We start from the raw sequence: 72089 nt of genomic DNA on the forward strand, positions 1-72089 counted from the left end.
ATGTCATGCATTCTGGATTCATTACAAATCAACTGAAATATTGCAAGCCTTTTATTCTGATTTATTGCTGATTATAGATAGATAGATAGATAGATATATACTTTATTAATCCCCAAGGGGAAATTTGTCGAGTCAGTAGCAGCAGCACACAAGAATAAAAAAAAAAAACACAAAATATAAGAAGGGTTAGGGTGATCTGGCAAGAGGTGAACTGTTGTAGCGCCTCATAGCCGTCGGCAGGAATGTTCTCCTGTATCTCTCCTTGTGGCAGCGGAGCGTGAGGAGACGTCTGGAGAAAGTACTCCTCTGTCCCTGTAGGAGGTGGTGGAGAGGGTGGTCCGGGTTGTCCAATATGGACACCAGTTTCTTCAACGACCTCCTCTCCACCACCTGTTCCAGGTGCTCCAGCTGGCAGCCGATGATGGAGCCAGCCTTCCTAACCAGTTTGTTAAGACGGCTGGTGTCACCGGCTCGATGCTGCTCCCCAGCAGACAATGGCAAAGTGCAGCACACTGGCCACAACCGACTGGTAGAATAACTCCAGCATCTTGCTGCACACGTTGAAGGATCGCTTTCTCAGGAAAAAGTCGACTCATCCCCTTCTTGTACACAGCGTTGATGTTGGCCTTCCAGTTCAGTCGGCTGTCGATGGAGACGCCCAGGTACTTGTACTCCTCCACCATGTCCACGTCCACTCCCAGGACACTCAGAGGTGTAGGAGCTGTCGCCTTCCTCCTGAAGTCCACCACCATCTCTCTGGTCTTGGCCACGTTCAGCCGCAGGTGGTTCTCATCGGCCCACTTTACAAAGTCACTCACCACTGCCCTGTACTCCTCCTCCCGTCCATCCCTAATACACCCGACCACTGCAGAATCATCAGAGTACTTCTGCAGATGGCATGACTCCGTGTTGTACTGGAAGTCACTGGTGTACAGGGTGAAGAGGAAGGAGACAGAACAGTTCCTGTGGGGCTCAACATCACTGACCACCGTTCCAGACAGCACACGGCCCATTCTGACAAACTGTGGTCTGCCTGTGAGGTAGTCAGTGATCCAGGAGATGGTGGGCGTCCACACGCCACCGCAGCTTCTCACTCAGCAGCAGTGGCTGGATGGTGTTAAATGCACTGGAGAAGTCAAAGAAAGTGACTCTCACAGAGACACCGGTTCCATCCAGGTGCGACTGAGCTCGTTGCAGCAGGTAGATGATGGCCACTCCCACATGAGGCTGGTAAGCAAATTGCAGAGGGTCCAACGATGATTTCACCTGCGGCGGAGGTGGGCCAAGACCAGCCTCTCCAGCACCTTCATCACATGGGAGGTGAGGCGACGGTCGGTAGTCGTTGAGGCCAGATGGTGCTGACTTCTTTGGGACAGGGACCAGGCACGACGTCTTCCACAGCACGGGACTTCCCCAGCCTCAGGCTGAGGTTGAAGAGGCGCTGCAGGACACCAGACAGCTGGGTGGCGCAGGTCTTTAGGACCCTGGGGCTGATGCCATCAGGACCTTCAGCTCTGCGCTGGTGTAGTTTCTCCAGCTGTCTTCTCACCTGGTCAGTCGTCACAGAGAGAGGGGAGGGTGGAGGAGCCCATTGTTATTGAGGGCTCGGTGGATGTGCAGCTCAGCAGGGGGACAGAGGGGAGGAGGTGTTTGGGAGGTGTGATGTGTGGAGGAGACGGGGAGGGCTGTGAACTGAACCTATTGAAAAAACAGTTCAGCTCGTTGGCCCTCTCCAGGAGCCCCTGGCTGTCTCCTCCCACCTTGAAGCCAGTTATCTGCTTCATGCCAGACCACACCTCCTTGTGTTGTTCAGCTGGAGTTTGGCCTCCAGCTTCCTCCTGTAGGAGTCCTTGCCCTCCTGAGCTTCACCTTCAGGTTGCGCTGGGCTTTCTCAGCTCATCCCTGTCTCCAGACCTGAAAGCAGCTTTCTTCATGTTAAGAAGCGCCTTCAGGTCCCTGGTGATCCAGGGCTTGTTGTTGGGGAAGCAGCGCACAGTCCGTGATGGGATGGTGGTGTGTTCACAGCAGCGGACCAGGTCATGATCAGACCTTTTATTGTTCCTTGTTGGGCAGTCTATGTATTGATGGAAGGTTGGCAGAGCTTTTTCCTGGTTAAAGTCACCAGTGATAGCCATGAATGCTCCAGGCTGATGATTCAGCAGAGCAGACACAGTGGAGTGGATGGTGTCCACCTCAGCGTCAGCTGATGGCGGACAACCACAATGGCGGACGAACTCTCTCGGCAAATAGTACGGGCGCATCCCGGCCAACAGTTCAATGTTCGGGCTACAAGCGCTCCTTCACGCACATGGTCCGGATGGCACCACCGTTCATTCACATAAACAGCGATCCCGCCCCTCATCTTACCGTGTAGCGTCTGTCAGCCGAACAGTCCTGAAGCCGGGCAAAGCTGTGATGATAGTCCCGTCTCAGTAAAACACAAGAGACTGCTCTCAGAAGATCCTCTCGGTCATTACCAGCGCCGAGCTCATCCGTCTTATTCTCCGCTGACACCCGATCTGCACCTCCTCCGTAGCTCAGCGGGATCACAGGTCTGTCTCCAGGCAGAAGCTTCGGCCTGCACAGCGATCAGCTGAGCCGGTCCCAGTCATTGTTTTGCTGTGGCTCACCGATACTCACGACAAAGTGAACAAAAGCCACAGTAGAAGTATCGAAAAAGTAGTTATGGTCCAGTGTCCGACCGTAACAAAGACAAAAAAAGAGGAAAAGTGCAAAAAGACAATAAAATAAAAGCAAAGCCTACTGAAACGCCTACACGGATGATGGCTTACAGCTTAAGAAAACTCAAATATCCTATCTCTAAATATTAGAATATCATGAAAAAGTATACTAGTAGGGTATTAAACAAATCTTGAATTGTCTAATTAACTCAAACACCTGCAAGGGTTTCCTGAGCCTTGACAAACACTCAGCTGTTATAAATCTTTTTTTACTTGGTCTGAGGAAATATTAAAATTTTATGAGATATGATTTTAGAGTTTTCTTAAGCTGTAAGCCATAATCAGCAATATTAAAAGAATAAAAGGCTTGCAATATTTCAGTTGATTTGTAATGAATCCAGAATGCATGACATTTTGTTTTAATTGCATTACAGAAAATAAAGAACTTTATCACAATATTCTAATTTTCTGAGACAGTCCTGTATATATGTATATGTATGTATATATATATGTGTATATATGTATATATAATATATGTATATATAATATATATATATATGTATATGTATATATAATATATATATATGTATATGTGTATCTATATGTATATATATATATGTATATATATGTATATATATATGTATGTATATGCAGTCTTTGAGATTTGCTTTACGTGGGAGTTAAAGGACAAGTCCCGATCAAAGATAACGCCGAGATTCTTTACAGTGGTGTTGGATGCTAGAGCAATGCCATCTACAGAAACCACATCACCAGATAATTGATCTCTGAGGTGCTCAGGGCCGAGTAAAATTACTTCGGTTTTGTCTGAGTTTAACATCAAGGAGTTGCAGGTCATCCATGTTTTTATGTCTTTAAGACATGCTTGAATTTGACTGAGTTGGTTGGTCTCCTCTGGTTTTATCGATAGATATAGTTGAGTATCATCTGCATAACAATGAAAGTTTATGGAGTGTTTCCTGATAATATTGCCCAGAGGAAGCATGAAATTGGTCCAAGCACAGAACCTTGTGGAACTCCGTGACTAACGTTGGTGGTTATCGAGGCTTCATCATTTACAAATACAAACTGCGATCGATCTGATAAATAACATCACCAGATAATTGATCTCTCGATCTGATAAATAGGATTTAAACCAACTTAGTGCGGTGCCTGAAATGCCAATCGACTGCTCCAGTCTCTGTAATAGGATGTCATGGCCAATGGTGTCGAATGCAGCACTATGGTCTAATAAGACCAGTACAGAGATGAGTCCTTAATCTGCTGCCATTAGGAGGTCATTTGTAATTTTCACTAGTGCTGTCTCTGTGCTGTGGTGTTTTCTAAATCTTGACTGAAACTCCTCAAATAAACTCTTATGATGCAGAAAGTCACACAACTGATTTGCGACCACTTTCTCAAAGATCTTGGAGAGGAAGGGGAGGTTAGAGATCGGTCTGTAGTTAGCCAACACCTCTGGATCCAGAGTGGACTTCTTCAGGAGAGGTTTAATTACAGCTACTTTGAAGGAGTGTGGTACGTGGCTTGTTAACAAAGACACATTGATAATATCTAATAGAGAGCTGCCAATTAAAGGCAAAATGTCTTTAAGCAGCCTCGTCGGGATGGGGTCCAAGAGACAGGTAGACGTGTTCGAAGTAGAAACCGTTGAAGATAATTGGTCACGGTTGATGGGAGAAAAGCCATGTAAATATACACCAGGGCATACAGCGGTTTCCAAGGCCATTCCACTTGAGGACAGATTGGCACTGGTTAAATTCCTTGTTGTGCAAACTACTTGGCCAATAAAACTGATTCTGATTCTGATGGGGTTAAGGGCAAGAGATTATTAATCTTGTCCCTAATAGTTAAAATATTTTCATTAAAGAAGTTCATAAAGTCATTACCACTGAGGTCTATAGGAATACTCGGCTCCACAGAGCTGTGACTCTGTCAGCCTGGCTACAGTGCTAAAGAGAAACCTGGGGTTGTTCTTATTTTTCTCTATTACTGATGAGTAATAGGCTGCTCTGGCATTACGGAGGGCCTTCTTATAAGTTTTAAGACTATCTCGCCAAACTAAGCGGGATTCTTCCAGATTAGTTGAACGCCATATGCTTTCAAGCTTTCGTGACGTTTGCTTTAGTTTGCGGGTCTGACGGTTATACCAGGGAGCAAACCTCCTCTGCCTCACTGTCTTCTTCTTCAGAGGGGCTATCGAGTCCAGTGTCATTCTCAGTGAGCCTGTGGCACTATCAACAAGATGATCAATCTGGGACGGACTAAAGTTAGACCAGGAGTCCTCTGTTATATTGAGACGTGGTATTGAATCAAATGCAGAAGGAATCGCTTCTCCCTTGTATGGTATTCGGGTCTGTGGGACCCGTTTTCATTTTTCATCAACACAAAAATTATATGATTCATTATTTTTTTTAACTCAGACTTATTGGCCTTGGCTAATTTTCTGCGAAGAACATATATCAGACAACATTTTCATCGACAGCACACCGTACCCCCCCCCTACACATTTGTATTACATACAGGGTGTTCGGGTCCACTGGACCCGGGCTAATAAAAGTGTGGAAATTGTTGGTCCTGTGTACCTTCAGTCTGTCCTCCTCATGTCTGGGCCTGCTGTAAGTGTGTGTGTGTGTGCCCGCGTGTGTGTGTGTTTGTTCGCACGCATGTGTGTGAGTGGGCCTGCTGTAAGTGTGTGTGTGTGTTTGTGGGCCTGCTGTAAGCTAAGTATGTGTGTGTTTGTGTGTGTAAATTTGTAAATTTGTTATATATTGTCCACTCATATCTTGATTAAAATTAATTTTCTTGATTTGATCCACAAAAAAAACAGTAGCACTTTAATTCATAAATGTGTTATAACAAAATTAAAGGGAAAATATTAACCATATTTGCTGTTTATATTGCTCGTAATTGGGATGAAGAAAACATCTGTTAAGTATTTTAACATCAAATTGTTTGATTGTGTTGAATTAAAAGCCCAAAAATACAGCGGGTCCAACAGACCCAGAACACCTTCTGAGTAACAAAAAAATGAATACCATACAAGGGTTACATTTAGCTACAGCACTGTCGGTTAGACATCTGGTGTAGAAACTTTTGACTAACGGTGTACACTCCGGTAGTATAAATTAAAAAGTTATAAGGTTGTGGTCTGACAGAAGAGGATTCTGTGAGAAGACCTTCAAATGCTCAATGTCAACAACATATGAAAGAACAAGATCAAGCGTGTGGCCCAAGCTGTGAGTGGGTTTCTGTACTCTCTGACTGAAGCTAATCGAGTCCAACAATGAGATGAATGTGTTACGCCCCTGAATAAGGGGAGAAATAATCACATGAGTGATATTGTGGTGTTTTCACAGCAAGCTGATTTACTAGAATTCACTTAGACACATTTACAATATAAACATTAACAAAACAAACAGCATTGTTACATAGATACATCATCAACAGATGAACCACACAACACAACTGCATTTCACAGCGATGAGCCTAGCCAACGGGCTAATCGGCGCTAGCCAACGAGGTAATCGGCGCTAGCGCTACATCACGTGTCAAAGTCAAGGCCCGCGGGCCAGATCCGGCCCGTGAATTAGTTCTCTCTGGCCCGCGGGATAATATCTAATTACTATTAAAACCGGCCCGCAGTATTATGTGTCCGCAGCACCATAATACTACAAGTCCCAAGATGCACTGCGAGTGCATTGGCGCGTACCGAGTGCCCGCGAGCGAGCGCGATTCCGCGTCTTCTCTTCACTTCATGAGCAGCAGCAGCAGAGTCACAGTGGAGGCCTGAACATCGCCTTCAATTGTCATCTCCCTCTCCCCCAAAATGGCAAAAGAAAGGTAGACGCTGAAAACAGGGGTTTCAAGACAGGTGGGAGGCAGAATACATGTTCACCAAGTAAAGGAAAGCCTGTGTGTCTTGTGTGTGGAGACAGCGTGTCTGTTATGAAAGAATATAACTTAAGAAGGCACTATGAAACATCAACGAAACACACAGACGCACAGAAAGACAAATACAAGAATATGAACACAGAACAAAGGCTACAGAAGGTAGCAGAGTTTAAAAGAAATCTTAAGTCCCAGCAGGCTATGTTCACAAAAGCCAAATCACAAAGCGAGGCTGCAGTCAAGGCCAGTTTTATTGTGGCTGAAGAGGTCGCAAAATCAGCCCGGCCATTTACCGAGGGAGACTTTGTTAAGAACTGTATGCTCAAAGTTTGTGACGTTGTGTGCCCAGAACAAAGGCAGCTATTTTCAAATGTGAGTCTGAGCAGAAACACAGTTGCTGACCGTGTAAACCAGCTTTCCACTAATCTTAAACAACAGCTTGTGGGAAAAGGAAAAGATTTCATCGCATACTCCCTTGCTGTGGATGAGAGCGCCGACATATCGGACATTGCTCAGCTGTCAATTTTCATCCGTGGAGTGGACTCAAGCCTGTGCGTGACAGAAGAGTTTTTGGGATTATGTCCGATGCATGGCACAACTACAGGAAAGGATCTGTATGAACAGGTATCCGGGTGTGTAAATGACATGGAGCTGCCTTGGGACAAACTTGTGGCACTAACAGCAATGTGCGGTCATAAAAGTGGCTTGGTGGCAAGGATTCGGAAGAGAAAAAAGGAGAAAGACGGCACGGGTGAGCTGATATCTTATCACTGCATCATACACCAGGAGTCGTTGTGTGGCAAAGCTTTGAAAATGGAACATGTTATGAGCACCATAACACGAGCAGTTAACTTCATTAGAGCAAAAGGTTTAAATTACCGCCAGTTCAAGACGTTTCTGGAGGAGTTAAATTCAGACTATGGTGACCTGCCCTATCACACAGAAGTGCGGTGGCTAAGCAAGGGAAAGGTGTTGAAAAGGTGCTTCGAGCTGCGTGAGGATATGTCTGTTCATGGAAAGCAATAAAGGGAAAGACACTACAGAGCTCCGTGATAAAAAGTTCCTGTGTGAAGTCGCATTTCTGTGTGACATCGCTGGCCATCTGAATGAACTGAACCTGCTGCTGCAGGGGCGGGGCCATGTCATCTCTGACATGTATTCTACTGTGAGGGCGTTTAAAACCAAGCTGAGCCTGTGGGAAACGCAGATGCGAAAAAATAACTTTGACCATTTTTCGTGTTGCAAGACCATGCACGAGCTGGTCTCTAAACAGCCTACTGAGCCCAGTGAGCCTACTGTCGTGTTCCCGAGTACAGAGTTTGCTGACAAACTCGGCATACTTGCTGCCGACTTCAGGCGGAGATTTTCCGACTTTGAAGCCAAAAAAAACAGGTTTCAACTACTCAGCAATCCATTTGCAGTTGACGTGGAAAGTGCACCAGCAAATCTCCAAATGGAGCTGATTGAGCTCCAGTGTAATGACACACTGAAGGCAAAATATGAGTCCGTGGGCGCTGCTGAGTTTGCCCGTTTCATCCCCGACACAATGCCTGAGCTGCGCACCCAAGTTGCTCGCATGCTGTCTATGTTTGGCAGCACATACCTGTGTGAACAACTGTTTTCGTTGATGAAACTAAACAAAACATCACATAGGAGTCGTCTTACTGATGAACACCTGAAGTCAATCCTGAGGATTTCCTCAGCTCAGAGCCTGACCCCAAACATTAATGAACTTGTACTCAAGACGAGACACCAAGTATCGGGCTCAGCCTCAGACAAGTGAGCAGAAAGGACTTGGACTTGATATTTCTTTGAAGGGAATTTTTTTTTTCTCCAGTTGAATGGACCCAGGGAAATGTTGCCTAAGAAATTAATGCAACTGTTTTGCACTTTTGCAAGTTTGCACTAACTTTTCAAATTGTATTATAAAAGACAGTCATTGGTGAGGATCAGAGCAGCACACTGATTTTTTTTTTTTTTTAATGCATGCTGTTTCATTTTTGCATTTATCTTGCCATTGAGCTTTGAAGGAAAATTACATTTTGCTGTTTACCTGTTAAAAAAACGAAGAAAAAAAAACGTTTTCAATTTATTACTGAAAGAGCCTTGAGAAAATATTGCAACTGATTTTATTTATGTTTTACTTAATTTAATGATTAATGTTAAGTGCAATATAGGCTGTGTTATTGGTAATGGTTCAATATGTGCAATAATTGCGAGTTTTAATAAACATTGAATCAGCCCGGCCCTCCACTTGTACCATTTTTTTTATTTTGGCCCCCTGTGTATTTGACTTTGACATCACTGCGCTACATGGACAAATACCCTCTACACTTTTATCTCTGAACTTATTTTAACAACAACATACATTCTCTCGCAGCCTCGGACTCATCACAAACATTTCACCATTGCAGAACAACGTCATCCTACCTGAATAAGGGGAGAAATAATCACATGAGTGATATTGTGGTGTTTTCACAGCAAGCTGATTTACTAGAATGAGGAAAACACCACAAAATCATCCTGAGTATCCAGGCGCAGCCAAAAGCAATCGACCCCAGATATCTGATCAGGATACTCAGCAGATGACAGACAAAACAATTTCCAATCAACCCTCAACACAAATAGATACAATAATACATGGACAAATCACCATTCAAAATAACAACAGATCATCAACAATAGCATTTACACTTGTTACAAATGCAGCACTAAGGCAATCATTATCAACATCCACATGAATATTAAAATCCCCTACAATAATAACTTTATCAGTTTTAAGAACCAAACCTGATATAAATTCTGAAAATTCAGATATAAACTCTGAATATGGACCTGGTGGACGGTACAGAATCACAAATAGAATTGGCTGTAGTGTTTTCCAGGTTGGATGTGAAAGACTAAGAACAAGGCTTTCAAATGAGTTGTAGTTTAATTTAGGTTTAGGATATATTAATAGGCTCGAGTCAAAGATGGCTGCTACTCCACCTCCTCGACCGGTGCCTCGAGGAATGTGAGTATTAATATGACTTGGAGGAGTCGATTCATTTAGGCAGACATATTCGTCATGACTCAGCCAGGTTTCAGTTAGACAACATAAATCAATGTGATTATCTGATATTAAATCATTTAGTAACACAGCTTTAGATGACAGAGATCTAATATTTAGGAGACCACATTTAATAGTCCTGTTTTGTTGCACTGCTGAAATAATGGTGTTAACTTGTATAAGGTTATTTTGTACGACTCCTCTTCTGCTTACTTTTGATTTATTTAATTGAAGTGGCCGTGGGACAGACACAGTCTCTACTCTAGAGTCATGGGTGGGTAACTGCTCGAATGGAAGAGCAGAGAAGGGTGTTAAACTACAACTCTGCTCCCAGTTCCTGATCCCTCCAGTCATTTGTTTTCTACCTGGCTGCAGAAAGACTTGTACAGACACACACACATACACATAGGTAGTTTTATGATACCCAACCATGAAATGCTTTACTTTGAAGCAGCCTCTGGAGCACCACGGTGACAAAAAAAGGAACATGGAACTACAGTTAATAATGTAATTAGCTGTGTGGCCCGTGGCTATGTTTGTACCCTGTGAAACAAGAAAAAAAAGTCATCAGAATGATCTTAGAAATAATGATTGTGTTTTTACTTTCATCATATGTATGTTTGTGTGCAAAGCATGCATATATGTGTGAAATCATGGGTGTACGTTAAAGTAACATTATGTAACAATTGTACCTTAAAATAACAGCTTGAAAAAAATGTTGCCGATACAATGACTTTTAATATGGCGATTTGCGTCTCCGCTATTGCCATCGGGGGTCTGTGGGGAAATAACTCCGCTATGTAGGATTCTGTAGCCGCCCGATCCAGGGCGGATGTACTTTGACCTGCTTTCTGGCAGTGATTACGCAATGTCATATAGTGCCACTCCACGCTCGCAGCTACAGTATAAGGGTAGCTTTTTTATGTAGCTTTTTGGTGTTGTCAACAATATTGTATTCGATCACACGTACTCCACATTCAAACATTTAGAAAACAACGTATATAGGCTGAAAACGCGATCGGTATTTCATCTAAACTAAATGTCATTCTTTTGGTTATGTTGTAACAATTCGCCCTTAGCAACTCAATCAAGGGGAAAAGGTACAATACGCTAAAAAAAAAGGGAATGGGCGGATCTGCGAATTCTGGTGTTAACTCTCTGCTCAAATGGTCGTAAAAGAAAAACACAGTCGATATGCGGAAACCCAAATGTTATTATATTAAATCAAATTCAATGCATCTGCAAGCCCCCAAAATGAACACATACACTACAAACAATCACACCCACTCAAAACAAAGTATAATCCCCAGATCCCGACAGTCCCCATAGTCTTTGCAGTCCCCCAAAACAAAAGTAAACTAGAATGGGCACTCGGTAGAGCGCATACCTTCACATATCACAAGATTGGGCATTGAATTATGAACATTTTGGCATTAGTTGCATGCCAATTGGACAAAAATGTATCGTGCTATGGTAACAAAAAGATTTTGACCTTTCCATGACCTTGACCTTTGACCCGATTGATCCCAAAATCTAATCAAATGGTCCCCGGATAATAACCAATCATCCCACCAAATTTCATGCGATTCAAGAAGATTTTGACCTTTTCATGACCTTTGACCTTGACCTTTGACCCGATCGATCCCAAAATCTAATCAACTGGTCCCCGGATAATAACCAATCATCCCACCAAATTTCATGCGATTCGGTTGAATACTTTTTGAGTTCTGCGAATAACACGCATACAAATAAATAAATAAATAAACGGCGATCAAAACATAACCTTCCGCATTTTCAATGCAAAGGTAATGACTGCACGCGCACCCCCCCCCCCCCCCCTCCCGCCAAAAGCCGGCAAACAGCTGACCGACCAGGCGGAAACGTGGCGAGGCGCCGCGTTCAATCCCCGCGCTACTTCACCCTAGTCCGGTAGGTGCTGGGCCCAGTTCACAGTGTTCCTGCGCAGTCTTCTATTAGTGATCCCGCCCGTTGGTATAAATCCAAAATAGAAACAGTCGCCGGATTGCTTCTACCGGGCTGCATCTATCGTAACTGGGTATTTACGACACTGAAGTAAACGTTAAAAACCTCAAAAACTGAAGGGGGGTGCTAAAAGGGGAAAACTACATAATGGGGCTTTAAGAGAATGCAAATATTTCCCCCAAAGACTGCACACATCTTCCAAATTCTGCATGACCCTGAGCATTTTCAACTATGGCTGTTGCTAGACAAGGGACATGAATTGCCCATTTTTGAACAGAAGTTCCAAGTTGACGAAAGATGTTGTGGTCCGTGACTGTTTTATGTTAATTAATTCAAGCATTTCCCTCTCCACTAGTTAATGCCGCATGCTAGAATATGCTCAAAATGAATACGTCAGGAAAAAGAAACAATAGTTAGGCCAGGTTCAGGTAAACGTTTATCCTTTTGTGAAGCCCATTATTCAATGATTCATTTTCAGACAAAAATAAACAGTGATAATGATCTGTTGAGGTCTGGCAGGAGTATGAGCCGCAGCAACACATTTCATCCCCAACTCGTCAAATGGTCATTGCTACATGGCATCAGAGATCAATGCACTAGGTACACCTCAAGCACTATTTTTTATAAAAATAAAAATAGGCTAATAATTATGCACGGAGTGCAGTTAGTGATGGCGTGGGCTCCATGGTAACTCTGAATGTTTGGAGTACTAGCAGGGGGCAGGGCTTAGCAGAGTCAATTTGCACTAAAGAAAATTCAGTGTTCTGTCTCATTTATGGCAGAACACTGGTCCTATAGCACACACATATCTTACAATCCAGTCTTCAAATCGTGTTTTTATTTTAGTGTTTTCTTTTCCCCAGTTGAAAGTTTGGGATTCCGGCCAAGTAAAGTAATGATTTCACACTGTATTGCTCATCTACGGAGCACTAGTGTGATTCTCAGATATCTGCTGACACAAAAGACCAATTAATATGCATGCCGTTACTCAGATATTTATCGCACCAGTAACATTGCCAGTTTATTACTGTGATTGTATTTTTTTTTTTTTCTTCTCATGTGCCATGAATCCAGCTTGGGTAGATTTGTCCTCGGATACAGCAGCAGGAACAGCTGGTTGTCATGGGTGACCACAAGAGTGTTCAAGCAAGTTAAAGAGAGATACATTTCTCATACAGTTTTCTGAGTGGCTATTTATTTTTGTATCATAGTATGTGCAGTCCATGACCACTTCTCTTCTGTAGATTCCTTAGAAGTACAAAAGGTTTCTATAGGAATTAAACTGTTAATAGTTAAGTGATATTCTTTGAATCACATTTCATTACATGAGACTGTGGCTGCACAGACAGCACTTGTTTCAAAATTAATTCCCTAGTCGTTATTACAAAAATGTAAAATGTAAAAAAAAAGGCGTTTAGAAGATCCTGCAGAAATAATTGCGGCAAACAATACTGAAGATGGGAGCAGTGCTTGGATTTCAAATCAAATCTTGTTGGGTAAGCAGTTGGTGTGAGTGTCTCAGAGAGGACTTACATGTCTTGCAACAGAGCTATCCAACAATGCTTACCAGCGCAAAGTATTTGTAAGCGTGAAATAATGCGTGATGTTTCCCCTCATTTAAATGCCCTTCACTCTAATTGGTGTGATCTGTAGGTTTGAGTGCCATGCCTGTTTTTATAATGTGCTTTTATGTGCCTCTGCTGAGTTGCCAGCTTTTACTAAGTGCTCTCCTTACATGTGCATCAGACTGCTTTGGTAAGGATTGGATTCTGAAAGCATGTCCTGGCTTTATATTTGCTGATAATCAGGATGTCTCAATGAGCCATATTACGAGTTTGGTTTCTGTTTGTGCACTTGGGCAAAGGTTGCGCCACACTTCATATCATTATGTTCTACCCTACTACCATTGCAATATCCTGCTCTCTCTAAGGATTAAGGAGTAGTTGACAGAGGATAAAATCGATCGCAGAAATCATTTCAGGATTGTAATGTGCTTTTGTGTCCTATTTGTACATTTGGAAAATGTATCAAATATCAAGGTCAGAATGATAAATATAACTTTTACTCTCTAATACAATGATTATTGTGTGTATATTTACTGCTGTAAAAACTGCCACTATCAACCAACAAATGCAAACACATTTTCTTCAAAAGAACCCCAGATCAACCCGAGACATCCACTCCATCAAATGGGAGCCTAACCAGTGTCGGTCTGAATGGCATCTACATGGATGTTGCAGAATGGCTTTTAAAATCAACCTTTAAATCAGCCACCATCTACTCTGAAAACACACTTTATAATGTAAAATGTAGGTATTTTTTGGCATATGCTGAATGTACCGCCTATAAAATTCATCATGGTATTGAGGAGAGTGCTCTCTGACTGCCGACCTGCCCCGGCACTCTACCTTTCTCCTTCCCTCCATTTGCCCATGTCCACTGTTGCTTTAATTTGCCCAGTCACATTATGAGATCATCTAAATAATGGCTTTCCTTCTGTCCCTGGACCTGAGTCTAGTGATGTATTCGTCATGCAACGAAAGTGTACACCTTACCTCTTTCAGCCACACAGGCAATTCTGGATAAGCACCTCCACCCTGGTCAAACTCTGGAATCCACTTTCAAAGAAGAAGAAAAACATCCTAATCTTTTTTGAGTCATGTAATGAGGCTTGAGAGTATTAATGGAGGGTTGAGGGTAGACATTTTCTGTTGGCGGACCTTTTCCCTTTCCTGCAGGGGCAGCCACAGAAGAGTCTCAAGGTTGCAACAGCAATGTTACATCTTTCGTAAAATAATTTTTCAGTGTTCATTTTTATGAACCTCTGTTCGCTCCAACATGTATTTTCTCAGTTTGCAACTCGAATCATGCAGCAAATCAGAGCTTTCTTCTCTGTCCCGAGGCTTCTACCCCAACGTCCACCCCGTCGGGTGAAACGCCATAATCACACTCATGGGGTCTATGTGCTCTCTGGCTCCAGTGAGCTCCCTTTTTTTTCCAAACTCATCTCTGGCATTTCTTCAACATTAGTTGGCCCCCTCAGCTAAACTGAAAAACAGCCTTCAGACTTTCATTGAAAAATGTGCCGAATGTGAGTTAATCATATATGAATCATATATGAAACAATCTACCCCCCCCCCCCCCCCCATCCCCCTAGCCACAAAAACAGCAGAAGCCAACAGGATATGGCACTGACATGAATCAAATTAAAATACCATGGACTTTCACCCTATGTATCTGTCTGTCTCTATTTTCATTTCCTCCCTGTTTTACCCTTTTCTTTCCAGCAGACGTCTAATGGATATCGGACTATGTCCTCCAGAAGACATATTCCATTATCATGCTGCCACCTCGCTCATTCACAGACCCATCTCCCTTCTAATCAATGACCATGCAGCACAGCAGGCATTAACAAACAAGACACACGCGGCAGAACCTTTGTACATTATCAAGCTAATGGATGGGAAAAGATGACAATCAAAGGAGTGAAGTAATCTATACCTCCGACGACACATAGCTGATCACTTCACATCTGCACAGATCAATAAAGATGGAAATCAAGCAGAAAAGCCCCAGCTGTGCTGCCTCTTACCTGCGTGTCTCTGTGCTTGTCCTCCTCAGTGGCTGTACTTGATGAAGATCCTTGTTCTACGCAGCCATGCCCTCCTATATGGGCATGCGTCTGTGGGGAAGATTAGAGGTCTGCCTTGTATATATCAGCCTGGAGAAGAGGAGGGATCAGACAGTCCTCCAAGCCAGCAGACCCGTCTAGCGCATCTCCTTGTGTCTCCGGCTCTCCTAGGTCATTCCAGCCAGCCCCTCAGCAACCGCAGAGCCAGGGAGTGAGCTTTCAGGGGGGGATGGGAGGTGCTTAGAGGACTGAAGCAAACATGTAACGGAGAGCAGAGCGCCTCCTCCTCCTACATGTCTGACTGCAGCCAGTGGACATGCTATTGCTGAAGCCTTGGTCCACCTCCCGTTTTGTTGCGATGCATGTCTGTGTGTGTCTGTGTTTGTAGCTTTTTATGCGTTTGCGCATCAGTGCGATGTGTGAAAACAGAGTCCCTTCCCTAACTGAATGCTGCCGCTGGCTCCGAGATGCTGAGGCAGTGTGAGAGAGGAAGAGAGGCTCTGCAAGAAAGAGAGAGAAAGAGGTGTGTGTTGGAGCAGCATAGGAAGAATGGAAGGGGAAGAATAGGAAAGGTTGTTTTCCCCCCTACATCTGTCATTATGAATTCCATCAGGGATGAATAGCCATGGCTGAGTTAATGAGTCATCGATATCTAGTCGCATGTCGCTGTGTGTGACAGACAAGTAGAGAGAGGCAAATAGGTACTGTGCATAAGCAGAGGCTTTATATACCTGTCTGTGCATTGCATTGCTTGCACATGTACTGTGTACAAATGCATTATCATTTGAATGCAAATTAATATGTTTTACTGATAGCTAAGAAGTTATGTGATATGTTAACACCACGACACGGCAGAGGATCCTCAAGGAGAGTAGAGGAAGAATATGAAAAAGACCCTCTGGTGCAATACCTCTCCGAAAGAAACCTCAATGGCAGGTTTGATTTGATTATGAGAAACAACTGGGAGGAGACCCCGGAGAAGACCCAGGACAAACTGGAGGGAATATATGTCCCGGCTGGCCTGTGAATGCCTCAGGATCCCCCAGAATGAGCTGGAAAATGTTGTGGGTGAGAGGGAATTCTGGGTCAGCCTGCTGGGTCTGCTGCCCCCGTGACCAGATCCCGGACAAAAGATTTAAGATCGAGAGAGAGGGAGAGAGAGACTCTTGCAGGATGTTCGGCTGACAGCCATGATTGTGTTTTTTTGTGACTGGACTGTCTGGGCCAGTGGTCCCCAAACTACAGCCCGCGGGCCGCATCCGGCCCGCCTCCACATTTGGACCGGCCCCCTGAACAATACCAGAGACGCGTTCCGATTTATTATTTTTTTCACCTGGCCCGCTGCCGTTGAGATTGCAGTGAAGTGAAGTGGTGCTCTTCGCAATAAAACATCTTTGATGGGACGTGTCGCGTCTCGGCCAATCAGCGTTCAGATGTCGACAGCGTTTGGGAAGTTAGGTTAGCTTGAATGTTAGTCCGCGACATCTGCTGCTGTCACGCTGCACGGTGTAGCGATACTAACAAAGTACCCGTACATTAAAAACGATGTGATTTAGCATATTTTTAGTATCCATACTTCATTAAAAGAGCGATCAGAGCGCACGTGCTGCTCCGCTCCGTTAAATGCTGTCTGCACGCGCAGCGCTCACAGCGAGTGGTGCGCGCATCGCTCAGCCGTGATGCGCTCACACAGGTGAGCACACTCTCACCTCTCACTAGCACACTCCCACCCCCCCCCGGCTGGCCCTCCAGCAGACAAGGGAAACGTTACGTGGCCCTCAGGAAAAAGTTTGGGGACCCCTGGTCTGGGCAGTTAAAAGAGATTGTTACCTTTGTTTACAGTAACTCACTCCACACCAACTTTCGGGCTATGCTTTCTTTATAATCAACCGTATTCTGAATTACAGAAACTGATTCTCCCAGATATGAATGCATGACCAATCCTCACAAAAAGACTACATTTTCTATACCATCTATCACACATTAAGATTATGGAAAGGACTTACAACATAAAAAGAAAGTCATGGATTTGGAGGAACTGATTAACAACAGTTTACAATTGCGTCAGAATGTGCCTTGTAATTCATAGCACAGCAGAGCTCCTTCATGGGAAACAGTTCTGCGCTGACCTGGGGTCTGCTTTTGAAACAATTCCTGATGCTCGGCTGTGTTAATCTGCTGCTAAATCAGGTTTAAAGAGTGAGCCGTGGCAGTGACTGAGGCAATCTCGTAAAGAAGAACCATCCTTGTGGAGTGTGTGTGGGGGTAATTATGCATGAGGAAGACGGTTAGTACCGCGTTGGATGCTGGCAGAGGACTAACAGATGGTAATTCCCTCCGGCTTCTGCACTTCTGGCAGACCGCTGGATTTCGAATGCACTTGTACCTATTCACATATGCTCTCATACAGATGTGCTACAGCAGTCACAGAGGTCCAGTATTTGAGTTTGCGCCAATGCTATACTGCTGTTGCAGCTGGGGGAAAAAGGAAAGTCTAGCAACATAAGCAGGCTTTTCTAATGGTTAATAATAATAATTTACTAATCTTTGAAAATGAATATTTATCAATTAGTAAAGTTGGGAGAAAAACATTTGGGATTTTCACTTTCTAAAAGCCATCAAATTTGTAGTTACACATGTTAGTAAGTCATGAATATAATGGTAAAGTTTTCACTTTCTTATGAGGAATCAGTTCTGTACTTGCAAATACAAAAGTAAATGTTATAAAACACAAGCAAAACTTGATTTGTCATCTGCACTTTTTTATTTATTTAAAATGAATTCAATAATGAAGGGTAATGCTGATTAATATGATTTAAAGGCAAACCTTAGGGCTCGATCACACCAGACGCGACTCTCAAAAATGCATCGCTAGCGAAACCATTGTTATCCTATGGTAGGCTATAGCCTCAGGCGTGCCTTTTAAATGCTGCGCAACGCGTTTTTCTAGCGCTTAGGAGCGCATAAAAGTACAAATATTCTCAACTTTAAGCGCGATGCAGAGGCGCACTGCTCATCAACGTCACTCGGCCAAGGCAGCCAATCAGATCAAGCAACAGGCCCAGGGCAGCCAATCGGATCAAGCAAGAGGCCCAAGGCAGCCAATCGAATCAAGCAAGAAGTGGGATTTCCTTCCTGTTTTCCTGACAAGACACTCATATTAGGGTAGACACAGAGACCAAACAAATAAATAATAATAATTAACCTCCACTTAGCTGGGTGCTATCAGAAAAAGCCTGAAAGCAAAAAGCACGACCATTCCGCACCGATTCCACACATATCTTCCAAATCCCTCTAGACCAAAGCATCAGCGAGATTTGAACCAAAGAACACAGCAACATGAATCGCTTTATCCTTTTAGAATCAGCACATTTTTCTTACCATTATTGATTATGACCATTAAAACACATTTTTCCTTGTAAATCCACACAGATATATGTTCTACCTATACCCTGTGCCTCATTTAACTCCTCTGGACATGCAGATGTAACATGTGACATGTGTAAGGAATGTACTTTCAGCCTATTGGATTTAACATTTCACAAATGGTGACACCTTTCAGGATTCTATTGGCTCCCAGTGTTGTTAATCGTGTCTTGGTTGGTAGCCCTCAATTCTACTGGCTCTGACCCAAAAATGTGTCGTTTTCTGAAATCGACTCATCCCCCACGTAGTTAAAGCAGTGCATACTGTTTTTTTATGGAAAAATATAGTTTAAAGAAATTATAAATCATCATTAGTATTTTTTTAAGTAAAAATGCTGTATTTGGATATATTGAACACAATGAGTAACATAGAAGTGAAATATATGGTTTGTTTAATGAAAAAAATTAAAATCCAATATGTGTCAAAATGTCCATTTCGGAGACCTCGCCTAAATTCTTCTTTGTTCTGCTTCACTTTTTCAAAGTCAAACTTTGCAGAGAAAATGTTAACATATTTTAATATGATTTGTGAGAGTTTTAAACCTTTCAACTGTCTCGTTACAAAAATATAATCAACCTGGAAGAGTCATGATCTGGAGTTTGTGTCTCGTTTTGTAGTCCGTGTGTCATCTGTCTCCCTGTGATTGTCTGCCCTGGTCCTGATTGTTTCCTTCTGTGTGATTGCTGGTCCCGCCCTCATTGTGTCCACCTGTGTCTCGTTCCCTGTTGTCCAATCACCTCCACCTTGCCTGTGTATTTAAACCCTGTTTGTCTCATTCCCCAGTGTGGCTTCGTACCGTTTGATCCGCGTTGTGTTGGCCCATCTAGTTTGTGGAATTAAATAATAGTTTTTGCAGTTATGTCGGAATTTGGGTCCTCTCTCGTTGTGACACCTCATAACAGGAAGTGTTTTTTTTCAATTCGGACCTGACATTTTAATAGTTTTTCTGTGTGTCATTTTCATTTACTCTTACCCAGTAACATATAAACTGATATGTAGATATTTGAACAAAAGAAAACTAATGTTTAAAAGGGTAAGCATGTAAAAGATTAAAATAGCCCTAATGGTTGCAGAGATACAGCATCTTTAGTTGGGATATGCAATTTTCGGAGCAGAGGCCTGCAAATAGCTTGGTGCGTAAAAGGAGCCCAGTCCAGTGGGTTACTGAGGCGTTAGTTTCCTTCAGATAGATCTTTTCGACGCGCTCGTGTCAACAGCCGTTTTGTTGTTTTCCCCTTTAAATCGCAGACACAACGTGTTGTTACTTTGTTTTAATTTTTGTATAATGTTTCCTTTTGTAAACATGGCATCTATTCTTCTGTCCATCCTGGAGAGGGATCCTCCTCTGTTGCTCTCCTGAAGCTTTCTTCCCTTTTCCCCCGTGAAGGGTTATTTAGGAGTTTTTGGGACAGGGATGTTGGAACAGCTCCACGGCCGTCACCCGTGGGTTTCCCCCCAAAGCACCAGAGATTTGACAATACCAAGGTTCTGTTCGGCAACATTCTTTATTTACCAGCAGAACGAGGAAACTGTCGAATCTTCTGGCCAGAGAAAATATCCAATGCACGTCATACAAGAAGACAAAGTGCAACAGTGTGGTGCTAGAGATCAAACGCCGCCGATTCAAATGGCTCGGACACGTTCTCAGGATGGACCAGGACCGCATCCCCAAGATCACCCTACGATGGACTCAACCTGGGAAAAGGAAGCAAGGCCAGCCCAAGATCACCTGGCGGCGAACGGTGACAGCGGAGCTGAAGGAGATGAACCTAACCTGGGGCGAGGCACAGCATGCGGCGCAAGACAGGTTCAGATGAAGGCAGATCGTCGAAGCCTTGTGTCCCATTAGGGACGAAGAGGATTAAGATAAGATAAGAACGCAAGACTGCGCCTCTGCTAACTCTCCCAAACTCACTCTGTACTGCTCCTTTTATTACCTTCGCATTGAAAATGCCGGAAGGTTATGTTTTGATCGCCGTGTATTTATTAATTTATTTGTATGCGTGTTCGCAAATCTCAAAAAGTATTGAACCGAATCGCATGAAATTTGGTGGGATGATTGTTTATTATCCGGGGACCAGTTGATTAGATTTTGGGATCGATCGGGTCAAAGGTCAAAGGTCATGAACAGGTCAAAATCTTTCGCAGAACTCAAAAAGTATTGAACCGAATCGCATGAAATTTGGTGGGATGATTGTTTATTATCCGGGGACCAGTTGATTAGATTTTGGGATCGATCGGGTCAAAGGTCAAAGGTCAAAATCTTTCGCAGAACTCAAAAAGTAGTGAACCGAATCGCATGAAATTTGGTGGGATGATTGTTTATTATCCGGGGACCAGTTGACTAGATTTTGGGATCGATCGGGTCAAAGGTCAAGGTCATGAACAGGTCAAAATGTTCTTGAATCGCATGAAATTTGGTGGGATGATTGGTTATTATCCGGGGACCATTTGATTAGATTTTGGGATCAATCGGGTCAAAGGTCAAGGTCAAGGTCATGGAAAGGTCAAACTCTTTTTTTTACCATAGCACGATACATTTTATCCAATTGGCATGCAACTAATGCCAAAATGTTCATAATTCAATGCCCAATCTTGTGATATGCGAAGGTATGCGCTCTACCGAGTGCCCATTCTAGTTGGAGCAGCATCAGCAGCCAGAGCAGCTGGCTGATTACCAGCCGAGGACTATGAGAGACCCCGCCACTCTAGCTGCCACACACCCCCACCACCCGATTTATGCCGGGGCTCCATCCGGCCTAACCTACTCCCGCCCCCCCATGAGCACGGGGCGGAGGAGGGACACTGGGGGACCGGGCTCAGGACGAGGGGGCTCTGGGGTCGACAGGGGCCAGGGAGCTGAAGCCCGCCGGGACTGGGAACGGGGAACTGGGACCGGCCGGGATAAAGACGGGGCAGGGCTAACTGGAGACGCCCACAGGACCCGGGGTCAGCCTTCGCGCCGACGGGTCGCGGGGAACATGGGTTGCCCGCAGCGCCTACGGGGTTCAGGGGTCGGCGACGGGTCACAGGGATCAGCAGGGATATGGATATATATATATCGAGAGAGAGAGAGACACCATTAGTTAAAGTTTAATTAAAACATTAAGTTATTAATCTTAACCCTCAGTCAAACTGATGTAACGTTATCTGTGAATAAATAATAAACTCTTTGTGCTCGTTAGATCCTCCAAACCGAATTATATCTCATATTTAACCGCTACGGAGACGTCAGAGCCAGCGGAGAATTTAAAAAAGTCCTGCCGAGATCAGGCTGCTGTCGACGACCGCCCGGCGCTGCAGAGCTCAGTGGTCCCGCGAGCAGAACCTCAAATCTACGGCGCAGATCTTTATTAGGCTGAATCATAACAAACCGACCACAGATATGATTTTTAAACTACTAACTTCTCGCCTGAAAACATCGTAAAATTACATTCCGTGACTCGACAACAGTAGCATATTTTCTCCTCCGCTATTGTTTCCGGTTGCTGGTGAAATGCATTCTGGGATATCGGCTGGCCAGAGTACACACAAGTCTCTGATGCATCCTCCGGAAAGTGGGAGGATCAAGTCACATCCGGGCATTTTGACCGTGCTTTGCGAGAAGCGAACTTTGAATTGGAACATGGACTCGGGCTGCGACTGACGTTTCACGAGTCAACGAGGACACAAGTAGAGAAAAGTACGCACAAGAATGCATATTAAGAAACGCCGACAGATAGACACAGCGGCCTTATGCTGCTCCAGTCTTAACCGGTAGAGTGGAGACTGCAGAGCGAGGACCAGGAGGCTTAGACACAATAGCGATAAGAGAAGTAAAGAGGGGGGAGACATCAGCAAGAAACCTCCACTTTCCTTAAAGTAACCGTTGTGTTTTCAGAATCTTCGAGTGCAGAACCGAGAAAGAATGTCTGGACAGTGCCAAATTATAATAAAAGGTGTTTAATTGAAAATATTACCAATGGTCAATAACGGTTGCGATACAGAGTATAACTCAGCTGAGGGAGCATGAATCACTGTGTCCACAGACCGCCAAAGCAGTTAACTGTCTAACAGAAGTCAAGCTCACTGAATCTAATCCTCAGCTGAGGGCTTCTCACAGGATCAACGGCCTACATGCAGCTAACCTGCATGCAGTGCATCTCTGCCGTCATCCAAAGGTCAAAAGCCTTGTCTTTCTGGTCAACATCTGTTTTTATACCTCCCGGGTGTCCCCGCCCCAGGGGAGATATTCACTTCTCATTGGTTAACCTATCTAGGTAAAACATTAGTCCTAATCCACTCATTGGCTGAGCCGTCTGGCTGTTGGTAGATTTGCATATCCACATGATGTCATCACTCCGGCCACCATTTGCCCTCTGACATGCGGCCCACTGCATGAATGGGGTCTCCTCCAGGGGCTCCTCTCTCCATGCCGGGGGAAGGGGATCCCTTGCTGCCACTGATCTGTTTCTTGGCACACAAAGAGATTCATCTTTACCAGTGTGTTACAGTAATCCATTAAATAATAATCCACAGACATTTACCAAACAATATTGTAAATTATTAAACAATAACACATTCCATAACAACATGCATGAAGTAATGGTATATTAGTAAATCCTAATTTACATATTGCTTTAGTAAATTGTCTAATTCAACACCGTCTTGGACTGGGACAGAGGTCACACTGAGTGACGAGAACTAATATGTAATGAGGGAGTGGACGGAGGCAGCACATGCATTGAGTGTGATGGTATAAATAATATGTCAATATGTTTGTTCGGCAGTTGGGAAAGACAGATGTGGAGGAGGTTCTTGTCTTTAATACCGGACCCAGTGTTGAGGTTCACCAGGATTTCCACCGGACGGCTCTGACTGGAAAAAACAGCGGTAGACTTTACTTTAAATCTATCAAGCGTTTTATTCAAAATCAGGATACAAGTAGACAATCATGCATGGACCCAATCAGTCTGCTACCTAAGGTAATCAGACCAGAGAGAGGTGCTTGAGCAGAGTGCACGACGGTTTAAATAGTCATCAAGAACAGTTCTGATTGGTCCAGCGAAGAGAGGGTGGTGTCTTCTCATTGGTTCTTCGTCTCTCCGCCTCCACCGTTGTCGCTCATTCATTGGTCCTTCTCGGCCCGCCAATGAGTGCATATGTTTGTGCAAGAGTGAGGGGAAAGAAAGATATGATTCACTTGTTGCTTTTTGAAGCTTCTTCTACTGGGCTCGGGAGTCTTTAAAGATAATCTTATCTCTTCCGGGATGGGATCTGCTGTACCAAGAAGGTCGTTCCCAGGATAGTTACAAAGAGCCAGTGCAGGTGTGTGTGTGTGAGGGTTCAGAGAGGGCATGTGTGTGTGTATGTAAGTGTGTGTGTGAGGGTGGCAGAGAGAGCCAGTGTGTATGTGTGTGTGTGATGGGTCAGAGAGGGCATGTGGTTGAATCCGGAAGAAAACAGGATAATAGTTGCAACAGTTGGGACGTTTCTTGTCTTATCTGCGCTCAGTAGATGTCTCCTGTGACTTTCCTGTTCATGTGAGTATGAGTGTTGCTTTGTTCTATTCAAACCTAGGGTGTGCAGTTCATTTAAGTTTCTTTCGTGTGTCACTTATCTTCTTTGTTAAGTCATGCGCTAGAATGCCCTGCTGCAGCTTCTAACCTTTATCCAGTGTTTTTCCACTTTCACATAACATTTATGTACACAATACTAGGCTATGCCAAGCTGTAATATATATTATTTACACCAGCTCAGGTTTATTGTGAAACTGTTGGTTACAAATAAATCTACGTGAATTGAACTCTGATCCAAACTCTCTGTGTGCTGTGGGTGTTTGATTACTGAGGTCCAGAGGGTGAGTATCCTGTGGTGTCTCACCAGCAGTTAGATAGGAGAGAGAAACGAGTTTATATGCATCAAGTTAAGAGATTAGTCAGAATGGACCAAAAAGGAAGAAATCCAGCCCCAACAATAGGCGAGCCAGATAGGAGGGGTCCGCGGGAGCCAGGCCGGAGCGGGGCTGCCTTTGCTCTCTCACAGACTGACCGATCTGAGACGCGGAAGCCATTGAGCAGGAAGCCATTTTCTAAAAAGTTTCTGCATCGGGGACTTCAGTCTGTGAGGAGGAAGGGACGTCTGTGACTGAGTGCCTCCCAGGACACCCTGTAACCGTAAGATACAGACGACTCTCAGGAATCATATATTGAACCCCACTAGTGTAAATGGTTATGTGCTTTAATTCTGATTGGACTGTGGCATAATTGTTGGTAAAACCAATTAACTGAATTAAATTGTACTGCATTGAGATTGGTTGGAGGTCACGAAGCGTGATTCCGGGGTGCGTGCACATGCCGCAGTGCACAGGCTGTAAGCTGTAGGTCTGTGCTCCATGTGCTGGATGTCTGAGTCTGTGCAAGTGAAGTCCTCCAGGTCTCCAGGTGAAGATAATGTTAAAAAGCTCGGGTGGTTTACAGGGCATAGGTGTGTAGGAGTCCGGAGGCGTTTCCTTACCCGTTGACAGGGGACCGCCGAGTCTCATGGACAACGAGCACAAGACTCGTTGACAGGGGAACCAACGTGTTCCATGGGTAACGAGCACAAGACTCGTTGACAGGGAGAACGCCAAGCCCCAGGGTAACTGAGCAGGACTCAGTGACGGGTGGAGGTGGGGCCGGACGAGTCTTATGGACAACGAGCACAAGACTCGTTGACAGGGGAACCAAAGAGTTCCATGGGTAACGAGCACAAGACTCGTTGACAGGGAGAACGACGAGTCTCATGGGCAACTGGGTAACTGAGTGTGTGTGATGTGACAGGGAGTCTCGTGGCCACGGAGGAGTGTGTGTGTGTGTGTTTGTTGCTTTGGAGTACAGACTGAGATGTATGTAATATATTGTAATGCTTGTGTAAGACATCATAGACAATAGAGTGACTAAATAGAGTTGGAAACGTGTACGACTGAAAATTGAACGAACATTACTGATAAAGTAAAGATAAGGGAAACTGACTGACAGACTACTGACTGTCGACTTTTTGGCTTGGTGTTGTCATGGTTACCCAGTAATAACTGCAAATGTCCAATTAAACCTCTGAAATCCTGTCACGACCCACTCAAGTGTGTGTAAATTATATTTATTTTGGTGCAGTACAATTTTAGAAAAGAGAATGTGATTGAGTGTGGAGTGGGCGAACGTTTAGGGAGTGTGTATGAAAAGGCGAATGCTTAAGGAGTGTGTGAAAAAAGCTCCTGTTATTTTGAAGTTTGGAATGCTGTGAAACGTGTGTTTTTCTTTAAATCCCAGCTATGCTTAATAAACTGCCTGCTTATTGAAATTAAGTTGTCTGTGAGTTGTGGCCATTAACTCACGTTCACCCTGACCTGTGTATGTTGCTTTAACATGTTCTAGCTTGGTAGATAAATAACTGAATATAAGACTTTAGGGGACCCCGAACTCAGATTAGTGACCTGGTTTAAGATAAAGACTAAAGACGTTTCACGGACCCCTGACGAGGGTCTTTGGCTGTTTGGCGGTTGACAACAAGAGGCCTCGTAAACAACAGGTGTGGAGACGACCTTTTGTCTTAAGACTGTCTGTGATTGGAGAAACTTAATGTTCAATTCAATTCAATTCAGTTTATTTGTATAGCCCAATTTCACAAATTACAAATTTGTCTCGGAGTGCTTTACAATCTGTACACATAGACATCCCTGCCCCAAAACCTCACATCGGACCAGGAAAAACTCCCAAATAACCCTTCAGGGGGGAAAAAAAGGGAAGAAACCTTCAGGAGAGCAACAGAGGAGGATTCCTCTCCAGGATGGACAGATGCAATAGATGTAATGTGTACAGAAGGACAGATTTAGAGTTAAAATACATTCAATGAATATGACAGAGTGTATGAATAGTTCATAGTAGGCATATTCCAATGTTGTTGTCAACAGTAAAATAAGCCTCTACCCATAGTTTAGAAATAGCTTATAAAATAAACGGGGACCGATTGATTAGAATTGTATCATATAGAAGACAGAACTGTGTCATTAGTTGCTAACAGGAACCTTGGGGAAGCCAAGAGAGAGAGAGAGAGTGTGTGTGTGTGTGTGTGTGTGTGTGTGTGTGTGTGTGTGTGTGTGTGTGTGTGTGTGTGTGTGTGTGTGTGTGTGTGTGTGTGTGTGTGTGTGTGTGTGTGTGTGTGTGTGTGTGTGTGTGTGTGTGCGTGTGTCATTTGTTGTGAACTTGGGTGTGTTGCTTTGACTATTTCGAGAAAAAGGGAAAGCGATGTTTAACAAGGGGGAGATTGATACAACTTGGAATGCTACCTACATTATTAATACATTGAAAAGATGAGAATCTGAAGCTGAAGAGGTGGAATTAAAAGAAATAAAATTTCCGCTGGGAACTATTAAATATCATTATATATAAACCAATGAGCATTTTGTGAATGTTCTGTTGATAGTCTAACTGGTGGTTGCGCTACACGATAAACATAATACACACGCACTTCTTAGCTGATAAGACAGGAGCGAAGGGAGAGAGAGCATTAAGTCAGGAAGGGCGAGGTCAGAAATGAGTAGGGTGAAGAGTGCCCTAAGGCAGCGGTCCCCGACCTTTTTTGAGCCACGGACCGGTTCCGTGTCAGAAATTATTTTCACGGACCGGCAATATAAATGACGTAATACATATGACATCATACAATTATACGAAGGGCATAAAGTGCCAAAACTACAACTCATCATTACACCGAATTAGTGTGAGCCGTGCGCTTGTTTACCTGCAACGAGCCGCTCATGGAGACGGCGACACAGATGTGTGTTTGGTACGCTGCTCCTAACCGAGTTCTGGTCGCTGTCATTTGAACACCGGCAGAGTTGTTGTGTGAAATGTCCCTTAAGGCCACCGTCATTTGCATCTCGAACAAATTTTCTTCTAGCTCGGACGGGCTCAATTCACCGGGTGGGTTTGTTTACAAATGGGTTGCAGGTCTATTCTTTTGCAGTCGGGTCTTTTGTGGTTGGAGTACCGCTCAAACTCTTTTAAAAGCCTCTTCCACCCGGTCAACGTCTGAAACATGTAGAATATTCCGCTGTTCACTCGCCCACACAGCAGCGACTTTATCGGCCAACTTGAAAACAGTTGTCATTTCCCTGAAGTGACAGAATTCATTGAGCAGGTTGAATATGTTTTAAGATTCTTTGTCACTGAAATGTGCCGCCAGCAGAGGGTTCGGCGCGTGAGACTCGCCTGCAACTTTAAGACTCCTGAACGCGGCTCAGACGTACACACGGGTGTATCCGGTCCTTTTTCAAAATAATATATTTTTCCGACTGATTAAAAAAAAGAAATTACAACTTTTTTTATTCACTTTTTTTCCGCTGCCCGGTTCCAACCAAGCCGTGGACCGGTACCGGGCTGCGGCCCGGGGGTTGGGGACCCCTGCCCTAAGGTACATGACAGCAGGGAGACATAGTGGTCGGGGGTGGTACTGTACCCATAGTACAAAATAGCGCCTCTAGATCACCAGGGACCTGAAGGCGCTTCTTAACATGAAGAAAGCTGCTTTCAGGTCTGGAGACAGGGATGAGCTGAGGCGAGCCCAGCGCAACCTAAAGGTGAAGCTCAGGGAGGGCAAGGACTCCTACAGGAGGAAGCTGGAGGCCAAACTCCAGCTGAACAACTCAAGGGAGGTGTGGTCTGGGATGAAGCAGATAACTGGCTTCAAGGTGGGAGGGAGACAGCCAGGGGGCTCCCTGGAGAGGGCCAGCGAGCTGAACTGTTTTTTCAATAGGTTCAGTTCACAGCCCTCCTGTCTCCTCCACACATCACACCTCCCAAACACCTCCCCTCTGTCCCCCTGCTGAGCTGCACATCCACCGAGCCCTCAATAACAATGGGCTCCTCCACCTCCCCTCTCTGTGACGACTGACCAGGTGAGAAGACAGCTGGAGAAACTACTCCAGCGCAGAGCTGAAGGTCCTGATGGCATCAGCCCCAGGGTCCTAAAGACCTCGCCACCCAGCTGTCTGGTGTCCTGCAGCGCCTCTTCAACCTCAGCCTGAGGCTGGGGAAGTCCCGTGCTGTGGAAGACGTCGTGCCTGGTCCCTGTCCCAAAGAAGTCAGCACCATCTGGCCTCAATGACTACCGACCGGTCGCCCTCACCTCCCATGTGATGAAGGTGCTGGAGAGGCTGGTCTTGGCCCACCTCCGCCGCAGGTGAAATCGTCGCTGGACCCTCTGCAATTTGCTTACCAGCCTCATGTGGGAGTGGACGGCCATCATCTACCTGCTGCAACGAGCTCAGTCGCACCTGGATGGAACCGGTGTCTCTGTGAGAGTCACTTTCTTTGACTTCTCCAGTGCATTTAACACCATCCAGCCACTGCTGCTGAGTGAGAAGCTGCTGGTGGTCGGTGTGGATGCGTCCACCATCTCCTGGATCACTGACTACCTCACAGGCAGACCACAGTTTGTCAGAATGGGGCGTGTGCTGTCTGGAACGGTGGTCAGTGATGTTGAGCCCCACAGGAACTGTTCTGTCTCCCTTCCTCTTCACCCTGTACACCAGTGACTTCCAGTACAACACAGAGTCATGCCATCTGCAGAAGTACTCTGATGACTCTGCAGTGGTCGGGTGTATTAGGGATGGACGGGAGGAGGAGTACAGGGCAGTGGTGAGCGACTTTGTAAAGTGGGCCGATGAGAACCACCTGCGGCTGAACGTGGCCAAGACCAGAGAGATGGTGGTGGACTTCAGGAGGAAGGCGACAGCTCCTACACCTCTGAGTGTCCTGGGGTGGACGTGGACATGGTGGAGGAGTACAAGTACCTGGGCGTCTCCATCGACAGCCGACTGAACTGGAAGGCCAACATCAACGCTATGTACAAGAAGGGGATGAGTCGACTCTTTTTCCTGAGAAAGCTTCGATCCTTCAACGTGCAGCAAGATGCTGGAGTTATTCTACCAGTCGGTTGTCGCCAGTGTACTGCACTTTGCCATTGTCTGCTGGGGGAGCAGCATCGGAGCCGGTGACACCAGCCGTCTCAACAAACTGGTTAGGAAGGCTGGCTCCATCATCGGCTGCCAGCTGGAGCACCTGGAACAGGTGGTGGAGAGGAGGACGTTGAAGAAACTTGTGTCCATATTGGACAACCCGGACCACCCTCTCCACCACCTCCTACAGGGACAGAGGAGTACTTTCTCCAGACGTCTCCTCACGCTCCGCTGCCACAAGGACAGATACAGGAGAACATTCCTGCCTGTGGCTATGAGGCTCTATAACAGTTCACCTCTTGCCAGATCATAGTGTTGATCTGCACTTCACACATCTCATTTGTTTGCACTACACACATACACACACATTTCATTTCATTTGCTCTGTACTCATACACACACTTTGCTTTTTGCACTCTGTCTATATTTAATATTTTGTGTATTTGATTTGTCAGTGTTGTTGTGTGTTGTGTATGCATGTGTGTTGTATATTTACATATATATTTTGTTTTGTATTTTACTTGTATACTTCTATATCTTTCATCCCTGTTTCTTATATTTTGTGTTTTGTTTTTACTCTTGTGTGTTGCTGCTACTGTCACGACAAATTTCCCCTTGGGGATTAATAAAGTATCTATCTATCTATCTAGAGGTAGGGAGACTCATACCCCAGTGGGCAGATATGGTACTGCATGGGCTTAACCCATGGACACCATTGTGTGGCCAAAGTTAGGTAGTATTACAACAAAATTAATATACACACACACACACATACTAAAGGCAGCCAAACTGACGTCTACCATCAAAACAGGAGAGATAGGGAATAATCTCTAAAACTATTTATATTAATGAGTAAAGTGGTGAGGGTAGGAACAAGAATAAAATACGGAGAAGGAGGAATATTAACTTTGGTGGTTTACAGAGCTGGATCGCCCCATATATACAATACAAGTTGCACGGACAGATGCCCCACTCAAAGATCATGTCAAACTATCCAGGTTTTAAGTCACGTATGAGAGTGTCTGACTGACATGTAAGCACAATAACTGTCTCTATGTAAATAGTTTTCTTTACATTGACCATTGTTATGTCTTTCTTTTTCTTTTTTGACAATACTGCAGCCTCAATTGTTGTAATTTCCCCAGTGCAACTTTTTCAAGTGAAATTAAAATTAGTTACATTCATATCACTTCTAGCTCATTTTTTAATTGATTTCAATTTGGTCTGCGAAGACAATTCACATCAACACACAAGCAAATCAAAACATGTAACTCTTGACCTTTGGACAGATGTTATTTGGGCTATCTACTTTAACAACCGACAGAGAGGACAAGTTGAACTTAAGTGGCTTTTCTCAGCACATGCGTCTGTGACATTTCAACTGCCACACCTGAAATGGGTATTTCTACCAAGCTCCCCAGGCATCTTTTGTTGTTTAACAAAACTAACAAACTATCTCGTCCCATAAGCCTTTGCCAGACATATCAAGGACTTGGATATCATTATCAAGGGAATGAGTAAAAAAATAGCCTTTTGGGACTCCATCCAGTCAAAGAGCAGAACATTTGACAGAGACACAAAGAAGACCTGTTAGCACACAACACAGGGCTACACAAAGCAATCTTGCACCCCTTTGTGAGAACAACGGGAAGTCTGGTTATTACTGATTACATATGACAGTCTTACAGAGCTGCATTTACACTAAGCACACTGAAGCCTGACAAATGCTGGCTAAACTTCCTGTCAAGAGATTAATCCACTTTTGGTTTCTCAAACACCACAGTTTGAGAATCTACACTGTCAGCCCTAAACTGAAAAGTTGATGATGTGCAATACAGTCGTATGCAAAAGTTTAGGCACCCCTCTGAGGCTGCATGATAATTTACTCTGTCTTCACCAAAAAAAGATCACAGTTGTGTAATATAATATTTTTCTTTTGACTTTAACACTGAGGTGTTTCCCAGACAAGGAATTCTAGTGTAGCAGTATTTAGTTGTGCAATTAAATCAAATGTAAAAAAATAAAAAAATGCAAAGTTTGGGCACCCTTATCATTTTTGATGATGAATACCTGTACCTACTAAAACTTGATTAACATGAACACATAATTAGTCTGATTAACTCTCAAATTCTCAATTCCATAGAAAAATTGCATCAATCATTTAAGGTAAATCATTAGAAGTTGTGCCAAGGTGATTTTCTGCTCTTTGATTCTCATCTCTGAACAGTGGCCTCCAAGGGCTGATGAAAAAAAATCGGAAAGATGATCTAAAAGAAAATGAACAGAGAGCAGCCAGGAGTGAGGTTTATTTCAGTTTTCCAGTTTGAGTTTCAGCTCTCAGTAAATGTTATTAAGAAATGGAAGTTTGCAGCAAGGCTTCTTGTTAAGGCCAGTGCTGTGCCAAGGCAAGAAAAATAGAAAAATTGGTCATGGCAAAGAATGGTCAAGACAAATGGTCTCCCTCCTCAGCCCAACAAAGACGACTGCAAGGTCATCTTGTTGGCAGAGCATTGCATGCAGCAATTGCACAGAGAACATAGGAGGGAAGACAGTTAAAGGCCAAACAGCCATTTCACGCTTAACGCAAACAATTTTTGGACACAAGCAAATTAGAATTGTAACAGCTTGCTACAAACAAGACAAGTGCAAGCTACTTCACAACAACAACTTCCAGCTCTTACAGAACACACTGAGCATAAAATTTGGCAAAGACACAATGTTCCTAATGGCTGTCCCAATCAGGTCCATTCATAATTGGGCTGTGCTGGTACTGGGCTGTGTTGCTGTCCAGGCTCATGGAATCAACTGGTGTTTGAGGAACTGAGGCAATCAATTCTAGTGAATTCCAAAACATCTGTGTTCAGACAAGTAACACTGGGTAGAGGCTATAAGAACGGCCTCAAAGCTGTTATCCAAGGAAATCGAATCAGACCCAAATCCCATGAGATACATTGTTGGTTGAACCAACTTACATCTGTCTAGGGCTGAGAGATGTAAAAAATCTGTATTTCTATAACAGAACTGCTTACGTCAAAGAAGGTATATCACCTGACTGATGACCCTGACAAAATATGACAAGGAATGGTCATAAATAAGAGCCCAGCAACATCAGAGATGATCATAGGGAATATAAGCGTCTACTGTTATTTAATTTTTTGCAAATTTACTAACATTAAATCTTTTCTGTTTTTTTGCAAAAATTTTCAAATTTATGCATCTCTTATTTTCTTATGATGCAAATGACATATTTTCTGTTTCTCAAATAAACCTTCATAATCATATCACTGTACTGTGTCCATATAATATATTATATGACAAAGAGTTCATGTGTCCATGCAACAATTTTGACTGTACATGTTGATGTTTCCTACACATAATTCAGGTATCTCCTTACGGGGACACAATGCATTGTTTTTCTCCAAACCATGGCTTGAATTGATTGTGTAAATTATCTTTGGTGAGATTACAAATTGTGAAAAGTTGTTCATTAAACATGCAGTTGGCTGATGGTCCAGTCTTTCTGCCAAATATCTGTGACCTCAGCAGTCCTATGCAGCCATCGTTCCACATGCTTTTTAACTCATAATCTCACAATCCTGACTTAATTATGTTGTTATCTCAAGATAGAATATGAATGTTTTTTCAAGGTCATAACTTCAATCTAATTGCCGTTACCTTCATGAAAGGCAATTGCAGTAGACCTGTAGACCAGGCACGTGCACAGATAAACCCCTAGTGGTGCTCAAGCACCTGCCCTTTAGCCCTGGATGAGAAAAAGTGCCCCTTTCTGCTGGAGACAATTTCGAAAGTAAGTCGAACTTATTAATTCATTTTATAAATAGTTTTGTCTGTTCCAACTTTACAACGATCAATCTATGAGTATTGAAGAGGGTGAAAAGGCTAAACGCAAGAAAAAACACGTAATAACTACTAAACGAGAGTGAGTTCATTTATAACGTTTTTACAGAGGTTTGATATTTCCCGACATTTTCCCGCATTTCCCGAGCGGTCGAGGTTAGTAAATTGTTTATTATATGGCATTTTGTGCTCCTATCATTTTGAAAATAAAAACAAATTGTAATGTTAATAGAACAAATTTCATTGTGTTCAGCTCTCATGTCTTCTCACAACACAATGTGTTTCAGGTGTTGCTAGGAACCAGTTACTTAACTTCAAGTTGCAGTGATCAATGGAAAAATCATTTTGCCAACGGGTGCCCTTTTTTTTTATTTGAGCACCTGCCCCCCAAAATGTTTATGCACGTGCCTGCTGTAGACAGATTAAAGTGGAAGTCAGAAAGAATGTTCTTGACTTATTGCCATGTTAGATTTTATATTATTTAAAATCTGACACTGAGATTGAACCCACAATTCATGATCTAAAGAAAGTATTTTTGTTACATAAAGGTAACATGATTATTACATTGTGACTACATGAACACACATTTTGATCTCTGAACATAATTAAAAATCACTGGTGTAGGTTTGACGACTAGTGTAGGTTTTACTTCATAGCCTACGCACGGGACTGAAGTGAAACAATTTATAATTTACTGCAGAGCATAGTAATGCACATGCACTTTGAATGACAATATTGTCCAATTGATGATAATCACTCATGCTGAGGGAAACAATGTAAGTTTCCAAACATTTGAAATAAAGACTTGAAATCTATTCATCAGCTTTGTTTGTTCTCAGGGATACACACAATGTAGTTTGCAATCATAAAACAAAAAAATGGAAACCCTTCAGGGTACCTTTCGTTGTCATGTCAACATAACTGACAGCTTGTTGTGTCCTTAGTTCCTACACAGTAAAATTGGCTGAGTAAATTTTACTCAAATTGAATAAAATGTTACTCTAAAAAAGACAACATTTGGTCCCAGTCTAAATGGAGTAAAATGTACTCTTATGACAGAGTTAAACTTTCAGAGTTAAATTGACTATTTAGTGCAAGAATTTTACTCTACCTGATGATAATTCACTCCATTTAGCATAAAAACAACAACTCTACCCTAGTTTTACTCTATCGAACTGAATTTTTCTCAATACAAAAATCTAAGTTATAAATGGTACATCATTTTACTCCAAATAGAATTGATTATGAAATGAATGTTACTCTAAAGTGTTTAACTTTATTATAAATGGAACAGAATTTTACTCGCTATATAACTTTTTACACTCAGTCATTAGACACTGCAAAGTTTTTAAAAAGGTGAAATAAATAGATCAGAACCCAATACCTTAACTGACACCTTTACTTTATTAACCCTCCTGTTATGTTCGTTTCTTACATACAGCCGTGATGTTCCCGGGTCAATTTGACCCGGTTAATGTTGAATCATCCAAAAGTGGTCAGAAACCAAAAAATTCTAAAAACTATAGTTTGTACATCATCACCAACAACATTACTAACAATTAAATCAGTTTTTAGTGGAATTGAGTTATTTACCCCTCCATAGATCAGAGTTCAATCAGGAGCACTCACTCGTTTTAATGAAAAATACATGTTCAAACAATTTTTTAGGAACATTGAAAGAATCTAAATCTAAATTGCATTAGTCTACCATAACATGTATTTTCTCCTAAATTTTATTTGCATTTTGTAATTTTCTTTTTTTCATGGGGTGATGTAGATAAATAGAGATGAGACACCTGTCCTGTTCAGGGTCATAATGACCCGCCCACTAAAAATCAAGCCAAATGAGTCATAAAGGATTTGTATTGAAAGTAAATTTTAGTTATGTTTATTTTTAGTGTTAAGATGCATAAAATATATGATAAAAGATACCAAAGGCCAGCACACAGTCATCCTCTTGGTGCAGTCGTATGTATCTGCAGAGTGTAATGTTGTAGGACTGCTCAGCAACCATTTTGTATGTTTGGCCCCTCCCCTGCTAAGGCGTGCGTGGAGTTTTCCCGCAGGGAAAAATAAAGGTTCCCATCAAAATAGTATCTGTATTTCTCACACAGCTGTGGTCGTTAGAAAGAGAATGTGTGTGGGTCTGAGATTGGGATGAGACAGGGTGTGTGTCTCTCCCAGTTAGACAGACAGTATATTAGAAGTACTATACTACATATGTATTAGTTGTGACATGAAAGAAACCCTCACATGAGTGTCCCATGTCCAATAAAGGTGTATTTAGGGGTAAAGTTAGAAGATGATAAACACTGTTTGTTCTGTAAAGTGTGCTTCTCATGTAGGGTGATGGGCACACAGCAGGATAGAGATGGTTCCCATAACAACCACCTGATTCTTTTGTTTGAAGTTTGAAATGTGTACAACTTTATATATGGGGTTGTGAACAGGGTGTGTGTGTGCTGATATGTGTGTTTGTGTGTGTGTTGGTGTCTGTGCGAGCGTGTGTTAGTGTGTGTGTGTGTTGGTGTGTGTGTGTGTTGAAACTTGGTGGGAGGGAGTAAGAAAGACTGTCCTACATTTACAAAGAAAGAAATAGTCTAAACGTGACTCTTCTGATGACTTTTAGCCTTCACTTTCACAGCCGGGTCAAATTGACCCGGGAACATCATCTCTGTTATATAAACCTGCAGGGGGGGTTGCAAATAAATGATATTTTTTTACTATTTTTTTTTACGTTGATTACACTAAATAAGGTAAGCAGAAGAAGTTTTATACAGAAAGAGTACTTAGAAGTATTTTTCCTAGATTTTCTAGATTTTCAAACGGGTCAATTTGACCCGCAACATAACAGGAGGGTTAAGTGTTCACAGGAAACAGTATGGCACAATATAAAACTGGAGTCATTATGACTGCAAGACACCGGTAAATCGAATGCCTTGTGACAGAAAAGATCGTTGACAAACACAATGAGGTCTGTCTGTTGTGTACAAAACTTGAAATGCATTAAAATGCCTGTTCAGACAGTTTGTAGTGCAAAAGTAACAAAAAACTATGTCTCATCCTTCACAACAACATGGATCTTATGAAAAACTGGCATGTCACAATGAATTTTAACACATACAACTAAATCTGCACGGTACATATTTCCACGGTGCTTGGCCCATCTTACTTTGAAAACCTCAGTGTCAATGGGTAGCTGGAGAGTTTCTGCTACCTCACAGCCCCAGTCCAATGCGTTTAAAGGTAGCATTTTACCTGGTCCAGTGATCAGTCTTTTGGGGTCAAATGTCAGCCAACTGTAAGCGATGTGACTTTGGTGTTTCTTGGCCAATGTTTTGGTTACATTTTTAAAACTCAATTGTTTTTTAAAGAAATTGTGCTATGCAAAACGGGTCCAGTCTTAAGTATACATGAAGTAATGCATCATGAAATGATGCTTTGGTAGCAGCTTCTTGTGTGGAAACAAATACTTGAATAACCTATGGTGTTCAGCGATCAAGTGTTTCAAGAAAATAGTTATACCCTTTGACAATACATTATTTACATTTTGCAGCAACAACAGTCGCAAATACCAGTGCTGATCATTTGGACAAAACTAATTTCCAAAGATGAGTGGTAGATTGCAAAGTAGACACCAGGACTGGATGGCATTCAACCCTAGGTTATTTGAGTCCTCGCCTAACTTCAATCTAGGGGGTTTGTTGTTTTGTTCCATGTAGCCATAGTTGTGTATTTGTCACGGTGCTAATAGAGTGGACCAAAAAGCATGACTCAAACAGGAGTAACAAAGACGACTGTCTTTGGTTGAAAACAGGCTGGGTCAAAACCGGGAGATCAGTCAAAGAAGTAAACAAGTCCAAAAAGGGGCAGGGCAGAGAATCAGAGGTCAGGGCAGGCAGGCAGGCAGGGTCAGAACAGGTCAGAATATACTCTAATAACGCTGGAGAACTTGGCACAAAAACACAAGACAATCTGGCAGAGGACAAGTGGAAGTGAGGAGCTAAATAGTGAGGGACTAATGAGGGGATGGGCTGCAGGTGAGAAGGGTGTGAGGACCAGGTGAAGGGAATGAGGGGCTAACGAGGGAGTGATCAGAGGCAGGTGAGGGGAGTTGGATTGACGAGATGGGAAGCAGGATCTGGAATGACATGATAGTTAGTGACAGGATGAAAACAACTACTACAAAAAGGAAGGCGTGGAGCTAAACTGTTACAGTATTGGTCTATTACATGTAATATTATCAGTTTAATTTCAAATTGTGCCACTCCCTCCAAGATATCGTGCATAATATCAACAGAAATGTTCACATGTATTGAAGTACTGCAATGAATTCAGAAGACAAGACTGTTCAACACCCATCACATAGGGAAGTCTGGGATTTGTCTCCATTTTTTGGCAGTGTTCTGCATGAAGTGCTTGAGTTCACATAGTTATCTTGGGTGAATCCTCAGTAAACTCTGTTTGAAAGTCCTCTTTGTCAGCAAGACAAAAGTGGTAACAATATCTGGCAACAAATGATTGTACAAAACCAAACAAACAGTGAAGGCCAAGGTTGTCACCAGTAACTTAGACAATAGTTCCATATACCAGGTCATCATACAGGGGAACCCTAATTCCATCCTTCTCCAGTATTTTAATATCCTGCACAATTGGATCAAGTATTTAAGAGAAGCCATACGTTTTAATGTCTTGGGCATGAAATAAAGATACCAAATGAATATTATGGAGAGCAGAGTTGTACTTGGGCGAAAAATTCCGCAATGTGAAATATATTGCACCTAATTTATGTATTACCCGTTTTGACCCAAGAGGATTAGCAGTCTCGCAATCATCATAGAAAAGTTGAATCTGAATAGTATGATTCTGCTTTGAAAATAGAGTATGGCTCTTGAAAAGATCTCCATCACACAAGTCTTTAAGCAGATTGTCTCCTGAATTGGACTCAGTCTGCATCATCTCCTTTACCTTGGGGTGATTGTAAATAAACTGTAAAGTTTTCAAAATTGGGATGTAAACAAATGTATCAGTAACAACAACCTGATCGTAGGCTCCTGTAGTTCGATTGCGCAGGGTTTCAAATCTTGAACCAAGAACATGTTCAACTGGGTCTACCTGCGCCAATTTCTCTGCAAAATAGTTTGTTCTTTTACTTCCAGAATTTAATGCATTAAAAGGAATTTCCATTTTTTCAAAACACTGATCGATTTTGCCCTCAATGTCACTTTTGACTGGTTCTTGTAAAGACAGACTACTCTTCACAGATTATTTTGCTTGATTATGAATATCAGAAACTATCTTTTCCATGGAAATAACCAAAGAGTTGATCGTTGATTCACCTACACCTGCCACTTTCAGCTCAGCTATTGTTGCAGCACAACTGTGCACAAGAGATTTTTGTCGCAGGACTGAATCAGAAGGAGGAGGAATTACAGATGGCAAATCATAACAAACACTTCCTACTGAATCTTCAGCTGTAGATGGGTCTTCACCAGGATCAGAACAAGTTTCATGTGCTTTATTGAGATGCTTTCTGAGCAAAGACCGTGGATCACTTTCAAGTGCTTTGTCAGGGAATTAGCATTTGTCTGGGAGCTCTTACAAATAAAACACATTTCAGAATACCTTAATTCTGTAATGGAGCCCTCACAGAGAAAAAAAGAAAAGAAAATCTACTCAACGCAGCATCCGAGCCCTCAACTCTGCAACTCTAGGATTCACCTTGGTTGTATCAATATCGATTTCATAAATGGTTGTCTGAAGGAAGTTGTACACATTGACGAGATCGTGGTTGTACGAAGTGCCAAAGACAAAGTGAGCTTTGAAAAGCTCATCAAAACAAACGAGAGCCAGATGACCTACAAGGTATTGCATGTTTGTCAATGACAATGAAGTACTTGTGAATCACATTCTTCTGAGTTCCCACTGCAAGCAGGTATGTTTGAAGGCGGTCTGCGATTCCATAGAGATGCCCCTGGATGCTGGTCCCTGTCTGAGATAGAAGAAAAAGTTTGAGAAAACATCGTACTTTTTTTTAAAAAACGACAAAGAACAATAACAATATAATCCATTTATTTCGCCTCACCACTTTCCACTTCTGTTGTGGATTCAGCATTCTGGACGAGGTACTGCAGATCTTCTGAATGTGTGAGACCACGGCTTTGTTCAAGGACTTTTTGCTTGTAAATGGTGGGCCACTTCTCCAGGAACTTTGCAGAGATGGCATCATCAAACATCAAAGTAAAATCTTGCTCAATCTGCAGAATAGATGAAGTCATGTTGTTAAATCTCCTTAGCTTATACAATTTTAATAGTCACTTTTTTCTAAAATACAAGTCAACAAGTTACAAGTTAAAATACAAGTTACAATGAAGTAAGTTGAATATACTAATCCTTGTATGTCCAGGAATCTTGGGAAGGCCAGAAAGACATCAGAGGACTTCACTGGATCATGAATGATCTTTTGGCGATAGTTGAAGGTGTGCTTCATCTTCGTCATAACAATTTCTTCATCAGTGCAATGGACTCAGAACACAAGCTGTCTGTCATTTGGGGATTGTCCTCCCTCAAGTCTCTTTCAGCTGATGGGCCCCCTGTAACAGTGTATATGGATATGACAGTGTCCTATGATTTAATAAACAACACTTGGGAACTAAGCCATGATTCTCATGTATGCAGTTTGATTACAGGTAACAATAACACATAACCATTTGTGTTCTTGAGAGTCTCATGGTCTTCTTTTGTCCATCAGAAGCTTCCTTTTGGACAAACTTCAATCTTCAAGCCAGATACCCACTCCCATCTTCTGCATTGTAAAAATGCTCCTAAAAGGTATTATTCAGAGTGAAATTAATTGTTATTTTGAACATGTTTGAATTAGCGGGATAACATATTTTCACACTTAAATCTAAAAAATGCAGCAGCTGAGCTGAACTTGCTCAAGACTGGACTGCTAAACTCGAAAGGGTTTTAAATGATCAGTTAAGGACAAATGGCAGAGATGGTGGACATGCATACATGTTAATATCTTTAGTTTTCCTCAAACCATAGCCAAGCAGTTAATTTTTTAATTGTTTTAATCTAGATGTACATCATGCCCGAAAACTGTTGAGTTTAGAAGTGAAGAGTAAATAGGTAGGACTAATTGTTTTCTGTACTTGCATAACCAAACTTGCTCCTTGGATCAGGCAGGTATGGGAACAAGTTGATGATCCCGTTTGCGTAGTCCTCTTTGACACGCCTTGAAGGACTTGTCCTAGACATATACACACAAACTATGAGCACTGTTGAAAGTATTGGAGTGTAAATGACACCTTCAGCAAACTAGACATGGGTGGTGCATACAAAACATTAGTTGTGCATTAAATAATATTTCAGCATACCCATGTTCACTTGTCATATGCGCAACCAATATCTTGACCATGTCACGCCGCCTGCTATCTGTTAGACTTTTTGTCCGAGCATACTCATTGATGATCCTCTCTCCGCCAGGTTTGTTCTTTAGAACATCTTCAATCATCTAGGTGACATTAAAAAAATTACACTACGATAAAATCAGATCAATGTAAACACTTAAATCTCCTCATCTACGAGCACACAATACTTCTATGAATAGCTGCAACAATTAATCAAACAAAAATTAATCAACTATTTTGATACTCAAATAATCGGTTTGAGTCGGGTTTTTTGAAAGAAAGAAAAAAGCTTTTAAGAAGATTTCAGCTTCTTAAATGTTAATTTGTCTGGTGTATTTGTTCCTTTATGACAATGGATTCAATATCCCTTTGGTTTGTGGTCAAACAAAACATTTGAGGACGTCATCTTGCTGTTTGGGAAACTGACATTTTATTGACCAAACAACAATTCGATTAATTGTTTAAAATGTTAACTTTCTGAAAGTGTGTAGTGCAATCAGCATTGCTTACTTTGGCAAGACAGGTGTTTTCAGATCTCTGTCTTGTGGCAGGACTGCACTGCAATATTACGGTGTCATCAGAGTTCCCTTCAATATCCCCACTGGAGCTGGTAAAGGAGCTGCTTGCAGGGGAACTCAGGCAATCTGTCAAACCATAAACATTCAGCTGGTGTGATTAACACTAACACCATACAATTGCCAAAAGTATAACAGTAACTACCAAAAAAATATCACACAAACAAAGATTATTGGAACTATAATGAACTAACAATTCAGCAGATGTATCTGCTTGTCTTAAATAGAACATGTTAGGCTCGCCAAAGCCTCAAAGAATGAATGACACTGATGTGCTCAGTGGCTACGTGGTTAAGCACATGGTCCATGTTGGCAATGCCCAATGCAGTGATCATGATCAATTCCTGACTGTACTGATCATCATTCCCCCAATCTCTCTCCCTTTCACTATCCACTCTACACTACCCTGCTCATTAAAAAAGAAAAATTAATGACACTAAGAAACTTACCATCTGGATTTGGACCTTCTCGAGCACACCTAGGTTTTGTTTTTTTCATAAGGAAATCAAAGACCTCTTCATCAACCTCAGTCTCTGTGTCATCAAAGACTCTTAAATCCAAGGTTGGGATGCTGAACTTCTTGGAAGCTGTGAACATAACAAAAAGCACTTAAAATTTAATATGAACTCCAGAACAAGGGACATTTTATAAATTAAGCAATATAAACCCCAACAGTTAAAGGTATATCTTCTCCTTAGTAATAGTTCATTAATATCTGCACCATGCCCCCAAACTGACAGCTTCAGTATGTTTAGTGTGTTAGACTGAAATTCATTAGGTTTTCCACTCACCACATTCCAAAAACAATGTGTAGGTAACTTGGCCCTCAAAACAGAGGTATTTTTGTCGATCTCTGTACTTCACTCTAACAGCCTGCATCCTACATGACATGAAAAGGTTATTTTTATTTTTTAATGAAGTATCGACACAAGACACAAAAAATATGCTAAATCACATCGTTTTTAACGTACGGGTACTTTCTTAGTATCGATACACCGTGCAGCGTGACAGCAGCAGATGTAGCAGACTAACATTCCAGCTAACCTAACTTCCCAAGCGCTGTGGACATCTGAACGCTGATTGGCCGAGACGCGACACGTCCCATCAAAGATGTTTTATTGCGAAGAGCACCACTTCACATTTTCTCCGCGTCTCACTGCAATCTCAACGGCAGCGGGCAGGGTGAAAAAAATAATAAATCGGAACGCGTCTCTGGTATTGTTCAGGGGGCCGGTCCAAATGTGGAGGCGGGCCGGATTCGGCCCGCGGGCCGTAGTTTGGGGACCACTGTTCTAAGACAATAGAGGGAGAGTTACGACTGCCACACAGAAAGATGTATGCAAACGACACCGACTCTCACAGCTCACTGTTTCTTGCCATTAACTGCACCATTAGATGCAAATGTTTTGTTTCCCCCATAAACTGTTCTAAGGTTCGAGCACGAGAGAGAAGAGTGCCGGACAAATACCTGCCTGCTATCAGATCCTAGCAGGATTTGAATATTTCTATGACCTAGTTAAAGGAACATAGATAGGATCAATTACGTTTATTATAATGAGTAATGATAAATAAATTAAGATTAGATTGAATGAGTAATTGAGAAGCCGTTTCTCAGACGGGGTTAAAGATTGCCAGTTCAATCCTGCAACTAAGAAATAATTCCAATCAGTGATAGTTTAGTTTAATGACCTCCTGGGAATTATGGAATATTGAATTCCAACTCCCTATTTTTAGTGACGTCCTACCTATTTAGAATTAAATATACATCTTACCATTTGAACATTTTGCAAATTAGTTTGAGTTTGAATTTTGCAGCATGTCCACTGTAGTGGACCTCAGGACCGTCAACGTGTGAAGACAGCCCAGTATAGAAGATGAACTGAAATTCTGTCCGTAGAATGACATTTACCCAGAGGTGCATCCAACTTCATTAGGGAACTAAATCATTCATCCATCTAGATAGTTTTACTTGTTGGTTAAAGGATGGTAGAAGATGTTCTATTAAGATTGAATGCATTTTCATCTTATTGTTATCTTATGTCCAGAACTGACTAAGAACAGATGCATTTGTTTGAATTTGGATTACCTAACTAATCATTCGTTCATTATTCTTTATTGTCCTTTATATATTTGTTTGCCTGTTTGGTTTTTGGAAGCATGTTTGTGTTTCGGTAGATGCAGATGAGCATCATGCATTTGGTTTGCCTACAGCAAGGGTTTCAAGATTCAAGATTCAAGATTCAAGATGTTTTATTTGTCACATACACACACAGGGTGTGCAGTGAAATGAAAGTGGCAATGCTCAGCAGGAATGTGCAAGGGCAACAAGTACACACTATTTACAATAAAAAACAACACAATATTTACAGTACAATATTTACACTGTGTGTGTGTGTGTGTGTGCCTAAGAGGGGCAGTTGTGTGGGTCTATGTGGGGGTCCTGGTGAGGTCGGAGTTCACAGTCCTGATGGCCTGAGGAAAGAAACTCCGTCTCAGTCTCTCTGTTCTTGCAGCGTGACTACGGAGGCGCCTGCCTGACCGCAGCAGCTGAAACAGTCTGTTGTTGGGGTGGTGAGGATCCTTCATGATCCTGCCGGCTCTGGTTCTGCACCTCCTGGTGTACAAGTCCTGCAGGGTGGGAGTGTAGTTCCAATAGTGCGTTCAGCCGAACGCACTACTCTCTGCAGAGCCTTCCTGTCCTGAGCGGAGCAGTTGCCAAACCAGGCTGTGATGCTTCCTGTCAGGACGCTCTCTACAGCTCCAGAGTAGAAGGACTGAAGGATCCTCTGGGAAACTTTAAATTTCCTCAGCTGCCTGAGGTGGTAGAGGCGCTGCCTTGCCTTTCTCACCAGAGTGTCTGTGTTCGTTGACCATGTCAGATCCTCGGTGATGTGGACTCCCAGGTATTTATACCCGCTCACCCTCTCCACAGTAGTCCGTTAATCCCCAGTGGTGAGTACGTCCTCTGTTGTTGTACCTCCTAAAGTCCACAATCAGCTCCTTAGTTTTGGTGACATTCATGAGGAGGCTGTTGTCCCGGCACCAGAGTGACAGATCAGCAACTTCCTCCAGGTAGGCCTTCTCGCCGTTGGCGGAGATCAGGCCCACCACCACTGTGTCATCCGCAAACTTGATGATGGTGTTGAGCTGAACCTGGCCACACAGTCATGTGTGTACAGGGAGTACAGTAGGGGCTGAGGACGCAACCCTGGGGGGATCCTATGTTCAGGGTGAGGGGGTTGGAGGTGTGTCTGCCCACCCTGACCACCTGTGGCCTGGCGGTCAGGAAGTCCAGGATCCAAGCACACAGGGGTGTTCAGTCCCAGCTCAATCAGCTTGCCGTCCAGTCTGGAGGGGACTATGGTGTTGAAAGCTGAACTATAATCAATGAACAGCAGTCTCACATAGCCCCCCCTCTGGCTGTCCAGATGAGAGAGTGTGGTGTGCAGTACCTGGGAGACAGCATCATCCGTGGATCTGTTTGGGCGATAAGCAAACTGCAGCGGGTCCATGGAGGAAGGGAGGAAGGCGCAGATGTAGTCCTTTATCAGCCTCTCAAAGCATTTCATGACCACCGAGGTGAGGGCCACCGGTCGGTAGTCATTCATACATACTGGAGAAGCATTCTTGGGCACAGGGACAATAGTGGATCTCTTGAAGCAGGCGGGGACCACGGACTCAGCCAGGGAGAGGTTGAATATTGTGGTGAACACTGGAGCTAGCTGGTTAGCACAGGTCTTCAGTACTCGCCCAGATATGCCATCTGGACCTGCAGCTTTCCTGGTGTTCACCCTCAACAGAGCCCTCCTCACACTGTGCTCGGTCACAGAGAGTGTGAGTGTGAGTCATTAGATGCATACACTTTGTCCTGGAACCACTATAATTGACTTTCATAACTTATTAATTTTGGTAGATAAATACTTTGATTGCTTTCATAACTAACAATATCAATCTTGACATGTTTGATCAATAACTTATCAATATCATCGTAGAGATAATAATGACGCAATATGGGATTTGACCTTTGACTTTCCCTGAAGTGTGTTGGCTGATACGGATGCCATCTTGGGACAAAAGGAAGAGGAAGGTGTCATCATCCCACCTCTACCCACGTGGTATCACTGGAGAGCCCAGGATGCCCTCTTTTAGAGAGGAGGGATGCAAAGTAGAATGTCCACCATAGAGGACACACATTAATAGGTTGGCTCTGAGGAGGACAAGAGATAATTTTGAGAGTGACCACTTCTCAGATATGCTGGAGAATTGGTTCGGGAAAGATAAATAATAATTTCCAAGTTAGATGTGACATTCTGTGTATAGAGTCGGTCTAGAGGCCGCTGTGTTTTCTAATTCTCTTCAACAGCTACACCTGACGCTCCACCATCGACCTCCATCGTGTGTCGGTTGCCTGCTGTGAGGACCTGCCATGATGAGCTGCCCACAGAGGAGTATCGTGTACCTTAGGAGAGAAGGGAGCAGCAGAGATAATGTTTTGCTTATCTTTTCCATTTATACATTTCCCCCCAATATGTTTGTGCTTCAACACTTTCAGCAAGAAGTTTCCCTTTTTGATATGTTCAGATGTTTAAGCTATGTTCAGCCTATTTTAGCTGTTGGCAGCTATTTTAAACTATGTCCAGCTTTTCAAAAAATATATTTCAGCTAATTTCAGACATATTCAGCTATTTCCAGACATTTTCAGTTATTCATTCCATATTTCAGTAAATTCCAAACATTTTCAGTTATTCATTTCATATTTCAGCTATTTTCAGATATTTTCAGTTATTCAATTCAGTTTATTTGTATAGCCCAATTTCACAAATTACAAATTTGTCTCAGAGTGCTTTACAATCTGTACACATAGACATCCCTGCCCCAAAACCACGCATCGGACCAGGAAAAACTCCCAAATAACCCTTCAGGGGGAAAAAAAGGGAAGAAACCTTCAGGAGAGCAACAGAGGAGGATCCCTCTCCAGGATGGACAGATGCAATAGATGTAATGTGTACAGAAGGACAGATTTAGAGTTAAAATACATTCAATGAATATGACAGAGTGTATGAATAGTTCATAGTAGGCATATTCCACGATGGAGACCTCCACGATTCATCAGGCAGATGGCGGTGGGGAGGAGGAGTGGGCGGAGTCTCAACAGTGGGCGGAGTCTCAACAGGATAGTGGCGTAGTCAGTAGCAGGAATTCCACGACCCAGACCTCGATGATCCATCAGGCAGATAGGATCTATGCCGTCTCATAGGGTCCGATGACCCCATGAGACGTGAAGTCACAAGGACTCCGGGGAGAAAGCAGAGTTATTCATTTCATATTTCAGTTATTTCCAGATATTTTCAGTTATTCATTTCATATTTCAGCTATTTCCAGACATTTTCACTTATTCATTTCATATTTCAGCTATTTCCAGACATTTTCACCTATTCATTTAATATTTCAGCTATTTTCAGACATTTTCAGCTATTTTCAAACCTCTTTCAGCAATTTAGTTTTAATTTTTCAGTTTCAAGCTTTCAGATGTTAAAGCCCCATTGTGTAGTTTTTCCCTTTTAGCGCCCCCTTCAGTTTTTGAGGTATTTAACGTTTACTTCAGTGTCGTAAATACACAGTTACGATAGATGCACCCTCGCATACACTTGTATTGAGTTGGGATCATGTGTTGTCCTGTATTATAATTATAATTATTGTTATTATTTGTACGTGTCACGGGTTATAAAAGGTGACGAGGGGGAGGTGACGCAAGAGTTTTTTGTTTGAGCGCTGACAGGCGCGCTCCAAACATGCTGATGGAAATGTCACTCTTGCCTGTCTTCAAAACTTGAGAGCCCTGCTAATACGAAGACTGCGCAGGAACACTGAACTGGGCCCAGCACTTACCGGACTAGGGGGAAGTAGCGCGGGGATTGAACGCGGCGCCTCGCCACGTTTCCGCCTGGTCGGTCAGCTGTTTGCCGGCTTTTGGGGGGAGGGGGGGGGGTTGTGTGTGCGTGTGCAGTCATTTACTTTTGTTTGGGGGGACTGCAAAGACTTTGGGGACTGTCGGGATCCGGGGATTATACTTCGTTTTGAGTGTGTTTGATTGTTTGTAGTGGATGTGTTCATTTTGGGTGCTTGCAGATGCATTGAATTTGATTTAATATAATAACATTTGGGTTTCCGCGTATCGACTGTGTGTTTTTCTTTTACGACCATTTGAGCAGAGAGAGTTAACACCAGAATTCGCAGATCCGCCCATTCCCTTTTTTTTTGCGTATTGTACCTTTTACCCTTGATTGAGTTGCTAAGGGCGAATTGTTACAACATAACCAAAAGAATGACAACATTTAGTTTAGATGAAATACCGATCGCGTTTTCAGCCTATATACGTTGTTTTCTAAATGTTTGAATGTGGAGTACGTGTGATCGAATACAATATTGTTGACAACACCAAAAAGCTACATAAAAAAGCTACCCTTATACTGTAGCTGCGAGCGTGGAGTGGCACTATATGACATTGCGGAATCACTGCCGGAAAGCAGGTCGAAGTACATCCGCCCCGGAGCGGGCGGATCCAGAATCTTACATAGCGGAGTTATTTTCCCACAGACCCCCGATGGCAATGGCGGAGACGCAAATCGCCATATTAAAAGACATTGTATCGGCACAATTTTTTTCAAGCTGTTATTTTAAGGTACAATTGTTACATAGTGTTGCTTTAAGCATTCCAACGCATTTTCAGCAGGAAATGCATTTTCTAGTTGGAGCATGTTTTCTTTTTCACTTGAATAATGGTAATTAGTTGTTAAAATAACTCTTAATTGATTAATCAACTATTAACTGTAGCACTGATTCTACAGCAATTGTTGTGATGTCCCAATACTAGCATAAAATATACTTAGTATGCAATTCACATCCTTTTAAGCCATTATTCTTCCTCCCCGGGTGAGATAAGTTCTTGTGACAAAGTTTTTAAAAAGCTGCCAAGTGGCATTATGGCATAATAAAGTTTTCTCCCAACACATCCACTCGCTGCTATGACCTTTGATGTTTTTGACCTTCCTCATAACTCTGATAATGGCGTTGATTGAATAGCTCTGGCATTGTGTAGGCAGGTGTATGTCTGTGTGCGTGTCCATGCATTGAGGATTTTGAGTTAAAAAAGTAAGTTACAGAGTTTGGCACCTACTCCATCAGCTCTGTGAATTGTGGAAATTCATCGATCGTTGCAACGTTATTGTGTCTTGCTGGGCCCAGCTGGGGAGGAAGATAATAGAGCTGACATAGCTTGTTTCTCATGAGAGTATGCTTCTGTCTGTATCCAAGCCTCTGCCCTAGGCTGTGCATCTGAACAGCTGTGTGTGTGTGCGTGTGTGTGTGTTGATTGGATGTATGGTAATAAGCAGTGTCTCAGCGGTGAAGATGCTAAAGATAACATTGTTTCAGCTGGTATGTGCGTAAGAGATTTCCTCTGTTCAATGTATATATTTTCTCCCGCTGATAGCAGAATGAGGTATTACAGTCAGTATAAAATATGTGGTTATTACACAAGTAAACATTCACACACACACCACGTCCTACAGTATCATCAGTCTTTCATTGTGCTGTAGTAAAAGAACGTAATAGTGCATCATGTTAACCAGAGACAGCTCCAAGTTTGCATTCCTGTGTGCTCTTCCCATCGTGGTTGTGCTGATGAATTTCTGTGCCGGCTCATTGTCAAATAAGAAAAAATTAGAACATGAGACAGCGAGGGGCACGAAGCAGGCTTTTGACAATAATGGGAATATGAGGTGGGCGTCGAGGGGGAGATTGAATCTTGAAATAATGGACGGGAAATGCAAAATGTCAAATGGACATCTGAACAGAAGGCAAGCAACACTTAATCAGAGCTATAGAAGTATTGCTTGCACTGTGCATTGACTGGTGGTGGATGCACAAGAGGTGACAGGAAAAACTGTAAAGGTGCCCACATTCTGTAAAGTATTCCATGTGCCATCTTGTGCTGTCTGAAAAAGGAGCGAGAGAAAAAGCGGTAGGGCAGTGGTCACCAACCTTTTTGAGCCCAAGATCCCTGACCTCCGCCTTTATGACCGGCAAGATCTACCTATTGAGGCGTTGAGAGAAAACGATGGTCCAGACTGGACTTATGACTTGAGGCTTTTTATTTGGCCTAATTTTAATTGAATGAAATCAAAACACTTTTCTCCAGCTTTCAAATTGATGAGACCAGGAACACAGAATTTAAGTGCAATATAAAAAGTAAGATATTTGTTCACCGCACACAATATGAACAAGAAAAAACACATTTGCAATGAGCAGCTGGATGAACTACCAATATTAATGTTGTATTTATTTACATTACAACACGACACTGACAACATGATCAGTCAGTGTAACTCATGTAAGTTCAGCTCTCATCACAAGGCCATCAAGTCATGTGACTCGAGTCAGTGTGATGGCTGTGAGCTTGTAGTTAGTTCATAAGCACAGACAGCCAGTCTGAGGCAGTCTGTGAGCTGTCTGTCAGTAATCCAGCTCCTGGTCTTTGATTTGGTGATTTTCTCAACTTCACTGACAAGTTTTTCGGGGCAAATGTGGCATTCATGAAAGTTTTCTCATCTGGGACTGGTTCTGAAGTCAGCCCATTGGTGAATACGTTCACATCAGCTCTACAGACATCCTCAGATTTAAATAATTATAATAATAAATATGAGAATAACCATTTGTGACTCCTGCATCTATGCTTTTTCAAATAATAGAATACATATAATTGCAATCACTTTCAAGTAAACCAGTTTGCTCCATCAGACAAGAAAAAAAGCTCAATGTTGAGCTTTTGTTTTGAAGGACAACAGCAGAAAAGCCGAACTCAGTTGCGCAGGCGTAATTTGTTAATGCCGTAACGTAAATATTTACACTAAGGTACAGGCATTTCAACATTTATTTATTGATGATTCATGTGTGTCCTCGTACTTTGAACTTGTGTAATATGTAAAGTTATGAATAAAGGTCTTTCTGCATTTCCCCTGCGCCCCACCTGTACTATACGCTCCCCTCTTTCAGGGAGCACAGCTGAGAACACGGCTGTCAGAGAACCCGTTTTCAGGCGTTCGTTAAAATCAGGCGGAGATCTTTTCTGACGTCGATCTTCAAGTCAGGAAGAAAACGTTTCAGAAGACACTTCAGAAAATGTTCGAGAACGAGGAACATTGTGTTTCTGATTTTATTTTCATTTTATTTTGGAGATCGGCAGGGAACGTCTCCGAGATCGACCGGTTGATCGCGATCGACGGGTTGGCGACCACTGGGGTAGGGGGTTTGACAGAATATCAGAGAAAGACATCAAGGCCTGGCTCTCTCAATCATTTAAGGACAGCTGGCTGATAGAGTTTGTTACATGCAAGAACTGCCTTGTGCTTTCTTTTTCTGACATACACATACAGGTCATACATGCATATAATTTGCATGCTTCTCCATCTTGACTGTAATGCATGCAATGCACCAATGTGTAGAAATGAATCAGAATCAAAGTTGGGGTTGGGGGGTCGGGAGAGGGGTGGTGGCTGCTGGTTCGTTGAATCACAGGGTGTCTACATGAATAAACAAGTGAAATTTAAGACTTTTTAAGACCACGTTTACATAAAATTTAAGACCTAACTTGTGATGGAAATACAAATCAAAAGTGGAAATATACATTAATCTAAACACACTGATGTCTGTTCAAAATGAACAGTATGGTGTAATGCGAAAGGATAACACAACAATGTCATTGCTGTTATAAATTATATTTATTAATACAACATTTTCAGAACATTTAGGTCCCATGAACAAATGCTTATAACATCAAGTAAATATATTTTAAAAAAATACGAGCAACATAGTTCCTTTTGAACAAAAAAAATCTATAAAATAACATAAATAACAATTCCAGCTGCTTTTAAAATGCAAATACAAAATAGAATGTATGTGTGTGTGAGTGAGTGAGTGAGTGAGTGAGTGAGTGAGAGTTCTCATGTCTCTATGTGATGGATGTTTGTGCACAGGTTCATACGTCTACTCCTGAGCTTTTGTGAATATACTAGGAAAACAATCCTTTTCAAACTATATGAAAAAAACAACTTCCAGTTGACATTTGGTCCATTCTCCTGGAAAAAAGAAAGAAAAGGCAGACATTAGCCATACAACAGTCAACACATCTCTTCATGACACCACCACTTAATGTCAGACAGAGACTGGATAAATATGAATGAAAACTATTTTTACAAATTAAGCAACGCGAGCCATCTCTTGAGCCTAGTATATATTATGTAGACATATTGACAGGTAAACACCACTCTACTTACGACCATTCTAAAACTATTTTTAATTAGTCTAATTAATGTGTAGTGCGCCTATGCATAGCTGTTATTAACTTGACACACGAGTAAAGCTTAACTATATGAAACACATACTCATATACAAGAGGATAGTTAATACATATATTTATGGCAGACTTACTTTGAGATGCTGAAGTAGGTCCTGGGCGGTGTCATGGCCCATGAGCTGTGCTCCATAGGATCCTGACTGGACGTGGTCATTTAACCAATAGCGCACATGAAGTCCAGCTGTCTGCTCGCGGTGGTCTGGTTCAGAGTCTCGTGGAACAGAATGAAGAACGCGCCGCCCTGTTGGTCTTCGGTGATGAGCTCTTTGTTACACGGCGCTGGATTTCCTCCGGTGACCTCCAGCGTTGTAGTTGACGTCGTTGCTGGCGGCGGAGCAGGAGTTAGCCCCGCGGGCTGCTGGCGGCCTTCGCTAGTCTCTGTGCTTCTTGCTTTGCACGTGAGATTCCACCGCTGGAAAGTCTCCCGACACATAACGTAGCTTCAGAAGCATTTCACCGACCGTGACCAGAAACACTCGTTATTTTCAAGCCGTTGTTGAACTTGCACCCCCCCCCCCCCATGTTTTCTAAAGTAGCCGATGCTTCACGTTGTAGGGCAGGGCTATTCAACTTCAGTAGCAAGTGGGCCGAATAAGAAAATCACGGGGGGTGTGAGGGCCGCACAGAATATTGATAAAATAATGGCTAAAAATGAAAAACAGTAATGTATATTTCCACAGGTAAACAGTCACACACGAAAATGCGTCGGTATTGTGTGGCAAAAGTGTTGCGAACAAGCATCACTATAAACATGTTTCAAAGTGTAAATATCCGCTCACGGTAACCAGTTGTTTCAGATCCCTTCAACCAAACTGTTCCCATGAAAACCTAAGAAATGTGACTTAATGCATCAATATATGAATTACTTGAGCTGAAACTAATATCTGGTGGTGCAGCGCACAGACTGCATGTCTTTGAATGCAGAGTCCTTTTGCGTGAAGGGGATCGAAACCAGGTCGGGCGATCTTTTTATTTTTATTTTTTCGAAAATGTATTTCTTCATACGTGGCTGTGATGCGCTGCTCACTTATACAATCGTAAACGCCGAAATGGATATGAACGGTGGCTTAAAGATCTCCAGCAATATGTTTGTGAATGTGTGACGAATCTGGTGAGCGAGACAGAGCCCCGCTGCAGATGTGAAGAGAACACAACGCAGGCACGCGTAGGGAAACCAGTAGGTTTGAAAACCAGTAGGGGTGTAACACCGGCAACCAACACGGGTGCGTAACATAAAGATGTAACCATACAGGTTTGGTTGAGGCAACAGTGAAACTCAATGGCTCTGGGTTAGATGTCTCAATGTATAAAAGAGGCGTGTCCGTCAGTTTTATTTTTTTCTTACCAAGTCACGACAAATTTCCCCTTGGGGATTAATAAAGTATATATCTATCTATCTATCTATACTGATTTGCAGGCAGTCTTGCGGGCCGTAGTTAAACTCAAACGGGCCGTATCCGGCCCGCGGGCCGCTAGTTGAATAGGCCTGTTGTAGGGGATGGGACCGAATACGCGGGGCCCCTTTAAGAGAAGGGGCGTGGCCCCGGTGACACCAGAGACACCGCAGAGCTACCGGAGCAAAATACGGACCTGGCGGAACAGATTGCCTCATATTCGCAGTGACATGACACCCAAAAAATTTAAGACCAATCCAATCTGAATTTAAGACTTTTTAAGGCCTTATTTTTTGGAAAAGCAATTTAAGACTTTTTCAGGCCTTATTTTAGGGAAAAGCAATTTAAGACTTTTTAAGGACCCGCGGACACCCTGGAATCAGCAAGGCTTGATCTGGGACAAGCAGGCCTGTTAGTTTCACCTTCTGCCCTGCGTGCATGCCCAGCAGATAATGGGCAACGTTGGCAGGAGCCAGTTAGTTTCCTCTGACTTCGCATCTGCCTGTCTCGCCAAGCGTGGTACTAATTTCTGAAGAGGCAGGCTAATGAGCCTTCAGACTGTTAGGATCTCTGTCTTCCTCTCCTGTTTTTCTCCTCTGTTGTCCCCTTACCTCCTCTCCTCATGTGTGTTGTCGTTGTGCCATGTGCTTTTGTTTTTGTTTTCGTCTCACCCAGCAGTTTCCCTCCTCCGAACTCCGCCCACTGTCACGCCTCCCTCCAGAAGAGCCAGCTGGGGCTCATCTCACCTGATCATCTCCAGCTGGCTTAAATACCCCTGTCCTGCTCTTACTCACTCTCAGGTTGTTGGTTTACCAACCCGAAGCCAGTCCGTACGTCCATCCACTCACCCTGTGAGTTTTTCTTCCCGTCCTCATTCCGTAACCTGTACTTTCTTTTTTACGCTCAGTGTAGAGACACGGTCGTCACCTGAGTGAGGAGCCAACTCTGACTGTTTTTCCTTTTTTTTGAGTGTTCGTTCGAGCTTCCCTCCCGACCTCGGAGCAAGAGCCTTTGGCCCGAGACCCCTGCATTTTTGTTATTCTGTTTTGCCTTGTCCTTGTTTTTTGGAATATAGAGCTCTGGTTGAATTCAAGCTGTTGTCACTCTGCGTTTGGGTTCAATCTCCATACCAACTCAAAACACAGACAGATTTAATTTACTCTGCCACGTCTCTATTTTGCAAGTTGACATGCATGTGTCTGTTGATGCTTTCTGGATTTTGGTGGCTTTATGTAACCCACTGATTGGCTCATTGAGGCAAAGAATATAATTGGCCAATCCAAGACCAGAGTGTTGATAAATATCCGGGTCAAGGAAGGTCACTTCCTGTTTGATTGCCGTACCAGACAGCATGGTGTACGTGACCGACATGCCTTAGTTTTTATATCCCTTGTAGACAGCGGTGAGTGCAGTAAGATTGGAACTTGCATAACTGTTAAGTGAATTTTATGTTGTGGACTATACAATATGCTAGTTTAGCACTAAGCATATTTTGTGGGCTAAAGAAAATAGTATTGGATGATATTGTGTGTTTAGCTGGTTTACATACTGCTCTTTACACCAGTATGGACACTCTGGATAATAACATCTTTACTTTGATTAAGTTTATTTAATAGGTACCTCTGTTTCACTACTGTTAAAGTTCTTAAAGCCTGCTGGCCTCTCTCTCAATTCTTGTGCATGTGCCTGAGTATTTGCAGACAACACCTGCCCTTATATAGTGTTCCTGATAGTGTTATCTATGCTAACAATAAGCAATCATCCATATGCATCCAATTTATGATCAAAAGGAATTATTAATTTAGAAAATCTGGGTAAGAAGATTTGGATGGTTACGAATGCTTGGTGCATCTGCAATTGACTTTTCTTATTTCTCTGAAGAGGAAATATAATTTACGAGATCCTTTCTGCTTAAGGCCCAATGACACATCGTCCCTGGGGCTTTAATGGTTGAATCGGTTAGAAACACTTCTGGGTAAAACAGATTAAGAACTCTGTGAAAGAATTTCTGGTTTCATGATAAAAAGTCAAGGGTGAAATCCTGTGAACATAAACACCTCGAGGGAGATGTTAACTACAACTCCCACATTGCATTTCAGCAACAACAAAAAAGTAATCGCCAAAGCTTAATGCACCACTAACGGCGGGGGAAACCTAAGCATATAACTGCTGTTTGACAACACAATCTGAGACTTAAAAATACATTTTTGGGGCGATTCTGGGTCATTTAAAGAATAATTGAATAATATTGCACAGTTTTGTTTACAAATTCAACAAGTGAACTTTGTGCTACTGATACTTGGGTGGTAGCGGGTAAATCAGTCAGAAATCCTGAGATGAAGTTTCCCTTAGCTCTGCTGTCCTCTGTGCACAGCCAACTCCAAAGGTTTTGTTTTGGTAGATTAGTACTGTGATTAAGAGTAAATATATGCACAACATGAGGGCCCACATGTAGATATAAGGCTTTGAGCTGGCTCATTCAGGGTCAACCAAACTGGTCATTCCTATGATACGACATGATCCGACTGCTCTGATAAACATATCTTATGGCAAAGAATCAGACTGCACCACTAAATTATTTGATGCAAAGAAACCTGCCAGACATTATCCATAACCTTGCTTAAGTGCAAAGACAAGTTTGGGCAGGGGTTTGAGGAATGGAGTGTAATTCAATGCAGTCAGTCTCGGCCTCAGGTGCGCAACATCTCTGATGTGAGCTGTTATCTTTTATAACTGTGTCCAGTCTGCTCGAGTAGTGACATATGTGGGAAAACAAGAGAGGAGTGAAGAGGCACTTTCAGGGCAAAGCCATTCAGGGAACTATACAATTAAAGAATGGGTCTGAATTGCGTGTGTGCGGTATTATGATATCAAAATATGCTAGTGTTTGTATATGCGCTTTGAATCCAAACAGAATGGTGGAGAAATATAGGATTTTGCCATTTCGATTTTGTTTGTTTGTTTCACACCATCTCATCACCATGGATTAATCCTGGAATATAATACTTGCAATTAACTCTCCACTTGTTGTACTGCCGGCCACTCTCACCTGCTTACTTCTTCACGCCATCTCATTGATTACTTTTTAAATTGTTTGGTGGATGTAATTTCATCAACTATGCCTCAGAGGTTATGCTTTACCCTTATTAAAATATAAAGGGAAATATTGTGGACTGGTTTAGCGTCGAGCCAAGGAACAATTTATACATTTGTAGTGGTGATCTTAATATCAATTTCCTACTTAAATGATACCATATATTCATTTGAAGGTGTAGCTTTCAAATATACAGACAATACAAAGATATTTGATTTCATATTAAAGGGATGTAAGGAAAGTGAAAACTTGATTGGGTTCTTACTGTAAATTGCAATGTCCGAACAATGTTCACTGATTTATTGCCTTTATTTTTAATTTATTTTTACATTTATTTAACCAGAAAATGCCTCATTTAGATTCAAAATCTCCTTTACAAGAGTGTCCTGGCTAAGACGGCAGCAGTAGCACATTACACAACGTTTTAGACAATACAACATAAACAGTGACAGACAATATAATTTTTTATTATTTTTTAGATCAGTGTAGATGTGCGGAAAGAACGAAGAGTCTGGTATTTCCTTTTGGCCGTCACATGTGGTCGTTTATTTCTCTCTCCAACACCTTTGTCTACCTTTACCTCCTGGCGCTCTTTAACACCCCCCGTCACCAGGTTTACGCCCCTTTCCTGAAAGGGCCCTCGTGAATTCGCCCTTAGTCCCCTACAACAGCATGAATAAAACCAAAACTAAGACTCAAGTCATCATAATCCAGTTCACACAGGTGCACATACCTCATGTGCACCTGTATGACCAAATATCACCTACATGATTAGCAACCAAATTATCTTAATAAAGAGGTTTTTAAACTGTAATGTGTCCTATCCAGTGGGGTGCAGGAGAGAGAAAGGGAGACAATTACAGGAAGTTGTAGTTTGGCCATCTGACCAGCTTGGTCAGCAGTTTGAAGCAGAGGATGTGACACGGTGGACAATGGTGTCAAATAAGGTACTTATTTGACAGTAGTGCTCAATTGCTGCAATTTGTCGTAATTGTACTACATCTTGGAGTCATAACTCAATCATCTTTGAACACACAGATATGATACAAATATTCCTCCATGGGTATAATGCAAACAGACTTATAATTGCTTTTCTGCATACTTTTAAGATGCCAAATGGTGTGTCAATCGGGAGAGCGTTTGTATTATATTGACTACATTAATAAAATGAATAGAACTATGTAGTTTTCTGATATTTATTATTCAGTCAAGGATAGCCACGTTAATAATGAAACTATAAAAGCAAGATTAACTGACTTAACGAGTCATTATTCACTCGCAGCTGTTCACCCTGTTCATCCTGAGTGCAAATAATGGTGAAATATAAGTGTATATTGGATCTTAGATTTGGTTTACACTCAGTGTGGCTATTATGAGTTCCCAACTAAAGGCATAAACACATTTGATTGAATGAAGATATTCATAAGCATGGCTGCCATACTCCATCGGCTCTATTGTTAGTTGAATGTCACCTCCTTTAATTAGCCCCCAGGTTCGGAATCAGCCATCTATTTTGTGGCAAGACTTGCCTTCTTTCCTGCAGTTCAGGAGGGAGACCAGATGTTATTCACAGAATGATTAATTTATGACACTTGACAGGTTTGTGTGACTACAGATGGAGTGCCCTTTCAGTTTTCATTGTTATATTTTCTTTAAAATATTTTCTTGTGCTATAACTGAACAGAGGCATATAAAAACAACTGTTAGAGCACTGCAAACATTTGGTAGTTAAAGTCTTGTTGAATTAGACAATTTACTAGAGCAATATGCAAATTAGGATTTACTAACATACCATAACTTCATACATGTTATAGAATGTGTGTTATTGTTTAATAATTTACAATATTGTTTGGTAATGTCTGTGGATTATTATTTAATGGATTACTGTATCTGGTAAAATGAATCTTTTTGTGTGACAAGAAACAGATCACTTGCAGCAAGGGATCCCCTTCCCCCGACATGGAGAGACCCCATTCATGGAGCGAATTGGGGCCGGAAAGGAAGTTCACACCTGGCTCGGAGAGAAGGGGGTAGGAGACTGAGGCATCCTGAGGACCCCTGCGATGCCATTCAGAGCAGGGGACAGAACAACGCAGAGGAAGATGGAGAGATGACTTTAAGGGTCAAGAGGCGTGGACACGCTTTCAACACCGACGGACAGACAGCTCAGCCAATGAGTGGATTAGGACTAATGTTTTACCTAGACAGGTTAACCAATGAGAAGTGAATATCTCCCCTGGGGCCGGGACGCCCGGGAGGTATAAAATAGTTGTTGACCAGAGAGACAATGCTTTTTGACCTTTTGGATGACGGCAGAGATGCACTGCATGCAGGTTAGCTGCATGTAGGCCGTTGATCCTGTGAGAAGCCCTCAATTGAGGATTAGATTTAGTGAACTTGACTTCTGTTAGACAGTTAACTGCTTTGGCGGTCTGTGGACGCAGTGATTCATGCTCCCTCAGCTGAGTTATACTCTGTATCGCAACCGTTATTGACCATTGGTAATATTTTCAATTAAACACCTTTTATTATACTTTGGCACTGTCCAGACATTCTTTCTTGGTTCTGCACTCGAAGATTCTTGAAAACATAACAGTCTCATAACTGCACACAGGCCCATTGATAACATCTTACATCAAGTTGACCGAACAATGGGCGATGCAAAGTAATTTGTTTATACTAACAGTATAATTGGTCGTTGACCAGTCATACTGGGTGACCATTGATCCTCCTATTAATCACACCGATTGTCCTTGGAGGCAGCAGGCTATCATTGTGCGTAAAAAGGGCCCAGCAATCTTGTAAAAATAGGTTTTCTTTAATCCTCTCTTTGTCTGCTCTATACAAAAGTAGGTAAGGATGTAATTATATACTGTTGTATCTCTCATCATCATCATCATATCACTGTACTTTGTTACCCTGTGCAGTTTTTGTCCACTATTAACATTGTGGAGCCGTGCTTTTCTAAGTGGTTTTGCATTGTGTCTGTATTGTAGCGTAGGATCCCCTTTACTCACTATTTTAGTACAACTACTTCAGCAATAAGGGGTTCAGCTGGCTAGCTAGTTCCTCCACTACAAAAAGTACATAGGAAACAAAGCAAAACACAAAAACCACAACTCGGAATACAGTTCATACAGTTTCTTGCAATGTTTATATATTTCTCCGAGTCAAAAGATACCAGGCCTTGTCAACACCAGCTTTTGAATGCTCCCGTTACTTTCGGTCATTAACGATTTAAAGCTTCACAAATGGTTGACAGAAGCTGATGGCTAACTAAAACGTTTCTCTTTCCGGCTTCATCCACTCTAGCCCCTTGGGCCACCATGCTGGTTTTCCAAATTGTTTGTTTGTTCCACTCCTTTACTGCTCAAATTGCGCAAATTTATAACTGTTGGCTCCACCCACTTTTCCTGTGGGGGGAGGGAAAAGGACTGTCCTCTGCTATAGTTTTGCGCAGTGGTGTAGTGGGCGTTGGACGCGGGGGTACGCCGTACCCCCACTTATTTGGAGCATGATTTTTTATTTTATTTTTTTAAATAGTCTAATAAATATAAAAATCATTGCCAGTGTTATCAGTTGCAAGTGTGTATGTGTTGTCATAATGACAACATAATACATTTCACAGTAATTATAATAAAAAATCAAAACTATTTCTATTATGATTCGTCATCACGCTCGTGATGCAAAAAGCAGACGGCGCTGCGCCAGAGTCCTGCAAAAACAGCGATTCCGGGTGGTATTTTTTCAACAAAAACGTTATACACTTTGTACAGCAGATCACCCCTAAACCAGAGAGAGCTGGCTGAGTGTGCTGCTGATTTGCATAAACAAATAGGAAAAATAGGCCGTGTGTTGAGCACGAGATGGGTGGCCAGCTCCTATCGCACAGTATCCGCTGTTTGGAATAACTTCGAGTCACTATGTGCACACTTTAGCTTTGCGAAGACAGATGAGAAACGATCAGCAAACGATCGAAAGCTGTATGAAGGTCTGTTAAAGCGGCTGACTTCAAAGCAGTTCCTTTTAGATTTAGCGCTCATGTGTGATACACTGAATGAGTTAGCCCTGTTGTCAGAATGTTTGCAAAAGCGCACGACATCAGTAGCCTACGCCGACAAACTGATCCACCGGAGCATTCGTTTTATCAATGGACTGGGGAGCGACCTGGGACCAAGGTCCTTGCAGCTGAAAATGCCATATCAGAAGGCAGACTGGGCACAGTTGTGCTCACAGACAACTCCAAAATCGTCACCATCAATCATCAACAATTTCTCCGGAGTCTAAGCAACAACCTTAGCCATAGAATGTTCACTACTGCATCATCTCGTGGAGCAGCCTCGCAGGCCCAGTCGGACACAGACTATGTTCACTTGCTCGCTCAACTGAAAGTCCTGGAACGCGACAACTGGCCACCAGCTCAGACCATGCCGCCTGGCTACGGAGAGGTGCAAGTGAGTGAACTGTGCCAACGATTCAGGCTGCCGACTAAGTGCAATAAATGCATTCCGAGACTTTGTGGAGAGCACTGTAGACGATGCTACACCTGCCGAGCTCAGGCCCTTGATGAACTGCACTAGACTGATACCATGCAGCACGGCAGAATGTGAAAGGGGATTCAGCCAGATGAATCTGATCATCACCCCAACGCGCAACAGGTTGCTGGTTGAACGGGTATCCACCTTGATGTTCATAAAGCTACATGGTCCACCTCTGACCCAGTGGGATCCGACAGGATATGTAACAACTTGGCTGAGACGACATCGCTCAGCTGAAGACAAGAGGTCACGACAGGCTGCAGCCGAATCTGGCCGGATTGGGGCCGGAAAGGAAGTTCACACCTGGCTCGGAGAGAAGGGGGTAGGAGACTGAGGCATCCTGAGGACCCCTGCGATGCCATTCAGAGCAGGGGACAGAACAACGCAGAGGAAGATGGAGAGATGACTTTAAGGGTCAAGAGGCGTGGACACGCTTTCAACACCGACGGACAGACAGCTCAGCCAATGAGTGGATTAGGACTAATGTTTTACCTAGACAGGTTAACCAATGAGAAGTGAATATCTCCCCTGGGGCCGGGACGCCCGGGAGGTATAAAATAGTTGTTGACCAGAGAGACAATGCTTTTTGACCTTTTGGATGACGGCAGAGATGCACTGCATGCAGGTTAGCTGCATGTAGGCCGTTGATCCTGTGAGAAGCCCTCAATTGAGGATTAGATTTAGTGAACTTGACTTCTGTTAGACAGTTAACTGCTTTGGCGGTCTGTGGACGCAGTGATTCATGCTCCCTCAGCTGAGTTATACTCTGTATCGCAACCGTTATTGACCATTGGTAATATTTTCAATTAAACACCTTTTATTATACTTTGGCACTGTCCAGACATTCTTTCTTGGTTCTGCACTCGAAGATTCTTGAAAACATAACAGTCTCATAACTGCACACAGGCCCATTGATAACATCTTACATCAAGTTGACCGAACAATGGGCGATGCAAAGTAATTTGTTTATACTAACAGTATAATTGGTCGTTGACCAGTCATACTGGGTGACCATTGATCCTCCTATTAATCACACCGATTGTCCTTGGAGGCAGCAGGCTATCATTGTGCGTAAAAAGGGCCCAGCAATCTTGTAAAAATAGGTTTTCTTTAATCCTCTCTTTGTCTGCTCTATACAAAAGTAGGTAAGGATGTAATTATATACTGTTGTATCTCTCATCATCATCATCATATCACTGTACTTTGTTACCCTGTGCAGTTTTTGTCCACTATTAACATTGTGGAGCCGTGCTTTTCTAAGTGGTTTTGCATTGTGTCTGTATTGTAGCGTAGGATCCCCTTTACTCACTATTTTAGTACAACTACTTCAGCAATAAGGGGTTCAGCTGGCTAGCTAGTTCCTCCACTACAAAAAGTACATAGGAAACAAAGCAAAACACAAAAACCACAACTCGGAATACAGTTCATACAGTTTCTTGCAATGTTTATATATTTCTCCGAGTCAAAAGATACCAGGCCTTGTCAACACCAGCTTTTGAATGCTCCCGTTACTTTCGGTCATTAACGATTTAAAGCTTCACAAATGGTTGACAGAAGCTGATGGCTAACTAAAACGTTTCTCTTTCCGGCTTCATCCACTCTAGCCCCTTGGGCCACCATGCTGGTTTTCCAAATTGTTTGTTTGTTCCACTCCTTTACTGCTCAAATTGCGCAAATTTATAACTGTTGGCTCCACCCACTTTTCCTGTGGGGGGAGGGAAAAGGACTGTCCTCTGCTATAGTTTTGCGCAGTGGTGTAGTGGGCGTTGGACGCGGGGGTACGCCGTACCCCCACTTATTTGGAGCATGATTTTTTTTTTTTTTTTTAATAGTCTAATAAATATAAAAATCATTGCCAGTGTTATCAGTTGCAAGTGTGTATGTGTTGTCATAATGACAACATAATACATTTCACAGTAATTATAATAAAAAATAAAAACTATTTCTATTATGATTCGTCATCACGCTCGTGATGCAAAAAGCAGACGGCGCTGCGCCAGAGTCCTGCAAAAACAGCGATTCCGGGTGGTATTTTTTCAACAAAAACGTTATACACTTTGTACAGCAGATCACCCCTAAACCAGAGAGAGCTGGCTGAGTGTGCTGCTGATTTGCATAAACAAATAGGAAAAATAGGCCGTGTGTTGAGCACGAGATGGGTGGCCAGCTCCTATCGCACAGTATCCGCTGTTTGGAATAACTTCGAGTCACTATGTGCACACTTTAGCTTTGCGAAGACAGATGAGAAACGATCAGCAAACGATCGAAAGCTGTATGAAGGTCTGTTAAAGCGGCTGACTTCAAAGCAGTTCCTTTTAGATTTAGCGCTCATGTGTGATACACTGAATGAGTTAGCCCTGTTGTCAGAATGTTTGCAAAAGCGCACGACATCAGTAGCCTACGCCGACAAACTGATCCACCGGAGCATTCGTTTTATCAATGGACTGGGGGAGCGACCTGGGACCAAGGTCCTTGCAGCTGAAAATGCCATATCAGAAGGCAGACTGGGCACAGTTGTGCTCACAGACAACTCCAAAATCGTCACCATCAATCGTCAACAATTTCTCCGGAGTCTAAGCAACAACCTTAGCCATAGAATGTTCACTACTGCATCATCTCGTGGAGCAGCCTCGCAGGCCCAGTCGGACACAGACTATGTTCACTTGCTCGCTCAACTGAAAGTCCTGGAACGCGACAACTGGCCACCAGCTCAGACCATGCCGCCTGGCTACGGAGAGGTGCAAGTGAGTGAACTGTGCCAACGATTCAGGCTGCCGACTAAGTGCAATAAATGCATTCCGAGACTTTGTGGAGAGCACTGTAGACGATGCTACACCTGCCGAGCTCAGGCCCTTGATGAACTGCACTAGACTGATACCATGCAGCACGGCAGAATGTGAAAGGGGATTCAGCCAGATGAATCTGATCATCACCCCAACGCGCAACAGGTTGCTGGTTGAACGGGTATCCACCTTGATGTTCATAAAGCTACATGGTCCACCTCTGACCCAGTGGGATCCGACAGGATATGTAACAACTTGGCTGAGACGACATCGCTCAGCTGAAGACAAGAGGTCACGACAGGCTGCAGCCGAATCTGGCAAGGATCCAGACCCACTGTGGCGTTTCCTCTGAATGATTTCAACGGTGAGTAACACGGATTTTTTGCAGCAACTAAAGTAGGACTAGGCATACCGGTGGTTTCTGTAGACCTGTCTGCCCGTTTTGTGATTGCACTGCACGCGTGCGCACTTATGTGGCATTGTTTGGGATGACCTAATTAAAATACCGTCCCCCCCAGTAAAAAAATCCCCACTACACCACTGGTTTTGCGCATTGAGATGTTCATGAGGGTGATGCAATACACATGAATGCCACTGCCCGAAGTGGCACTATGGCAAGAAAGCCAGCGAAGAAGAAAGTTGTTTGGCAGCAAACATCGATGTAAACATTGCACAATTTAAAGTATTTGAATTATTTTATGAGAAACGAAATAGATTTAACACATTTGTTGGACGTAAAGAATACACATAGTGCATTGAGGTTAATAAAACACGTATTTGTATTGCATTGTCCTTGCCTGTAGCATTTTACATTTTGAATATAAAGATATAATTAAGCAAGATATTAAGATTAACTGTCCCATCCACTCCCACGCTTTATTCCATCAAGGACAAAACACACATACAGTCAGAAATCGTGTGACCAGAAAATACTATACATGCATGTGGTGTGCACAGATGTTATTCCCAAATGCGAAAGGACAAAGTCACAGTCAGAGGCACGCACACACACACACGCACACACACACAGAAATTTATTCATTGACATTTAAATACATTTGGCCTCAGGGTCTCTGGGAATATTTGGATCCATGAAGTAAACCCCAAATGGCAGCTGTCATTTACTTACAAAAGTAAAAAGTGTCAAACAGTTCTGACAATATAAAGGAGATCCATGTCGCATATAAATCTGCCACAATCTACAAAATATAAAAAACTCCATCTGCCTGATGGATCATCGAGGTCTGGATCGTGGAATATGACTACTACCAACTATGCCATGGCCCTGTTGGGACTCTGCCCACTCCTCCTCTCGACCTCCATCTGATGGATAGTGGAATTTTCATCTCTCCATCACACATTACTAACTCTGCTTTCTCCCCGGAGTCCTTATGACTTCACGTCTCATAGGGTCCGACATAGATCCTATCTGCCTGATGGATCATCGAGGTCTGGATCGTGGAATTCCTGCTACCAACTAAGCCACTGCCCTGTTGAGACTCCACCCACTGTTGAGACTCCGCCCACTCCTCCTCTCTACCTCCATCTGCCAGATGGATCGTGGAGGTCTCAATCGTGGAATACGCCTACTATGAACTATTGATACACTCTGTCATATTCATTGAATGTATTTTAACTCTAAATCTGTCCTTCTGTACACATTACATCTATTGCATCTGTCCATCCTGGAGAGGGATCCTCCTCTGTTGCTCTCCTGAAGGTTTCTTCCATTTTTTCCCCCTAGAGGGGTTATTTGGGAGTTTTTCCTGATCCGATGTGAGGTTTTGGGACAGGGATGTTTATGTGTACACATTGTAAAGCACTCAGAGACAAATTTGTAATTTGTGAAATTGGGCTATACAAATAAACTGAATTGAATTGAAGGACACATCCGTCTCTTTCTAAAAGGCTCTTTTCTGCTTTTTTACACAACCCTCACCTTTACAGGCCCAGACTGGTTTTCACCCAGAATCGTTACCCCCCTGGGGCCGGTATTTCAAAACTTGTAATCCAGATCAGAATGATCCGGATAACCAAATCCCCATTTCCTCAGCCACGGATCAACCTGATCCATCCCGGTATTTCAAAACGTTGCGGGATTGGATCAGAGTGATCCTGATACCGGCAGATTGGGATTTCCAAATCCGTCCCCGCCCCCTGGATCAGACGGGAAACCGGAAATGGAGCGAACATTTTACGGAAAAAAGGAGAAGCTGGCACTAGTGTTGTCTCTAAATCTAAGTATAATATTGGTCAGTATTGATGCGTCTTAAAACAAGATGAAAGGCAATCACTATATTGAGTGAACAAATTACGTAAATCCTCACAAAGTTGAAAGAATAGCTCGGCGAAGTCAAATAAAGCCGAGTTCGCGCTAACGCGAGCTAACGCTGCTCCATTGACTTCTGTGTTAAGGAGCTGACACGCTAGTAAAGAGGCTAGCGTCTGTATGTCGCGATCCACATTTTAATGCATTTACTCGCAATGCATTGGGTGTAGATTTTAAAATGTGTTGTACATATCTCCGATGTGAGGACAGGGATGTCTATGTGTGCAGTTTGTAAAGCCCTCTGAGGCAATTGTGTAATTTGTGATAATGGGCTATACAAAATAAACTCAATTAATTTGCATTTTTAGGAAACAGTTGTCAACAAAAGAGATAAAACCTTAATATGCGTTTTCTTGATAGATGTTTGTGGAAAGAGAAGACAGCCAGTTAACACAGAGCTGCTCAAAATGCCATAACCGTTTAAGCTTTGGCTATGAAAATTATGTGTGTGTGCTGAATGCATGTTAATAAATACATTTGACTGATTTTCAAAGAATACGTTGTATTTTTTTTTTTTACTTACATTTTTCACTGTGTTTTCTGAAAAAGAAAGGAACGTGCAAAGAAAATAAACATTGATCAAACAGCAGTCTAGCTATATCTGTATCAAACAATGAAACAATGAACTTTGGGAGCAGTTACACTTCGGCTGGTCCAACCTTTTCATGTAATTTACCTCAAATCCACCTCTGAGGTGGAATCAGGATAATCCTGATTTTTAGGATCAAATTGATCCAGATTTCCCACCAAAGTTTTGAAATACTCAACAGCAGTGGTTAATCCGGATAAAAGGCAGGATTGGATTACCAAATCCGAATCTTCAGGATCAGATTTGCTTTGAAATACAAGTTTTGGGGATCTGATCAGGATTTAATGCAATCCAGGAGGATTAATCCTGGTGGATCATTTTGAAATACCGGCCCCTGGTGTCCAGGGCTGAGCTGATCTTCTTGCTCGTCGAAAGAGAAAAGTCCTACCCTTTCATTGATTGTAAGCTAAGAAGTCAGAGGCAATGCACCCAAATGTTAACCTCTGCTAGCGAGCTGATCTCCTGTCTCATTCACAATCACAAGCAATAAATACCTTAAACCTTTACTTTATTCTTCTAATGGTTGTCTTTTTAGAAAAGGCCTGTTTGTTATATAATGTTTAAAAGATGTCACTGTTCTGAGGTGAATAATGTCATCCCAGTGCTTAAAGAAATGCTTTCATCTAGCTTTTTGCACTAGGCTAGCATTACCTGGAGGCCCTGCATGATTTGTGATAATTAATAATAATAATTCAAACTATTATAACGCTTTTCTAGATACACAAGGACGTTACATTTTTCCATTGGGGACAAGAGACAGTGACAAACAAAATAAAACAAAAAAGCAAACTAGAGAAGCTGTGTGGGTCATATCGGAGGGAGGTGCAAGGGTTTGGAAGTTGAAAGAGGTGTGTTTTGAGGGTTTGCTTAAATGATGGTTAGGGTGGGAGCCTGACGGATATGGATGGGAGAGCGTTCAAGATTAATTGATCTTAACCTTGCGTGAATCTGCTGACTTTACAAACTGCAAAGTAAAAAATCCTTAGCAAACACTGAGTATATTTCTCAGAACACAGAGGTCATCAAAAGTGTGATGCTTAGGGAAGGTTGTTAATAATAGCATTGATATAATTTTAGGTATAGAATAAGCATTTGCATTATATCAGTGTGTAATTGTGTACAGTGTAAACAAGGCCATAGTCTAGCTATTCAAGCAGCTCTCAGTGGGTTTTAGGTCCAGCTAAGCCTGCTGTTGTTCCCATGTCTTCTGCACAGAGTTGACTGAGCTAACGGATCCTGGCTGCTATGTGTGCAGCGCCGCCGCTCCCATAACGCACACTACTCGCTGTGCGTAGGGCACCAAGTCCTGAGGGGGCACCACAAAATAGGCACACAAAAAAATCCTCATAGTTATAATAATTATAATGCCGATATTATTTCAGTCTAGAAATATTAGGCACCTTTTAGGCATGTACAGGACTGTCTCAGAAAATTAGAATATTGTGATAAAGTTCTTTATTTTCTGTAATGCAATTAAAAAAACAAAAATGTCATGCATTCTGGATTCATTACAAATCAACTGAAATATTGCAAGCCTTTTATTCTTTTAATATTGCTGATTATGGCTTACAGCTTAAGAAAACTCAAATATCCTATCTCTAAATATTAGAATATCATGAAAAAGTATACTAGTAGGGTATTAAACAAATCACTTGAATCGTCTAATTAACTCGAAACACCTGGAAACACATTTTCAAATGTTTGATTTTGTTTTGCTGTTATAAATCTTTTTTTTACTTGGTCTGAGGAAATATTCAAATTTTATGAGATAGGATTTTAGAGTTTTCTTAAGCTGTAAGCCATAATCAGCAATATTAAAAGAATAAAAGGCTTGCAATATTTCAGTTGATTTGTAATGAATCCAGAATGCATGACATTTTTGTTTTTTTAATTGCATTACAGAAAATAAAGAACTTTATCACAATATTCTAATTTTCTGAGAGTCCTGTATATCACAAAACCGGCAGAACAAGAGATATATTTAATCGCTCAGCACCCCCCCCCCCCCCCCCCGTCAACACTTCTCGGCTCGCATCGCTCTGCCGTGATGCGCGGCATCTTTATATATCACAAATATTCACTATGAAAATCGACAATTACAGTGGGTAAGGAAAGTATTCAGACCCCTTTAAATTGTTCACTCTGTTTCATTGCAGCCATTTGCTAAAATCAAATAAGTTCATTTAGACAACTGGAAGACTTTCTGGGGAAAGCCTGATCTGATTAGGAGAGACGGCATTCATCCCACGTTGGACGGAGCGCGTCTCATTTCTGCGAATATGACCAAGTTGATCACCGGACGTAATCCATGACAACCCAGGGTTCAGATCAGGAACCGGGAGCAGAGTTGTAGTTTAACACCCTTCTCTGCTCTTCCATTCAAGCAGTTACCCACCCATGACTCTAGAGTAGAGACTGTGTCTGTCCCACGGCCACTTCAATTAAATAAATCAAAAGTAAGCAGAAGAGGAGTCGTACACAATAACCTTATACAAGTTAACACCATTATTTCAGCAGTGCAACAAAACAGGTCTATTAAATGTGGTCTCCTAAATATTCGATCTCTGTCATCTAAAGCTGTGTTACTAAATGATTTAATATCAGATAATCACATTGATTTATGTTGCCTAACTGAAACCTGGCTGAGCCATGAAGAATATGTCTGCCTAAATGAATCGACTCCTCCAAGTCATATTAATACTCACATTCCTCGAGGCACCGGTCGAGGAGGTGGAGTAGCAGCCATCTTTGAATCGAGCCTATTAATTAATCCTAAACCAAAATTACACTACACCTCATTTGAAAGCCTTGTTCTTAGTCTTTCACATCCAACCTGGAAAACACTACAGCCAATTCTATTAGTGATTCTGTACTGGCCACCAGGTCCATATTCAGAGTTTATATCTGAATTCTCAGAATTTATATCAAGTTTGGTTCTTAAAACTGATAGTTATTATTGTTGGAGATTTTAATATCCATGTGGATGTTGATAATTATTGCCTTAGTGCTGCATTCATCTCCTTGTTGGACTCGATTGGCTTCTGTCAGAGAGTACAGAAACCCACTCACAGCTTTGGCCACACGCTTGATCTTGTTCTTACTTATGGCGTTGACATTGAGCATTTGAACGTCTTCCCACAGAATCCTCTTCTGTCAGACGACAACCTCATAACTTTTGAATTTATACTACCGGAGTGTACTCCGTTAGTCAAAAGTTTCTACACCAGATGTCTAACTGACAGTGCTGTAGCTAAATTTAAAGAAGCGATTCCTTCTGTATTTGATTCGATACCACGTCTCAATATAACAGAGGACTCCTGGTCTAACTTTAGTCCTTCCCAGATTGATCATCTTGTTGACAGTGCCACAGGCTCTCTGAGAATGACACTGGACTCGATAGCCCCTCTGAAGAAGAAGACAGTGAGGAAGAGGAGGTTTGCTCCCTGGTATAACCCTCAGACCCGCAAACATCACGAAAGCTTGTCTAAAAGACATAAAAACATGGATGACCTGCAACTTCTTGATGTTAAACTCAGACAAAACCGAAGTAATTTTAATCGGCCCTGAGCACCTCAGAGATCAATTATCTGGTGATGTGGTTTCTGTAGACGGCATTGCCCTAGCATCCAACACCACTGTAAAGAATCTTGGCGTTATCTTTGATCGGGACTTGTCCTTTAACTCCCACGTAAAGCAAATCTCAAGGACTGCATTCTTTCATCTACGTAATATTTCAAAAATCAGGCACATCTTGTCTCAAAAAGATGCAGAAAAATTGGTTCACGTTCGTTACTTCGAGACTGGATTACTGCAACTCCTTATTATTAGGCTGCTCTAATAAATCTCTTAGGTCCCTCCAGTTGATCCAGAATGCTGCAGCTCGTGTTCTCACTAAAACTAAGAAAAGAGATCACATCACTCCTGCACTAGCTGCTCTGCACTGGCTCCCAGTAAAATCAAGAATCACTTTTAAAATTCTTCTCTTAACGTACAAAGCCTTGATTGGTGATGCACCATCACATCTTAAGGAGCTTGTAGTACCATATTGCCCCACTAGAGAGCTACGCTCACTAAATGCGGGACTACTTGTAGTTCCTAGAGTCTTAAAAAGTAGAATGGGAGCCAGATCCTTTAGTTATCAAGCTCCTCTTTTATGGAACCAGCTTCCAATTTCAGTCCGGGAGGCAGACACAGTCACCTCGTTTTAGAGTAGACTTAAGACCTTCCTCTTTGACAGAGCTTATAGTTAGGGCTGAATCAGGTTTGCCCAGGTCCAGCCCCTTGATATGCTGCTATAGGCTTATAGCTGCTGGGGGACGTTTTAGGATGCACTGAGTGCCTATCTCCTCTTTTTTCTCTCCTAAAGGATGAATTTTCATCTCTCAATCACACGTTACTAACTCTGCTTTCTCCCCGGAATCCTTTTGACTTCACGTCTCATGGGGTCATCGGACCCTATGAGACGGCATAGATCCTATCTGCCTGATGGATCATCGAGGTCTGGGTCGTGGAATTCCTGCTCCTGACTACGCCACTGTCCTGTTGAGACTCCGCCCACTGTTGAGACTCCACCCACTCCTCCTCCCCACCGCCATCTGCCTGATGGATCGTGGAGGTCTCCATCGTGGAATATGCCTACTATGAACTATTCATACACTGTCATATTCATTGAATGTATTTTAACTCTAAATCTGTCCTTCTGTACACATTACATCTATTGCATCTGTCCATCCTGGAGAGGGATCCTCCTCTGTTGCTCTCCTGAAGGTTTCTTCCCTTTTTTTCCCCCTGAAGGGTTATTTGGGAGTTTTTCCTGGTCCGATGTGAGGTTTTGGGGCAGGGATGTCTATGTGTACAGATTGTAAAGCACTCCGAGACAAATTTGTAATTTGTGAAATTGGGCTATACAAATAAACTGAATTGAATTGAATTTTATTTCTCATTAATGTACACTCAGCACCCCATCTTAACAACAAAAGGAAATGTAGAAATGTTTGCAAATTTATTAAAAAAGAAAAACTGAAATATCAAATGGTCATAAGTATTCAGACCCTTTGCTGTGAAACTCTTATTTAACTCGCATGCTGTCCATTTCTTCTGATCCTGCTTGAGATGGGTCTACTCCTTCATTGGAGTCCAGCTGTGTTCAAATAAACTGATTGGACTTGATTAGGAAAGGCACACACCTGTCTATATAAGACCTTACATCTCACAGTGTATGTCAGAGCAAATGAGAATCATGAGGTCGAAGGAACTGCCCAAGGATTTCAGAGACGGAAATCTGGCAAAGCACAGATCTGGCCAAAGTTACAAAATAATGTCTGCAGCACTCAAGGTTCATAAGAGCACAGTGGCCTCCATAATCCTTAAATGGAAGAAGTTTGGGGCAACCAGCACTCTTCCTAGACCTGACCGTCCAGCCAAACTGAGTAATCGTGGGAGAAGAGCCTTG

The 72089-nt window shown here is 42.5% G+C and overlaps 1 long non-coding RNA gene across 1 annotated transcript; it reads left to right on the top strand.

The window, feature by feature from the left end:
- The first annotated feature begins 23870 nt into the window (after positions 1–23870).
- Positions 23871–58931, top strand: LOC130209964 (uncharacterized). The gene is made up of 2 exons (XR_008834746.1): positions 23871–24198; positions 58325–58931. It is a non-coding gene; the product is annotated as an uncharacterized LOC130209964 (long non-coding RNA).
- The last annotated feature ends 13158 nt before the right edge of the window (positions 58932–72089 follow it).

This window comes from Pseudoliparis swirei, chromosome 19 (genome assembly GCF_029220125.1).
Source record: "Pseudoliparis swirei isolate HS2019 ecotype Mariana Trench chromosome 19, NWPU_hadal_v1, whole genome shotgun sequence".
Lineage (NCBI taxonomy): Eukaryota > Metazoa > Chordata > Actinopteri > Perciformes > Liparidae > Pseudoliparis > Pseudoliparis swirei.